At 36.7% G+C, this 63267-nt stretch overlaps 1 protein-coding gene across 3 annotated transcripts; it reads left to right on the top strand.

Moving 5' to 3' along the window:
• Positions 1-25744: 25744 nt before the first annotated feature.
• DSC1 (desmocollin 1) lies at positions 25745-61958 on the top strand. 3 transcript variants are annotated; one of them, XM_013999268.3, is made up of 17 exons: positions 25745-26063; positions 29360-29444; positions 30989-31191; positions 32432-32548; positions 33951-34106; positions 41534-41678; positions 42191-42357; positions 42804-42938; positions 44588-44773; positions 46681-46940; positions 47088-47230; positions 54250-54465; positions 54782-55024; positions 56869-56990; positions 57710-57964; positions 58706-58751; positions 58836-61958. In XM_013999268.3, the coding sequence occupies exons 1-16, from the start codon at positions 26001-26003 to the stop codon at positions 58739-58741; spliced, it is 2532 nt and encodes an 843-aa protein (XP_013854722.1). In that variant the 5' UTR covers positions 25745-26000; the 3' UTR covers positions 58742-58751; positions 58836-61958. The 3 variants fall into 3 exon arrangements, 2 of the variants coding, with proteins under 2 accessions (XP_013854722.1, XP_003127928.1); XM_003127880.4 differs by lacking the exon at positions 58706-58751; XR_014807822.1 differs by lacking the exons at positions 54250-54465; positions 54782-55024; positions 56869-56990; ... (1 more) ...; positions 58706-58751; positions 58836-61958 and adding an exon at positions 48859-49010 and having other exon boundaries at positions 47088-47447.
• Positions 61959-63267: the final 1309 nt, after the last annotated feature.

The following is a 63267-nucleotide window of genomic DNA, read 5'->3' as shown; positions in this document are numbered from 1 at the left end:
CTGTTCCCTCCTTGTATTTTCTTTTTCTTCAATTCTATACACTTTCTCTAATTGAGCTCATCCATGTCAATGCCTTCAACAACTTCAACTTTAGTGTAAATGGTTCCTGCATCTCTCTTTCCACTGAAACCTTCAGTCCTAAATTCCAAATGCAATTTTTGACTTTTTTTTTTATTAAAGGGTAGTTGATTTGCAATGTTGTACCATTTTCTGCTCTACTTATGATATTACCTGGACAGACTGACTATGCCTTCTTCCCCACCTGAATCAGCTCTTGTCTCTGCACTCTCTTGGTGAGTAATACATAAGCCAAAAAATAATGCAGGAGTCATTTTCAACACTTCCCCTTTCATCTTCTTCTCTTGCTACTGCTTTATTTGTGATGCGAGAGCTTCTAAACTTGCACCTTTCTAAGTGAAAATCTGGTATTGGTCCCTCACTCAATAGTTTCAGGTAGTTCTCTGTTTCCCTCATGTCACACAAGGTAATTCTAGTTAAATTCTTTCAGTTAAAAACTAATCCACTTGGGAGTTCCCAGGGCACAGGAGCTTAAGGATTCAGTGTTGCTACAGCTTCGGGGTAGGTCACAGCTGCAGCTCAGACTAGATCCCTAGCCAAGAACTTCCATATGCCATGGGTGCTGCCAAAAACGAAAAATCTAAAAAACTAACCCATTCAAGGATGCTTACGGAGCCTTACGGTGAAGTATGAAGTACTAGAAATGCAAAGACACGTAGAAATGCTTCTTTACTCTTCTTTTTTTTTTTTTTTTTCCCCTGTCTTTTGTCTTTTTAGGGCCACATCCGTGGCATATGGAGGTTTCCAGGCTAGGGGTTGAACTGTAGCTGCAGCCGCTGGCCTACACCACAGCCACAGCAATGCGGGATCCGAGCCATGTTGCTCATGCAACACCGAATTCTAAACCCACTGAGCAAGGCCAGGGATCGAATCCGTGTCCTCATGGATACTAGTCGGGTTTGTTAACCACTGAGCCATGGTAGGAACTTCTAGTTCTTTACTTTTAAGAGCCCAAATTCTACTGGGAGAGAGCAATGCAGGGCATGGGACACATCTTCTCTTCCACTTGAGAGTTCTCAGCCTCACCCTTCTCTGGTTTCTCTCCCTCATGGGCATGGTTCTTGGTTGACTTAACACAGACACTCTCTAGAGCCTCTAGCCTCCTGCTCACTCAGAGAGCCTCTTGTCATTTCCCTTCCACGTCCCCATGACATAAGTTAGGAGTGACGTGAAGCCCTGAATAAAATTATTGTTCAGAAATGTCATTTTAATTTTATAACATTTAAAACATTAACATTGATTATAAGCAAAATCTGAATAACAACTCTGTGCTGTGCATGCAGGACAATTGGGGATTTATACCTTATATTGTTATACTGTCGTCAATAGACTTCTAGCTTATAACAGTGGGAGACAGTTTTAAAGGAAATTTTCCCAACAAACAGAGCAGCTACTTTATTGAAATGAGTACATTAAACAAATAACTATCCTAATAATTTTGACTGACTCTAAGTTAGTAAGCTAAAACAAGAGCTTCACATTTAACACCCTCAATAAAATGAAATAAAATGATTTTTATTAAAATGTCCTCTCTCATACAAATGACGAAGTAAAAAGAAAAATGGAAAATGAAAACAAACTCTGCAGTATACTTGTATCAGGATGATGTTTACTCTGAAAGGTACTTACTTTTTAGGGTCTTCTATGAATATTTGATAAAGACATCAAAATGTCTTGACTATTTTATTTGAGTACAAACCATTCAAAGAATGCAAGATATTTTTGTCCATATTTATTGGCTTTGTTTTTGATTTTTGTAATCTTGTATTATTAGCTAAATCGAGTGTTATGCAAATAGTGCAGAGAGTTCTCAGATATCCAGTATCCAGCTTTCTCTTACCTTAACATCTAACACAACTGTAAAATGGTTACCAAAACTAAGAAATTTATTTTACTACAATAATATTAACTAGATTACAGACATCAGCAGGGTGGTTTCTACCAGTTTCTTTGCTAGTGTCTTTTTTCTATTCCAGTATCCGATCTAAGAAACTATGTTTCATTTAAATGCTTTACCACCTGATTTTTCCAATCTGTAGCACTTCCTTAGCCTTCCTTCCTCTTGCATTGCCTTAACATTTTGAGGAATATTGGTCAATTATTGTTAGAATGGCCCTCAATTTAAGTCCATTTGATATTTTCTCATGAATAGACTGAGGTTCTGCCTTTTCTTTTTTTTTTTTTTCTTTTGCAGGGCCGCACCTGTAGCTTATGGAAGTTCCCAGGCTAGAGATTGAATCAGAGCTGCAGCTGCAAGCCTACACTACAGCCACGGCAACACAGGATCCGAGCTACATCTGTGATGTACACCACAGCTTATGGCAACTCTGGATTGTTAGCCCACTGAATGAGGCCAGGGGTTGAACTCACATCCTCATGGATATTAGCTGGGTTGATAACTCACTGAGACACAATGGGAATGCCTGGTTCTGCATTTTTTGAAGGATGCCACAGAGGTGAGAGTCCCTGCTCAGTATATTGTATCAAAAACCTATATCGAGGGAGTTCCCCTTGTGGCTCACTGGTTAACAAACCTGACTAGGAACCATGGGGTTGTGGGTTTGATCCCTGGCCCTGCTCAGTGAGTTAAGGATCCAGCATTTCTGTGAACTTTAGTGTAGGTTGCAGACTTGGCTTGGATCCTGTGTTGCTGTGGCTGTGGTGTAGGCTGGCAGCTGTAGCTCCGATTAGACCCCTAGCCTGGAAACTTCCATATGCCATGGGTGTGGCCCTAAAAAAAAAGACAACAGACCAAAAAAAAAAAAAAGCTACGTCAAACTGATATATATTATTGATGTTAATCAAGACTGAGTGATTAAAGTTGTCTCTGACAGGAAACTCTATTACAAAGTCATACTTTGCTATATATAATTAATGTTTGGGGGTGATACTTTGAGCTTATACAAATATGCTCTTTATGTTTAAACTTTCACCTTTGCATTTTAGCATTCATGGGTGGACTTTACCCATGGCAATTATTGCAGCAAATATCATTGCAATCAAAAGATAATTTTCTCTTTGTTTCTCTATACATCTATTAATTGGAGTTCACTTGTAAAAAAGAATTATCTATTTTATTCCATTTATTTATTTGTCTAGTTATCTGTGTCAGTATGGGCTTATAATGTTTATTTTATTCTTTGGGTTATAGCCCAATAACATGTAATTATTTTGTTGCTCAAGTTGTTCTAAGGTTGGCTTTTGGGAGCCTTTTCAACTTAACTGCTATGCCCTTTTGACATGCCTTTTTCCTTTCTGAACATTTCCTTACTTTCAGCATCTTGAGATCTGAAATCTATGCTCATCTTGTGTTTTTCCTCCCCCAAACCTGCAGTCAATCAGTTTTCTAGAATTTCTAGAGATTTAGAAATCAGGATGTGAGCACTGGGCATGCTCATTGCTCTTGATCCATCAGAGGTAATAGAAAAAAAAAAAAAAAAAGAGACAAACCTGCCAAAGGAAAATTCTTATAATATTGAAGAGAAGTCTCTGGATATCAGCTGTGCTAAAGGCCTAGAATTCTGCAAGGTCAGCTTGGGGCAGAATGGAGATATTCAGGAAGAATGCCTGCAAGATATAAAAGGACTGAGCCACTGGTGTCTGAGTGCACTGGTGGTCATAATAATGTGAAACTGAACATTAACTTAGTTAAAGTTTGTGAAGGAAGTTGGATTAGGGATGGTGGGGAGGATGTATGAGAGATAAATCCTTGTATTTTCTACAGTAGAAAGCCAAAAAGTAGTAGTTTGAATTTGGAAAATAATTTCTGTATAACCGTATTATTTATCATGTGGTGGAAAATAGCAGAAGAAAGTTTTAAAAGTTGAATGTAGTTACTTTTAAGGAATGATATTTGGGATTTGGGAGAAGGAAGAAAGTAATCAACTATTAAATATATATGTATATATATATCCATTGTATTTGATATTTACATGCTTTCTCATTATAATTTTTAAAGTATAATAGACACAAATCTTTATTTATCAGGCAACATAAAATTGAAATATAAAATGCTATTAAATGTATAGTGAAAAGGAGACCCTAATATACATATAGTTAGAGAGCCTCTGAATAAGAATTACTAAATTTGTTTAAATAAATATGTATTGAAGATATACATTGTTTCAAACACTTACAAACAGGTACAGAAGTTGAACATATATTAAGTTTCCCCCCAAAAAATCTCAATATATTTCAAAAATTAGAAATTGCTTAGGACAAATTGTATAGTAGTAACTAAAAAGGGCGAGCAAAGAAAAATGAGAAAGTTAAACTGATAAAACAACAATAATTTTTATAACTCCAGTTAAAAGAAGAAAATCAATTGAATTGACAAACTATTTAGGAGTAAGTTATAGAAATGAAAAAACTACAGAAAATGCAGCCAAAGATATTAGAATACTATATTAAAATGATAAAGCATGAAATTAACATCGACCAATATGATAAGCCAACAACTAATAAGAACCTTCCCCCACAAAAACAAACAAATGAAACTTTACTATGAAAAGCCCTGTCCACTTTTATCCCCCAAATAAAAAAAAATTTTTTTACAAAAGTCTAGCAAGTCTAGAAATGAGAGAATCACCCCCCTCCCCCTGCCCCCTCAACTCCCTTTTCCTTCTGTCCATTCACTTATACACACCAGGGAATAAATCACTTTGACCGGATTCCTATCATCATAGGTTATTTTGGCTTATTCTAGAATTTAAGGTAAATGGAATACCACAGCATATACTTTCTGTGTCTATGTTTTCACTCAGCATAATGCTGTGGAGATTCATCTGTTATATATCAATCATCTGTTCTTTTCTATTGCTGAGTGTAGGTCCATTGTATGAATATAACAAAATTTGTTTAGTCATGAACTAGATGATGATTCTAATTAATAAAGCTACTGTGAATGTTTTTTATTTTATTTATTTATTTATTTATTTATTTTCCTTTTTAGGGCCACATGCATGGCATATGGAGATTCCCAGGCTAGGGGTCGAATCAGAGCTGTAGCTGCCAGCCTACGCCACAGCCTCAGCAAGCAGGATCCCAGTCACATCTGCAACCTATACCACGGCAATGCTGGGTCCTTAATCCACTGAGCAAGGTCAAGTATCGAACCGCGTCCTCATGGATGCTAGTCAGATTCATTAACTGCTGAGCCAGGATGGGAGCTCCTACTGTGAATATTTTTGAACAGAGTCCTCGGTGGGTAAATATTTCATTTTTTTTGACTAATTACCTAAAAGGGAGGATGCAGAGTCATAGAGTATATTTATATTTAACTTTTTAAAGAAACTATAAAACAGTCTCCCAGAGAAAATTGTGCTAGTTTACATTCCTACCAGCCATGTTTGTGAGTTCCAGTTGCTTTACATCCTCTCCAACATTTGTTTTCACTTCAGCCGTTCTTAAGGGTGTAGTGGTAGTTCACTATAATTTTAATTTGCACTTTCTCTAGACATGATTTTTAAGCCCCTTTTCATGTGCTTATCTGTCCTTCTTAAATCTTTTTTGTGAGGTGCCTAAAAGGTTTTACATTGGTAATGATGACAGATTTGAAACAGAAAGCAGAATGCAAATTGATTTTAAGAAGCTCACCTTTTTTTCCACTTTAAAACATCTTTAATAAAGGAGTAGCAATGATTAGTTTATTAAAACTTGACCTTGAAGTACATGTCATTTTATATTCTGTGTGGCAAAATGGGAAGTACACATAAAGCACTTCTGCTGCATGTCAACTCACCTTAATTAAAGAGCTCTCTTTAATACTGACTTACTGTCTGTCAGGCAGTTAGGTACTTTGTCCACATTCCTTCTTTTAAATTCCCTATGAAATAAATATGAGGATCTCTATGACTATGTAAGTTGATTATAGTTTACATACCGAAAAACTTTAAAATGAAACATGTCAACATGAGTTTATGTTAACATAAACTTAATAAGATTGTGTCCTACCTAGGCAAATCAAATACGAGAAGTATTTGCTAGTACTATGTTTGTGTAACTCTAAAAGAATTTAAACTATTTGCTTTAGAAGATTTTTATCCTCTAATTCTACTCATTTCTATTGGTGTTTGTAGTATTTTTTATAATTAATACAAATCACAAGATTGTATTATATATAAAAAATTTTTGTTTTAAAGTGTTATGCATTTTGGTGTTGTAGAAGCATTTCTTTTTTAAAACATTTATTATGATTGATTTACAATTTTTTGTCAATTTCTGTTGTATGGCCAAGTGACCCAATCATACGTATATATATGCATTCTTTTTCCCACATAATCCTCCATCATGTTCCATCACAAGTGATTAGATATATAGTTCCCTGTGAGATACAGCGGGATCTCATTGCCCATCCACTCCAAATGTAAGAGTTTTCATCTACTAACCCCAGGCTCCCAATCCATCCCACTCCCTCCCCTTCCTCCCCAGCAAACACAGGTCTGTCCTCCATGTCCATGATCTTTTCTGTTTTGTAGATAGATCATTTGCGCCATATTTTAGATTCCACATATAAGCGATATCGTATGGTATCTGTCTTTCTCTGACTTACTTCACTCAGTATAAGAGTCTCTGGTTCTACCCATGTTGCTGCAAATGGCATTATTTTGTCCTTTTTACAGCTGAGTAGTATTCCATTGTATATATGCACCATGTATTCCTAAACCATTCATCCATCACTGGCATTTAGGTTGTTTCCATGTCTTGGCTGTTATGAATAGTGCTTTGATGAACATATAGGTACATGTATCTTTTTATAATGAAATTTTTGTCAGGATATATGCCCAGGATTGGGATTGCCAGGTTATATGGTAGTTCTGTGTTTAGTTTTCTGAGGTATTTCCATATTGTTTTCCATAGTTGTAGCAATTTACATACCCACCAACAGTGTAGGAGGGTTCCCTTTTCTCCACATCCTCTCCAGCATTTGTTGTTTGTGGACTTGTTAATTATGGCAACCCTAACGTGTGAGGTGGTATCTCATTGTAGTTTTGATTTGTATTTATCCAATAATTAGTGATGTTGAGCATTTTTTCATGTGCCTGCTGGCTGTCTGTATGTCTTCTTTGGTGAAATGTCTATTTAGGTCTTCTGCCCATTTTTCAATTGGGTTGTTTGTTTTTTTCTTATTGAGTGTATGATTTGTTTGTAGATTAAACAACTCATTTTGGAGATTAAACCTTTGTCTGTTGAGTCATTTGCAAAAATTTTCCCTCATTCTGTTGGTTGTCTTTTCATTTTTTTAATGGTTTCCTTTGCTCTGCAGAAGCTTTTGAGTTTAATTAGGTCAAACATGACACTATTTATACTGTCAGAAAATCACAAGAAAAGACAACAAACAGCAGAGGGAAGAAAAAAGACCCAAAATAGCAATCCAAATTTTTTTTCAAGTAAATGACAATAACTACATACTTATCCATAATTACATTGAATGTAAATGGATTAAATGCTCCAACTAAAAGAAAAAGACTAGCTGAATGGATTCAAAAGCAAGTCCCATGTATATGCTGACTACATAAGACCCACTTCAGATCTAAGGACACATACAGACTTAAAATGAGGGTATGGAATAAGATATAACATGCAATTGGAAATTACAAAAAAGCAGTAAAATAGAGTGTTAGGTTGTAATAACTGCCAAGAAAGAAACCAAAAGGGGCTGGCAAAGATAATAAAAGGGACCATGGGATCTACTTTCAGTTGGGTGGCCAGGAAAAGCTCTCTTAGAAGATGATTTAAGCTGATTCATGGTAGATGAGGATGAGCCAGCCTTGTTCTGGCTGGTGAGAAGGCATTCCAGACAGAGGGACAGGGTGTGGCCAAGTCAAGGCAGCAATGACAACTGAAGTGTGTGGTCTCATGGGGGCAAATTAATTTCTCAATACTTAATCCTGTTGTTCTTATTCAACAAATATTTATTTGGTTCCCTCTCTGTGGGAGACATAATTCTAGCCACTGGGAATACACTCCCTGAATATAAAGAATTTATCATCCAGGAAGGAAAATTTGCAAGTCAACTAGAGAAGACTAACAAGGGTGAAGAGGTTTTATCTGAGAAGAGCATGAAAACACCAGGGATGTAACTGTCTTTCTTCACTGGATTGAAAGAGTTGAATAAATGGCTTTATTATTATGGGTTAAATAATGCCCCCCCCCATTCCTATGTTGAGGTCCTATCATCCTCCAATACCTCAGAATGTGACTTTTTTTTGGAAACAATACTTGTGTATGCCATTAGTTAAGTTAAGATGAGGTCATTACAGTGGGTTCTAATCCAATATGACTGGTATCCTTACACAAATGAGAAATTTGGACACATACATAGAGGGAAGATAATGTGAAGAGGCACAGGGGAAAGAGTCATCTATAAGTCAGGGAGAGAGGATTGGAACTGATCCTTCTTACAGAAAAAGACCACCCTGCTGACATTTTGTGAACAAGGAGCTAACAAATTTCTCTTGGGATCCAAAATACACAAAGAACTCAGAAATTCATCAGTAAAAAAGCAAACAGACCAACTTTAACATGGGCTAAAGAATTTGAGTCCTCACCAAAGCAGATATGTGGATGGCAAATAAGCACATGAAAATATGTTCCACATCACATGGTATCAGAGAAATGCATTTTGAAATAACAGGGAGAGACAACTACACACCTATTAGAATAGCTAAAATCCAGGACACTGATAACACCAAATGCTGACAAGGATGTGGAACAATAGAAATGCAAAATGGTATAGCCATGATAAAGTCAATTTAATAGTTTATTACATTAAACATACTCTTACCATATGATCCAGCAACTGTACCCCTTTGTATTTACCCAAGGGAACTGAAAGCTTATGTCCATGGAAAAACCAGCCCACAGGTGTTTATAGCATCTTTATTCATAATTGCCAAAACTTGTAAGCAACAAAGACATCATTCTGTAGGTGAATGGATAAACAAACTGTGGTCCATACAGACAATGGAATATTAATTAGTACTAAAAAGAAAGGAGCTATCAAATCATGACAAGACAATGAAGAAACTTAAACATATATTACTAAGTAAAGGAAGCCCCTCTGAAAAGGTATATGTAATATAATTCCAACTATAAGATATTCTGGAAAAGGCAAAATTATGGAGGTGGTAAAATGACCGGGGGTCCCCAGAGGCTTGGAGTGGGGAGGAAGGATGAACAGGTGGAGGACAGCATAATTTTCAGGGTGGTGAACCTACTCTGTTTAGTACCATAATGGAGGACACATGTCTTACATATGTCCAAACCCATACAATGTATACCACCAAGAATGAACTCTAATGTAAACTATGGGCCTTGGGGAATAATGATGTTTCAATGAATCATTAGCTATAACAAATGTCCCACCCTGGTGGGATGTGGATAATGGGGGAAGCTCCAATGTGTGGGGGTAGGAGGTATATGGGAAATCTCTGTACTTTGCTCTCACTATTGCTGTGATACTAAAACTGCTCTTAAAAATTAGCCCTATTCCTAAAAAAACCCTACACTTTGTTTCACAGAGGCTATAATCTAGAATACACCACAAAGTATGTAAAGCAAAATAAGTCTTCCTAATTCATTAAATACAAAGCATGACATTTCTCTTGTCTGTTCAAAGAAAATGTTTTCGGGTAAATATGTGGGCTTTGTAATTTGTTCTTGATAATGGCATTAGTTCTATATATTATTGCCTAGATAACAATGGTATTCACAACTAGTATCAACTGGAAATTTTAAAAAAACATAATTTTTAAAATGAAGGTTTTCTCCAACAATATTAATTTTAGCCATGATATTTATTTATTTATTTATTCCTTTTTTAGGGTTGCACATGCGGTATATGGAAGTTCTTGAGCCTAGGGGTCAAATCAGAGCTGCTGTTGATGGCCTAAACCACAGCTCACAGCAATCAGTGTCAGAACCTTAATCTATTGAGTGAGGCCAAGGATTGAACTAGAATCCATCTTCATGGATACTAGTCAAGTTAGTTACCCCTGAGCCGCAACGGGAACTCCTTTATTTAACTGTTTATTGGGTTTATTAAAATTAAAGGAGTATATTTTTCTCTGTAAGACTGGGTGATGAAAATAAAAAGAAAATTCTTAAATAACAAGCAGATATTTGTATGCATAGGGCAAGCTCAAGTTTAAATTGTTAGGGGAATGGGTGAGCAATCCTTAGAGATTTTAAATATGCAGAATATGAATGAGAGTTCTTCCATTTTTTCCCACCCTTCCTTCCACTTCTCTATCTGTTCAAAAATGAATTTACGAAATGATGAGAGGAAGAAACAGATTCACTTCTTTGCAGTCATCCAAACATCCAGAAGTGCCCCAAATTTGCTGCCGTTTCTTTTAAATTTCTGAAGATATCCACAGGTTGGATGATAAGTGTTTCTCATTATAAGTGCACTGACTCCGGTGTTAGAGTAGAATTCTCTTAGCTTATCATTTAAGTAGGTCAGTGGTGCTCGCTCAGCAGCACCTGGAAGGGGAGTGCTGTGGTGCAGTGGCTTAAGGGCCTGGCACTGTCTCTGCACCGTGCAGGTTGGATCCCTGGCGCAGTGCTATGGGTTAAGGATCCAACACTGCCACAGCTGTGGTGTAGGTTGCAGCTATGGCTGGGATTCCATTCCTGGCCTGGGAACTTCCGTATGCTGCAAGTGAAGCCAAAAAAAAATCACTTGGAAGGGTTTGTTTGTTTGTTTAAGTACAGGTGCATGAGCTCCAATTCCAGAGATTCTGCTTTAATTGGCATTGGGTGGGGCCCAGACATCAGTAATTTTTAAAAAAACTCCATAACTGATTGAAGTGTGCAGCCAAAGTTGAAACGCCTGATCTAGGCAGTGCTCCTCATCCTTGGTTATTCATCAGAATCACCTGGGGCACTTGTTAAAAATGTAGATTCCTAGGCTGCTCCCTCAAGAATCTGATTCCGTGAGGCTGAGGTAGACCAAAGGCATCTGTACTTTTAACAAGCACTCTGGGTGTTTTTTGATAATTAGCCAAGTTTGAGAAACACTGGAGACATCCAATAAAAACGCAAAACGAGCTTGACTGGTCTGTTTTTTGCTTGATGAGAAAATTCTCTCAAACTCATCTCAGTGCTGCCTCTCACTGAAAAAAAATTTTCTTTTATACTTTTCTACTTTGTGTGTGTGTGTGTGTGTGTGTGTGTGTATTTGGTTTAACTAACCATCCACCCCTTTGAGAATTCAAGGTCCAATTTGCAATATTTATTTTATACATGCACAGTCACAGGTGCACACAACATTAAAAAAAAATCAAGAAACCAAATAGTGGTAAAATATTTGTGTGTATTTAATCACACTACAAGCTAAAAAGACTTTTTTAAGTTACATTTTTCTTTGGGGAAAATTCTTTACAATAAGATGCTACTTTCCTCACTAATTCTGAATCACCATGTTCTATCCAAATGAATTTGGGATTCTTAAATGACCTTCTTAGAATCTGGCAGCACTGGCTCTAGAATTCATACATTCAAGCATTTTCCTTCAATTTCCTTCAAGTCTTTGCTGCCATCAGATCTTATCCTCATCCTCTTTGGGAAGATAACACCACTAACAAGGGGTGGGAAAGGAGCTCCATTCTGCTGATGGCACGTTTCAAGTAGCTCCGCCCAGTGAGACTCTATAAAACCTGTTTCTTATTAAACAGGTGTCTTTCAACCAGGGATCAAATTACAACTAAGTCAGTGGGGTGGGGTGGGGTAGGGTGAGGTAAGGGACTCTGTATCTTCATAGTTTAAATATCATAGGCAGCATTCCAATTTACTATACTTAATAAACCCATTTGTACTTCTTAAACCAGCATGGAGTTATAGAAACACACATTTTGTGTAGAAATATCTCTTTGGAACTTGTATTCAGGAAGTAAATATCAATTTGCTGCTCCAGACATGGTAGGGTTTCACATTTAGCAAACAAAACAAACAAAAATGAATGCAGCAGCATCAATGACAAAAATCGATGCAGCATCGATGACAATAATGACAACACATCTGGGGACATTACCTATGGAGTGCTCTTTTATTTTCCTTCTTCATTATACTCTTCCCTTCTTACCTGTGGGTATTTTTTCACTTGGCTCTTCACTTGGTCTTTGCAGTTAGATTTTGTTTTAATTCTTCTACAAAAAGTGGAGAATATAGATTGATATATTTTCCTTTTTTTTAAATTTGCAATTGGAAATAGAACAAGATTGTCTCAATCTAAAAGCAAAACAAGGCAGAATTTAAGAAGCAATATTATCCTTCTTAGTTGTTTAACAACCAAGTCCAGGAAAAATATTTCTTAAAAACCCTCTGATTTAGAATATATGATGTTTGCCATGACGGAAATATTTCCACAGTTGTTGGTTTCAAGCTACCAATGTGAAGACTCTGCAGGTTTTAGAAGAGATGTGCGCAATTGGCTATTAAGGACCAGAATACACAGCTTCAGTGCACCCTTAGCAGGAATGTTGTGGGCATTTGCTTGTTTTTAGTATCAGATGCCAGAACAGAAGAAGGAAGTTAAGGAGTTCCTGCTGTGATCCCTGGCCCTGGGGGAACTCCATATGCCCCAGGATGGCCAAAAAAAGAAAGAAAGAAAGAAGGAAAGCACGAAAGAAAGAAAGAAAGGAAGGAAGGAAGGAAGGAAGAAAGAAAGAAAAGAAAAAGGAAGTAAAAACTAAAGACTTTAGTTAATAATAATATATCAATCTTGGCTTACTAGTTTTAACAAATGTACATAATATAAGATATTTGTGATAGGAGAAAGTGAGTTTGAAGTGTATGAGAATTTTCTGTACTGTCTGTAATTTTTCTATAAATCTGAAATAGTTCTAAAACATAAAAACAAAAACACCAAGTGTAAGCTTTTCCCTTTGGAGTAAATATTTGTAAACAACTATTATATAATATCACGGTTCAATCCGCTCTTCAGTAGGGTGGAAATTCCCCATTTATTTAATCAATCTTTGCATATACAGCTTCAAGTTCCTTCATCCTGGGAGTTTCTGATCCTTTCCTGAAAAAGCATTGTCCCTTCACACTTTTTTTTGGTTTGGATTATAAACTTCACTGAAGATCGTGCCTCCTTTGAATTCCTTTACTGGTGAACTTCATCTTTCAAGAGTCACTAAAATAGCACCTCCTCCTTCGTGACACACCAGATCTAATAGCATTGCTGTCCTATCCGCCACGTCAAATAACTTTCTCTCTTTTCTGTACTTGCATGGCATTTGTTCATAGCTGTTATTTCCTTGTGCAGTGTTATATTTTTTTTCTCATCTGTTTCTTTTATTACCTGCGAGAAGAGACCGTGTCTGTGTCCTGAAAACCTAGAAAAGCACCAGACATATCGAAGGGGCATGGTAACTATCTGCTGAAGCTGGTCCTACCTGGACTGGCTGTTGCTGCCAATCCATTTTGGTTGATTCCCTGTTCATGTATATAGTTGTCCCTCAGTGTCCTTGGGGATTGGTTCCAGGACCTCCCACACACCCCCACACTGAGGATACCAAAGTCCTTGGATGCTCAAGTCCCTTATATAAAATGATATACAATCAATCCTAGGTATTTATGGATTGGAATCCGCAGATACTAAGAGTAACTTCAACCTGTGGATACGGAGGGCTGACTTTGGCCCTGTGCCACTCTTCTATCAGATGTTCTCCATCCTCTGCCAAATATCTAATTCCTGTCTACCTTTCAAGTCTCCATTTATAGGATATACTGATTTCTTTCTGATCCTCCGTTTTACTTATAGTTAGCAAGGCACCACTGATTTGTTTCTCCTTGTTTTAATGCACATTTACTTTGTCCAAGCTCAGGACCCTTGTCTTATGCTGTGCTGTGACCTCACAGGTCACTTAGTATTTGGCTAAGATGTGCTGATTGCCTGGTTTTCTGATTTTCCTACTCTTTGACAAATGTCCCTCTGAATGCTGGAAACACTTAACTTCTGTACCAATACTTAGTATGTGATTATGTTATTTCTTGTTCTGCACTCTCTATGATGCATATGCATTTTGTCTGCTTAACAACATTGTAAGCATTTTTAGGACGTAATTCTTCTCTACGAATTTCTGTTTTTCTTATAATCTCAAGCAGTGTGATAGACACATAACAGGTAGTTATTAATAAACGGGGGGCTTATTCTAACTCAGATTATCTGAGAGCCTGGTAAAATATCAGGCTCATTCCAATCTGAATCCAAACTCTGCAAGTTAAGTTTGAGAGTTCCTAAAGTCAGCACTTTCTAGACTCACTTTCCCTAATTATTCCACAGCAAGGGAATAGTATGCTACCAATTGATTGCAGAGCGTCTATAATGCAATAATAATTTGAGCTCAGTGGCTAATTGAGGCTATTTCATAAAGGGCGTATTCTTTAAAGGGTGTAGTTTCTTTTGTTAAATGTTAATCACTCAATCTATTTACATAAAGGAAACCACACAAACGTTAAAGTGTAGTCATGTATTTTTAATGTAGTTTAGTCCAAAAATATCCATGGCTTCCCTTTCTCCATCTTTTTACTATTTTATGCATTATACACTATATCTGAGTCAAAAGTTCATATATATTCTATTGATAAAAATAACACAACCAGGGCTTAAGCAAGACTGACCATGATGTGCTTTCCTTTCAGAATAATGGCAAAATAGCAAGCGTCAGCATAACAGTCTGGGCCAAGTTGAGGTAAAGCTGAGCTTTTTCATTAGACCTGAGATCTCTGCTTTGGCTGAAGAGAAGGAGAGTTCGTGCACACGCATATTCTCAGAGTACATATAAAAAAATTCTCAAAACATTCTAGTTCAGATTTGTACAGGGAAACTTTTACCAAGACAAAATGATTTACAAAGTGTTTCTCTCTTCACCCAGGAGAACATGCTTTGATCACACAGAGCAGTTTCTGTTCCCATTCACCTTTCCAATGGATCTTCCAGTACATAAGAAATAGCCTGTTTCATAGCAGCCATTGTTAAGACCAGTCATCTAATCCCTTGTCTTCACCCTTTGACCCTCAAGCAGCAAAAGGATCGCTGAGCTGACAGTCTGTTTTCAATTAACCTTAGGAAAGAGCACATTCTGAGGGGCATTTCAGGAAACACTAGACAGAATCTGATCAATAGAGACTGATTTTTATTAAATACAAAATAAGCTGCAAGAACCTTGGAGAATGAGTTTTATTTTTAATTCAAGAGCAAAGAAATTAGAAATGGCTCCTTTGAGTATGTATTACAATTGCTATAGAAATGACAACACATATTTCAATCTAGCCAACGAATCAATTTATAAAACTCTGGGTGAGTTTGTGGTTATTGCTTCAGAAAATGCCAATAGTCTCTCAGGGAAGATTAGCCTTTCAGTGGACTTACAAGGCAAAAATCCTTTTGCACTATTGTCAGATTCAACCACTAAGTTATAAAAGGCTAAAAACTAAATGTAACAACCCTCTTATCTTAAGAAGCTCCACTGAAGAAAGAGTTTTAGATATTAACTTCCTTGATTTGTTCCAAATATGAGCATATATATATATGTATATATAATTATAATTTATTTTTTGTCTTTTTAGGGCCACATGTGAAAGCTCCCAGGCTAGGGGTCAAATTGGAGATGTAGCTGCCAGCCTACGCCATAGCCACAGTAACGCCAGATCCAAGCAGTGTTTGTGACCTACACAACAGTTCATGGCAATGCCAGATCGTTAACCAACTGAGCAAGACCAGGGATCAAACCCATATCCTCATGGGTCCTAGTCGGATTTGTTACTGCTGAGCTACAATGGGAACTCTCTATCTTTTTATTATTTTTTTATTATTGTTTGTATGTATGGCTGGGTCATTTCACTGTGCCAATGTATTAAAAGAACACATACACCATAAAAAAAATACAATGGCTTGGCAGTTGTGAAGTGCTAGACATCATGACTAGGCAAGTAATTCAGATTAAAATTATAATGTTTTACTTACCAAAATAGCAGAATTTTTAATGAAATAATAACATTTGATCCTGGCTAGGATGTTTATTGTCCCATTGTCAGTAAAAATGTACATTGGCATTCTTCCTTTGTGATACAGGTTGGCTTTATGTACCCAAAGCTATTAAGTCCCATGAAATCTTTTGACCTAGAACTTCTATATGTGGCAATTTATCTCAAAAAGATACTTCTAAATCTAGAAAAGAGTTTGTCTGTCAATATGGTCTTTATAACAATGAAAAATTGGGAACAATTTAAATACCCAGTATTAAGGAGTGAATAAATCAATTGCAAGTCATTTATTTGAAGAAGTTTAGTATAACCACTAGCAAATCTATGTAGGATTTGTTATGACATAGGACAGATGTTTGTATTGTATTATTAAGGATACAATGCATGGTACACAATTATATTTATAGCACTGTGTAGTAACATTAAAAATTTTATACACAATAATTAGACTGGAAGATAAATCATAGAAGATTAACTTTAGATCATAGGTGACATTTTCCCTCCTAATTTTCTATCTTAACAAAGTTTAGGTAGTTAATATATATTCTTATGTGTAAAAATCAACATTTAATAATATTATTTTTAATATGTAATATAAATAATTGACAGTAAGAGTCCATCTATCATTTAAAAAAAAAACTTTCAAACATTTAACTCTGAAGGCCACCAAAGAAAATAATAATTGGAGGAGATAGCAGGAAGTGAATAAAAGCCCCAAATTTCATTATGTTTATATCACCAGGATTTTAATCCTGATCATATCATATGAGGTACTTTAATTTTCAAAACCTAGAGTAGATTATAAGCTCTATGAGGGCAGAGATTATATTTTCTTCTGCTTCCACTCAGCAGCATCATGAGTAGTGCTTAGGGTTTAGAAGGTGTTAATAGATGATTGATGGATAATTGGCATTATTGAGATAACACTAAAGAAAAGGTCAGTTTACTGGACATTGTCATTTACTTATCCAGCCACTATTCCTCCTTTTTTTTGGTCAATAGCTGACAGTTGTCTTGGATTAAGACCTCCTTACTGGTTTTTGCCCAGATGATCTGGCCATCCCTTGACTTTAGGCTTTGGGACAAGATTCTCTGGTGCGATTGTGTTTTGCTCCAGCTATTAAAATAAAACATACTATTTCACTTATGGATTACTAAACAATAGAATGGAATCTTTGCGCTTCTGGTGGCCATCTTTGCCTCTGAACTGAGAAAACTGAATAATGAAATCAACACAAAGAAAGGCAGAGCTGGCTCACTGGTTAAGGACCTGATGTCTCTGTGAGGATGCGGGCTCGATCCCTGGCCTCACTCAGTGGGTTGAGAATCTGGCATTGCTACAAGCTGCACTGTGGGCTGCAGATACAGTTTGTGTTAGGTGTTGCTGTGGCTGTGGTGTAGGCCTTGGCTGCAGTTCCCATTCAGCCCCTAGCATGGGAACTTCCATATGCTGCAGGTGTAGCCCTAAAAAGAGAACAACAACAAAAAAAAGATGGTGAAAACCAATATCTTGGTGACATCATTTGATCACTTGGCTTGAGCTATGGCCTAAATCTAGGAAAGTCCTGGACTTTCCAAGTTACATGATCTAACAAATCCCTTTATCTTCAACAATACTGTTTTGTTGTTTTGTTTTGTTTAAGCTTTTGAGTTGGGTGTGTGTGCTGAATAAAGAGAGTTCTAAATTATACAGATATTCATGCTGACTTTTCATAAGTCTGCCAGCAATTTTGATAATAAGAATTGTCATTTTATGTGAAATTAATCAGTATTCTATGCAAACAGCCTTAAGAAGTCATTGCTGGAGTTCCCGTCATGGATCAATGGTTAGTGAATCCAACTAGGAACTGTGAGGTTGTAGGTTCGATCCCTGGCCTTGCTCAGTGGGTTAAGGATCCCGAGTTGCCGTGAGCTGTGGTGTAGGTCAAAGACATGGCTTGGATCCCGCGTTGCTGTGGCATAGGCCGGCAGCTACAGCTCTGATTCGACCCTGGGAACCTCCATGTGCCAAGGGTGCGGCCCTAGAAAAGACAAAAATAAATAAATAAATAATAAATAAATAAAATAAAAATTGTTTTTAAAAAAAGAAGTCATTGCTGGTAATTGTAAATTCCTTTGAGTTACTTCTAATTTTGAATAATCTTAGACCCAGATAAAATGTCTTTGGAATTGAAGGAGATTTCCACTGCACATTGAACTTCTGAGACCCAGATGTCTTCTATAGTAAGACTTCTAAAAAATTTGTTCACATACTTCTAATCTTCCATATTTATATCACACACTCATTTTACCCCTGGAGTTTCTGTTATCTTCAGTCATGTATACTTAACCCAAAATGCCTTTGTTAGGGCTTCCTCAACGTTTAAAGCATTCCTGTCAGTCCAAAGTCTTTTAGAATAAACTAGGTCACATGACAGAGGTAGTAATTTTAAGGCAAGTGGATATTCTGAGGACTTGAATTTATTCATAACCAGCACTTTCTGCAAAGTTTGCTGTGAATAAACATCTTTTATGAGATCTGTTACTATATTTCTATAAGACACATTTTTTGAAATTCATAGGAAGGCATGTCTTCTTGACATCTTTTAAGCTAAAAACCAAACTATAAGGATCAGTGAGTCTTTAGGCTTAAATCTTTGTGTGACCATAAATCTGGTGGAAAACAGATTATGCAATATTTACATATTTAAAATAAACTGTCTTCTTCTACAGGGGTCTCTATGTTAAGGATGTAAGCAGTGCTTATCCTTAATTTTTCTCTAAATTTCTAAGATATTTAATATTTACTAAAGTGCCTCTTTTTTTTTTCCTATATTTTGAACTGAAAAGAGAATACATTTGTGTTCTGCTCCACAAAATGAGCCTAATACTTCCATCTTTTTTTTTTTTTCTTTTTCCTGTATATAGTGCTAATCTCCTTGAAGAGGTCAGAGCCCATTATATGGACCTTTAAACATTTCTTCAGTGAATATTTCTGCTTGTACATTTTTAGATAGCTTTTATGTGAGACCTTGGATTTGCAGTGTTTGTGTTTACTTCATTTAAAATCCAGTCTCTTTAACTTTTTATTGAACACCTGGGCAATTATGTGATGTAAAACATCAGTGCTTGCCATGAGCCAGACACTGTTCAGAGGGCTTTCTATGTAAAATCATATTTATTCTCATAATGACTATAAATTAGCAGTTATTATTATCCCCATTTTATAGATGAAGAGATTAAGGCACAGAAGTACTAAGTAACTTACCTAATAGTATATTGTTAATAAGTAGCAAAGCCAGGATTTGAATCCAGATTCCAAGCACTTAGCCACTACATTACACTGTCAGTCATTCAATTATGCTGTTAATTTCGACGTATTAAAATATACAAAATACAACAAATGTACACATAACAATAAAATAGAGCTCTTTCTGAATAATCTGATGGTAGGAAATTGAAAGGGATAAATTTTGTTTTCTTTAATTTGATTTTAAGGTGGACAGTTTATTATAATTTTTATCATAATAATAAATTGTTTTCCTATAAAGTCTTGGATGTGGATTTTTTTTTTTTTTTTTTTTTTTTTTGCTTTATAGGGCTACACCCAAAGCATTTGGAGGTTCCCAGGTTCCCAGGCTAAGGGTCCCATCAGATCTACAGCTGCAGGCCTACACCACAGCAACAAAGGATCTGAGTCATGTCTGTGACCTACACCACAGCTCAGGGCAATGCCAGATCCTTAACCCACTGAGCAAGGAAGACCAGGGATGGAACCCAAAACCTCATGGTTCCTAGGCGGATTCATTTCCACTGTGCCACAATGGGAACTCCCTATAAAATACTTAGATTTTCAAGGGTACATTTGTGTATATGTAGCAAATATGGGAAAACAATAGTTTATGTGGCATATTTGCAAACCAATGATTGGACTTAAGCTTTTGTGAAAATTATTTTTTAAAATTACTTTCAAGTAAGAGAGATAATTGGAGGAAAAAACATGCAACATACGGGCTAAAAGATGTGGAATTTGAAAAAATCATTATTCCAGAACCATGGAGAATATTCTGGATTCACCTGATTTAGCAATGCTTTGCATCTCCTCTATAGGCCAATACATGCTACGTTTTTTCAGTATCATCAATTTAATTTTTGTACTTAATTCTTTCCCATTTCCATGGAGAATGCCATAATATCGAAAGTTGTAACAATGATTTTATTAAATGGAAAATGTATTTCCCACTTTACAGGATTCAGGAATTGGAGAACTTGAGTCTTTGAATTCAGAAAGAAAAAAAATATATGTATGTATTTTTATGTATACAACATAATATATATGTGTATATATGTATTTATATATATTTACATATAAAATTAAGAGTATTAAATATATATACTTATTATCTAAGTCTAGGTTTAGATAATTATGCTTAAACATATACAGACAGAATTCCACTTGGATCTACACATATGCATTTAGGTATTTATTCCTATTTCTATACTTCCATTCTTCTCTCCCAAAATATCAAATATAAATATATCTAATTAATGTGATTGTATTTTCTTATAGGAAATCAAATGCCAGTGCAGATACAAAATATATATTTATTGGTGCCTGTATATTTGGCAGTAGAATGCTACCAGACATCATTTAGTTCTTCTTCCAGGACCTTTATTTCCTAGACCTTCTTGGCCTCTTATTCCAAAGAAGCACTTAGATTATCATTTCCACCTCTACCATGTAAAACACGTAAAAGAAAATCTTTGATTTTTCCTTTCTTAGTGGCATGGGGATTGAGCTGTACCTTTTCTTTTCTTTCTTTTTTTTTATATAATGATTTTTATTTTTTCCATTATAGCTGGTTTACAGTGTTCTGTCAATTTTATACTGTACAGCAGGGTGACCCAGTTACACATACATGTACATATTCTTTTTTCTCGACCTTTTCTTTTCAATTAAACATCAGGTAGAAATGGAAGCAGCAAGAGCAGGAAGGGTAATTTCAAGTATAAAAATTTATACATGTATATATTTTTTGTCTTTCTAGGGCCATACCCTCGGCATATGGAGGTTCCCAGGGTACGGGTCCAATCGGAGCTGTAGCCACCAGCCTATGCCACAGCCACAGCAATTCGTGATCCGAGCCACGTCTATGACCTGCACCACAGCTCATGGCAACGCTGATCCTTAACCCACTGAGCAAGGCCAGGGATGGAACCGCAACCTCATGGTTCCTAGTCGGATTAGTTAACCACTGAGCCACGATGGGAACTCCTACAAATTTATAAAGTAAGCAGTTGAACAGCCATTTTCCTTGACTGTAGAATGAGTCACATTCTTTCTATCACTAAAGAGGCTAGCTGCCCTGAGTATTCTAGAATGATTGGCTGTAATTAAGAGGTGTAGTTTGTAACTGCTTTTGAATACACATCTCTGGCCTCAAACCAGCTTATTGTTCAACAGGACAGAATTCTCACATACCTCATCATCATTTTCTGCTCATTTTCCATATATTGATACACAATTGCCATCAAAATAGCAGGAGAGAGTGAAAGGTATAACATTTTGGTGGCACTCAGACTTGTGTTCAAATGTTTATTTCTCCCTTGTGTCTGGATTAATGGGTGAGAGAGGGTTACTTTCTCATCGTTTCATTATCTAAAAGCCCTCACTGGGCTCTTTGGGAAGGTTCAGTGAAATGCCTGTTGTGGTTTCTGATTCTTAGCAATGGCTCATTACATATGAAGTTTAGTTCCCTCTTTATGCCCCAAACTGAACAATTACCCTTTGAAAATATTTACCCTCCTTTCGTAACTTCTGTCGCTGCTGTTCCATGTGATTCGTATTGAACTCAATGAGCTGTGACAGAAGAAAGATACTAAAGATTTCATTGCAAGGATCTTAAGTGTTTAAAAAACTAAGCTCAATGTGATAGTGTGATTTTAGGCCAAGATGTCCTGCACTTAATGCGCAAGTAATTTGGATGAGTGGAGTGTTTTTTTGTTTTTTGTTTTTTGTTTTTTAGGGCTGCACTTGCTGCACATGGAGGTTCCCAGGCTTGTGATAAAATCGGAGCTATAGCTGCTGGCCTATGCCACAGCCACAGAAACGTGGGATCCGAGCTGCATCTGCAACCTACACAACAGCTCACTGCAACCCCAGATCCTGAGCTGAGTGAGGCCAGGGATCAAATCCATATCCTCATGGATACTAATCGGGTTCATTACTGCTGAGTCATGACGGGAACTCTCTGGAGTGATTTTAAAAAGAGCTGATCTCAGGAGTTCCTGCTATGAAGCATCGGGTTAAGGATCCAGTGTTGTCCCTGCAGCAGCTCGGGTTGATGCTGAGGTGCAGGTTCAATCCCTGTCTGGCACAGAGGGTTAAGGATCCACCATCACCGCAGCTGTGGCTTGGATTCCATCCCTGGCCTGGGAAGTTCCATATGCTGTGGATGTGGCAAAGAAAAAATAAAAGGGTTTATCTCAGATCACAGGTGTTTGTAAATGAAGGTATTCAAGGAAAAAATCTCCTCATGAGTAATTACAAGAATGCAGTAAGAAAAGAATTAATATTTATATTCCAATGGTATTTTTTACAGAAATAGAACAAACAATCCTAAAATTTGTATGGAACCACAAAAGCCCCAGAATAGCCAAAGCAATCTTGAGAAAGAACAAAGCATGGCTCCTGATTGCAAACTCTATTATAAAGCTATAGTAATTAAAATTATGTGGTATTGCACTCTAGAGGAGCAGCAACAACAGGGTTGAGGGACCCCATGCGTCTGATCAGCTAGGCCTGGATGCAAAAAAATGTTCTGCTGGTTCAGTGAGCAAGGCCTGGCAGCTGGAGTAATGCAGGCCCTGTGTGACTGCAGAGCTGCAAACTGAGGGGGCATCTCCCCAGCCCTGCCTGCCAGGCTTGGAAAGGCCAGAGATCCTGGAGGGTGTCACGGCTTCTCAGGCCGTGGGGTTTCCTAACTGGACTGTGGGGTGCAGGTGCCAAGGGTGGAGGATGTCAGCCAAGGGGCTCTACTGAGAGGACAAGGAGGGCCCCAACAGGGATGCACTCTGCTGCCTATTATCATTTATTATTATTATTATTATTATTGCTTTTTATGGCCAAGCCTGCAGCATATGGAAGGTCCCTGGCTAGGGGTCAAATCGGAGCTACACCACAGCCACACCACAGCCACAGCAACTCGGAATCCCAGCTGTGTCTGCGACCTGCACCATAGCTCATGGCAATGCTGGATTCTTAACCCACTGAGTGAGACCAGGGATTGAACCCACATCTTCATGGATACTGGCCGGGCTTGTTACCACTGAGTCACAAAAAGAACTTCCAATATTATTACTGTTTTTAAATAGTGTGGTACTGGCATAAAAACAGACACATAGATTGATGGAATAGAATAGACAACCCAGAAATAAACCTGTACATATATAATCCATTAATTCATGACAAAGGAGCCAAAAATATACAACGAGGAAAGGACAGCCTCCTCCATAAATGCTGCTAGAAAAACTGGACAGCTGCATGCAAAAGAATGAGGCTGGACCACTATCTTACACCATACGCAAAAAACTCAAAATGACTAAGACTTGAACATAAAACCTCATACCATAAAACTCCTTAAAAAAAACATTGGTGGCAATCTCCTTGACCTAAATCTTGGCCATGATTTTTGTGTCTGATACCAAAAACAAAAATAACAAAAGCAAATATAAAAAATCAGGACTACATTAACTAAACAGCTTCTGCATAGCAAAGCAAACCAAAAAGAAAATGAACAAGCAACTTATTGGGAAGTTCCCCTATGTTGCAGCAGGTTAAGGATCCAGCATTGCTACAGCTGTAGCACAGCTGGCAACTGCAGTGAGGATTTGATCCCTGGCCCAGGAATGTCCACATGCTGCAAGGTGGGCCAAAAAAAAGAAAAAAAGAAAAGGTAACCGATAGAATGGGAGAAAATACTCGCAAATCATATTATCTGATAAGGGGCTAATATGCAAAACATATAAAGCACTCATACATCTCAATAGCAAAAAAGCAAACAATCCAATTTAAAAATAGGCAGAAGATCTGGAGTTCCCGTCGTGGCGCAGTGGTTAACGAATCCAACTAGGAACCATGAGGTTGCGGGTTCGATCCCTGCCCTTGCTCAGTGTGTTAAGGATCCAGCGTTACCATGAACTGTGGTGTAGGTTGCAGACGCGGCTCGGATCCTGCGTTGCTGTGGCTCTTGCGTAGGCCGGTGGCTACAGATCCGATTAGACCCCTAGTCTGGGAACCTCCATATACCGCGGGAGGAAATGGCAAAAAGACAAAAAAAAAAAAAAATAAATAAACCATAGGCAGAAGATCTAAACAGACATGTCTCCAAAGAAGATGTATAGATGTACCACTGGGTACATGAAAAGATGCTCAATGTCACTAATCGTCAGGAAAGTACAAATTGAAACCATAGTGAGATGTCAACTTAGACCTGTTAGAATGGCATCAAAAAGACAGGAAATAACAAGTGTTAGTGAAGATGTGGAGAAAAGCAACCCTTATGCACTGTTAGTGGGAATGTAAATTCACACAACCAATTTGGAACACAGTATGGAGTGTCCTCAAAAAATTAAAACTAGAACTACCATATCCAGCAATTCCACTTCTGGGTGTTCATCCAAGAAAAGGAAAACATTAATATGCATGCCTGTGTTCACTGCAGCAGTATTTATGATAGCCAAGATATAAAATCATCCTACATTCAGAGAATGTACGGATAAAGAAATATGGTATGTAAGTACAATGGAAGATTATTCAGCCTTAAAAAGAATGAAATCTTGCCATTTGCAACAACATGAATGGACCTGGAAGGCATTATGCTAAGTGAAGTAAGTAGGACAGAGAAAGACTAATGCCCATGATCTCACTTACAATGTGGAATCTAAGAAGAAATCAATAAATAAAAAGCCAAGCTCATAGATATGGAGAACAGACTGGTGGGTCACAAGAAAAGGCAGAGGGGGTGGGGGGAGGTGGGTGGTATACAGTGGAAAAAACAGGTAAACTTTTTTTAATAAATTGAATTAAAAATTTTTTAACGAATGTAATAAGAAAATTATAACCCAGCTATGCCTTTATTCACTTACTTTTATAAGGTCTATGTACCCTGTGGTAAATTCCTATGACATCTAGTGATGTCTGCCGATAATAAGGAGTAGACACAATGCATCTGTGAAGTTGCAGCTGGAGACCACAGGACCAGATTGCTGGCAGGAGTGCCATGCTGTGTGTGACAGGCTACACCTAAAATGCTTAGATGGGGAGATAAGCTGTGATGGATGTGATTACACATGCCTGTGTATCTCTGATTTGCCCACGGCAGCTGAGGAGGCATCACTTCCTTGCATGGAATTTGTGCACAATCTGCGTTTGCACCCAGGGGCGAGACAGATTAATAAGGCCAAGCAGGAGGGGAGGACGTGGGAGTGGGTAATAACTGGGGAGGACTTCAGAGCATCAACCTGGGGGGAAGGGAGGAGGGCTGAGGATTGAGGGTGTTCCCTGTTGCTTCTGCCTATGTGTCAAGTGGCAGGAGAAATTTTGAAAGCTGTGAGGAGGAGCTAGTGGCTGGGTTTGGGGATGTTTTGTTCCCCACCCACCCCACTTGGAGGAAAAACCTCTTTCCATTCGGAGGTAATTGAATAGGAAGGGTGAAGACTGAGCCAGGAATAAGAGGAAAGCAATTGTCCTGCTGCTCCTCCTCCTGTCATTTTTACCATTTGCCTCCAGACGCCTCTCCAAACCTCCAAACCAAGCTCATCTGTGCCAAGGTGGCAGCAGAAAACCCTGCCCCAGTGCCAGCCATTGGGAATCTGCTTAAGCCACCCTGTGCCTCCCAAGCTGCCCTGTTATCCAGCCACATCCCTGAGCACTGGGACCGCTTCTGATGGCTGTGGCCTCCGCTGCCCCAGGGAGCGATTTCTGTAAGCAGCTCCTTTTCTCTCTCCTGGTGAGTAACAACCAAAGGATTAGGGAACTCAAGCATGTTACTACTGGGCACTTCCTTGCTTCAGTCTGGGCTTGAAAGAGAGTCGGGTGGGAGTGGAAGGTAGGCAAGGTAGCCTGGAAAAACAAAAAGTGACCCGAGAAACATTGAAGGAAGAGTTGAGAGATCTGTGACCCAGGATGGCAGGTGTTCAGTTTGCTTTTCAAGTTTCCATGGCTAAGAGGTTAAAGGTTTTCAAGGGACTCCCATGTTCAGTCTTGCTGTGGTGTTTTTCTAAGGAGTAGCAACACGAATTCACTCCTCAGGCATTTGGCCCAGAAGGTTCTGAGGTTTGCTTTAGCTACTAGTCATTAAATAAGCTGTAGTTGGTTCCACTGAGCTGAGATGGAGGAAAAGGATTCTGGGTGGAAATGCGAAATATCCAGGACTTTCTTAACTTTACCCAGAAAGGGTTAAGAGAGGGGCTCTTAGTTTAAGCAAGGTATTAAACTTGAAAAAAAAAGAAAAAAAGAAAAACGCAACAGTCATTAAAAAATACAAAAAAAAAAACAAACAAACATTAACTTGGATTTCACTTAAGTTCTTAAAGCTTAGTAACTGCATACTTAGGTGCTGGGTTTTCTTTGGTGGGGAGTGGTCCCATGTCTACATCTGGCATTTCTGAGCACTGAATTTCCTTCTTTTTTCATTTTAGCATTAATTATGTATGTATGTATATATGTATGTATTGCTTTTTAGGGCCACACTCACAGCATATGGAATTTCCAAGGCTAGGAATCAAATTGGAGCTATAGCCACTGGCCTATACCACAGTCACAGCAATGCTGGATCCTTAATCTACTGAGCGAAGCCAGGGATCAAACCTGTGTCCTCATGGATGCTAGTCAGATTCATTTCTGCTGAGCCATGATGGGAATGCCTTTTTTAAAAATTTATTTTATTTTTTGCTTCATTTTAGCAAAATATTTTAGCATCAAATTATATTTTCAGTATTTATAAAGATTTTATTCTATGGGGATAAACATTTTTCCATATAAGTAACACACTATATGAGGTTGCCACAGTCTCATCCTGTAACTGCTGCGGGTGGGGGGGGGGGGGGGCGTGTACAAAAACTCAGAGATTTTCTTGGGTCAGTATTAGGTAAAATGTGATGAAAACTTCCAAGATACCCAAATTTCTTTTACTTTTGGTCTCTGCTCTGTCCAGTATCCTCTGATTCATCACTGCCCATCCATCCCTTTCCCCCATAATGACTCAAAGGGTGTCTGACTCCAGGTCCCTCCAAATAACTAAGCTGCTCATTTTATCTGAAAACCAGAATGGTATACTGGAAAACAGCATTGGCTCTGCCTGCAGAGGCAAAATCAATGAAATGGGGGTCCTAGGGCAGGAAGGAAAAAAAGATGGAAGTATGAGTGGGAACGTGGATATATCCTCTGAAAACAATGTATGTATATAATATATATAGTTATATATGGATATATTTATAGGTATGTGTATGTGTGTATATATATATATATATCTGTATTTGTATATATATTTCTAATTACATAATATTTTCACATTTTATATTTAGACCATTACTAATAGAATATTTTTATACTCAGAAAGTTCTTTAGATATATTTTAATTCATTCCCTGGCATTAGGAATGAAAATATTGAAAAGTCAAGTAAGATGCAAACTATTGCATTGGGAGTGGATAAGCAATGAGATCCTGCTGTGTAGTACAGGGAACTTCATCTAGTCACTTGTGATGGAACACGATGGAGGAAATGTGAGAAAAAGAATGTGTATATGTATATATACATATATATATGTATGGCTGGGTCACTTTGCTGTACAGCAGAAATCGACACAACATTGTAAATCAACTATAATAGAAAAAATACAAATCTTAAAAAAAAGTCAAGTAAATAAAAAATCTCACTTTAAAAAAAGTGATTATTTAAATTAAAGTGGTATACAAATACAACTTTTTTGCTTTTTTTTTTTTTTAAGGGCCTCACCTGTGGCATATGGAGGTTCCCAGGCTAGGGGTCTAATCAGATCTACAGCTGACGGCCTGCGCCCAGAGCCACAGCAACTCGGGATCCGAGCCACATCTGCAACCTACATCACAGCTCACGACAATGCTGGATCCTTAACCCACTGAGCGAGGCCAGGGATCAAACCTCCTGGTTCCTAATTGGATTTGTTTCTGCTGCACCACGATAGGAACTTGTAAATACAACTTTTTAAATTCTAGTTTTTCGTATTCTCTGCCTAAGTTTTTGTAAAATTACACATTACATTCAGATAGTCTGATAACATATCTCCAACAGACTTGGGTTAAATTAGAAAAGAAATGTATGCCCATAATATGGCTCATGGTCTCCTTTCCTTCCCCCCAGTAATGGGTCCTGTAACTCTAGAAACATGTGCTCAGAGAAAAATTGGTTATAAAATTGACCTATATCTTCTAGCCTTATTTTATATTTGAATAATAACAAAACAGTCATTTTGAAAAACATAAGAGGAAGTAAATAAACAGCAAATACCAAACAAAAGAAGCAAAGTAGGTTTAGAACTTAATAGACACTTTTAAACGGATAGCTTTTATTTTTCAGAAATTCTCGGCCTTCTCTCCTTAAGCAAGGTATATAGCTTTTTAAAACAATAGTTGTGCCTTGAATTTAATTGAAATTCTTTACCCTGTTGAAATCTACTCTCTATATTTTGAAATACATTCCTTTTTTAGTCTAGTTTTGTGAATGAACTCATTTAGACTTTGAAGTTTATGCCAAGCCAGTTCAAGGAGTGATTGGAGATCAGATAATATTTGTGGTTGTTGTTTTTTAGGAAGTTAAAAAACATACTCAAATATTTTCTTGACTTAACTATACCTCAAACTGTTTGGGGCTGTGGAGATAATGATTTGTGTACAAATATGTGATTATTATATTCCAGAGACAAGTACTTTCCTCATGCTAAAAAGTCAGAATGACATTTACAAATGGCCTTAGAGATGATAACATCTATATAAAGTCAATAGTTTTAACACATTTTCGTAAATGCAATGCAATTCAGATTCTAAGAACTACTGTTCATTTAAATTTTTTCATTGATATTAAATGACTATTGTTTCCCTAAAGCCACTTTCTTTGCTGTTTCCTTTTAAAATAAATATGAGAAATATTGAAGGAGTAGAAGATTAATTTGTTTCTGAATTTGACCATATTTTAACCAATAAGATAAAACTGTAATGTGAAAGGTTGGGATCAAATGTAATTCCCATTTTTTTTTCTTTCTTCTGAGGTTTTAATATTATTTTGCGATGCTTGTCAGAAAATATCTCTTCAAGTTCCTTCTCATCTTCCGGCTGAAGCACTTGTAGGCAAAGGTGAGAAACGATGTTAAGTATTCTGTAGTTTTGGAGTTCCCATTGTGGCTCAGTGGGTTAAGAACCCACCTAGTAACCATGAGGATGTGGGTTCAATCTCTGGCCTCGCTCAGTGGGTTAATGATCTGACATTGCTATAAGCTGTGGCATAGGTTGCAGATGCTAGGTCAGATCTGGTGTTGCTATGGCTGTGGTGTAGGCCAGCAGCTGCAGCTCTGATTTGACCCCTAGCCAGGGAACTTCCCTAAGCTGCATGTGTGGCTCTAAAAAAAAATTCCATAGTTTTCAGTGCTATATTTAACTTTGGGCTGCTCTTGTAAAGTTTGGGATAAAAGCCAGATGACAGCTATTTGGCACTAAAATTTGACATAAAATAATAAGTAATTATTTGGTTTTTGGTAGTGGTTAAAACAATTAAAGTACCAAGTTAGTTGTATGCTTCTCTTGCCAGAAAAATTAGCAAACATCTGAGAGGTAAATTACCTTAATTTAATATAAACAAAGCAAGGCACCAAAAGCAGAAGCATGTTTTAATTTCCTACTTCTAGTCTGGTGCCAAAATTCCAAAGCCAACACTCTTTGATTGATTAGATATAAAACAAGTGTCAACATTTAAATGCCCAAAATAAAATTTAAGCTTGAAGCTGATTACTATGACCAGGTACTCAGCAAGAATTTATGTGATATATATTTCACAGAATAGCTTCTGAAAATCAAATAACATTTTAAGTACTCACTATCACAGCGATACCTGAGGCATTGGTTGGTTGTTCTGAATCCAGCTGTAACATTTCTTTCATCCAGGTTTTTTAATTGGTTGGTATTACTGGGTCCAAGGGTAACATTCCTTTTATCTAGGTTTTTCATTAATCTTAAGTTTATATCTAGAAAACACACCTTGCCTACAGAAGTAGTATTCTTTCCAAGATAGGCAATGCTTTGCCCAGTGCTTTGAGGTTTCAAATTAATCCCTTATATCTTTTAAAATTACTTAAAAAGACACAGTCTATACTCTAAAAACACATAGTAAATATGCTAAATATATGAAATATAAATCTGTAAAGAAAGTATTTTGATACAACCACTAAGCCATTACTACATTTCTAAAAGATTTTATAGAATTGGTACTTGCTAGATTACTGAGAAATATTACTTAAGTATAGACCAGTTTTCTTATTTTTTGCAAGATAGTTTTAACTATCACAGATTATTGCAAACATGTTCAAAATCCACTGACATCAATAGAAAACAACACATTTGTACATGTGTATAAGAGTTAAAGTGGAAACAATAAATCCAGTAACATTAAAATATTTTATATCTTTTTATAAATTTATGATGAAAGCAGTGCAAACTGTGACTCCTTCAATTTAATTATTTAATTTTTATGGCCTCCAAGTTTTAAAATATTAAGGACTCAACACATTGCAAGTGTAACCTCCCTCTTTCTGCTTCTCATGCACAAGCTGGAAGTTGTCATTCCTGTAAAACTTGTTCTATTCTTGTTTCGCCTTACAACTTACTGTGAAATTTCTTCCCTGCAGTGAATCTGAAGGAGTGTCTGCAGTCAGCCAGTCTAATCCAGTCAAGTGATCCTGACTTCAGAATTCAAGAAGATGGCTCAATTTACACAACACATGACCTCATGTTGTCTTCTGAAAAGAAGAGTTTTTCCATTTTACTTTCGGACACTCAGAGAGAGGAACAGAAAAAGATAGCAATTGTTTTGGAAGCAGGAGGACAGAAGGTATATTAGGCAAGACTTATGCGTGATAATCTGCTTACAAGAGCCTTCATCTCCTATATTTCCTGCCGTGCTAAAATTATTACTCATTTCTTTGTCTATTCCACTTATAGTTAATATGTGTAAAGACCAGACTGTTTTAAGGAGTAGTAGAACTACTGACAAATGATGCAAAAATGAACAACTCTGTGGCCAGGGAGCAAAGTCAGACATCAAAGGTTTCAGATAATGTTTTAAGGTGTGGCAATAAGAACAGCTGACCTGAAGAACAAGGCTGGCAGGTCTAAAACTTAGAGATTGATTCCAGCTGGAGGTATTGTACTCCACCCTGCGTGGCATTCTTCCAAGCGACTAATGGGTCCTTCTTTAAAGAGGAGATGAGAACGTTGACAGCTTATTCCCATCTTAATAGAAAATTCCACAAGGTCCCTCTCTTCTGAGGATGGAGTATGGCCAAACGCCAGGACTGGTTTGAAAGTTCTGACTCTAAGTTGGACTTCTTGCAGTGAGTGGTGGTGATCAGGGAGTGGGAAGGGAGAAGGTTACTGGAATTCACATAAATCTCACTTTAAGCAAACTCTGCCCAATGGATATGGTCTTATGAAATAATTTATTAATAATAATTTATTAATAAGTGATTTGATTTCTAAGACTTCCTCAGCTCAATTTTTTGATTACAAGAACTTTTCATCAAATTTAGAATATGCTTACTTATTCCATATGCTTTTTATCTGTTAAAATTTAGAATAAGGCTTACAAAAAAATTACTTTATATCCAAATTCCCAAGAATATCCATATCCCATAAAATAAAACACGCTGGAACACACACTGGCATACAAATGCTTCCCACTGTAGCTAGTATTTTTAAAAATTTCAGTTGTATCACTCCTAATGGAATAAAATCAATTGTTAAATATTTGTTAATGGATTTTCTGCTTTTTAGAGGGGACTCAATATTTCTTAAGAGAGCATTCATTAAAACCCTGTAAAGTTCTGGTTGGTTAAGTGATTAAATCAGGAAATAGGTGAAACTAGTTCTTACTCTCGGTGAGAGAGAGTGTGTGCTTGCGTGTGTGTGTGTGTGTGTGTCTTATTAATAAAAAATGGAAATGGCTTGGGTGTTATCCATGATACTGTTACGTACAATCCTTACTTATTTTCTTCATGTTGCTGTAGATGGGGAAACCACAGCACCTAGAATGATATGCAATGCTGTATTTCTTCACCTCTCATCAAATGCAGGGTCCTGAGAGACATCTCGAAGACACAGTCCTCAAGCGAAGCAAGAGGCGATGGGCGCCTATTCCATGTTCACTGATGGAGAACTCACTAGGTCCATTTCCACAGCACGTTCAGCAGGTATATTCCATCTTGTCTGATTTTATATGTTAGAGTTTTGTTGGTTTCTAAAACTTTCCATTTGACTCTTTTTTTTTTTTTATGGCCGCACATGTATGGTATGTGGAAGTTCCCAGGCCAGGGGTCAAATCGGAGCTGCAGTTGCCAGCCTACATCACAAGCCAAAGCAACACCAGATCTGAGCTGCATTAGCTTGTAACAATGCCAGATCCTTACTGCACTGATCGAAGCCAGGGATTGAACCTGCATCCTCCTGGACACTATGTTGTGTTCTTAACCCGCTAAGCCACAACAGGAACTCCTAAAACCTTCCATTTGAATTGAATCAGGGCTTTATTTAACCTGTTGGTATAATAAGGATCATCTATTCACTAGAATTAGGGTCCTATAGAAGAGTTAGTACTGTATCACTTTCCTCCAAAAATCTTATTTAGCATTTAGAAGCATTTAGAAACAAGTTACATATTTTTATTTATTCATTTATTTTTTATTTATTTATTTTGCTTTATAGAGGCTGCACTCGTGGCATATGGAGGTTCCCAGGCTAGGGGTCCAATTGGAGCTGTAGCTGCCAGCCTACACCACAGCCACAGCAACATGGGATCTGAGCCATGTCTGCAACCTACACCACAGCTCATGGCAATGCCGGATCCTTAACCCACTGAGTGAGGCCAGGGATTGAATCCGCAACCTCATGGTTCCTAGTTGGATTCGTTCACCACTGAGCTATGACGGGAACTGCCACAAGTTACATATTTTGACTTAAATTGCTGATGGATGTTCTTAGGTCTGCATCCAGTTTCTCATGAGCACTCCATCAGACTTTAGCATTTGCATACAGTGGACACACCTACAGATTTTACGTAATTCAGATCTCCCTTTAATTAGTACTTGTTCTCACAAAAAAAAGGCCAGTATTTCTATTGTCCAAAAAGTGGTATCTCTGCCACTTTACTGAAGTGTAAACCTAAATCAGCTCTGAAATTACACAGTTCATGAAGAATTCATTTTGGAAGGAAAATTGCATTATTTCTTTTTTTTTTTTTAGTCACAAAAATTTCCACTCTAGATAATTTAAAACCACTGAAATCATTACTTTATATAGGAATACAAATAAATGAATGAGAATTGCAAGGCATATTCAATTCCACGGTTTTTCCATACATATGCGAATGACTGAAAAGAATTTAGGATCAAATAAGTGACAAGAGTTTGTGGGTTTGCATATTGCAGGATATGATTAAGAATCTGAGAAACAAGGGGGATAGTGAGTAGACAAGCAGAGGAAAGATGGGCAGGAAAGAGAGGAGGTGATCAAAAATGAACCGCCACAAGATATTAGGTTGAAAATACTAATCACGATATGTTTCTGCTTTTCCTAAATTGTCACTTATTGTTACAGGTCCAATCTGATGCTGCACAGAACTACACCATCTTTTACTCCATAAGTGGACCAGGAGTCGATAAAGAGCCCTTCAATCTTTTCTTCATAAATAAAGACACGGGGGATATCTTTTGTACACGAAGCATAGACCGTGAGCAGTATGAACAGTTTCCTGTAAGATTATTGCATTATTTATTCCGAACAATGTTTTTTTATCTGGCCTAATATTTTCCATGCTGCTTATTTATATATCAGAAAAAAATCTATTATTTGCCTTAATATTTTAAATATTGTTATCTCATAACAAACTTCAAAATTCTATTGGTGTCACTGATGAAGAAAGAAAGTAGATATCCTAAGGGAAGAAAGGGGGAAAGGCTATAGAAAATAACAATTTTAAAGTGTAGGTTTTGAGCTGTAGAATCCTGGGACAATAACAGTGAATTTATTGAATTTAAAGTTCTTTATAATAATGTATTTCAATTATTCTCCACCCTGACTGTACATTATAAATCACATAATAATTTTCTTCAAAGTATTGATGACTGGACCAATTCCCAGAAATTATTATTTAATTGTTCTACGATGGGACCTGGGCAGTTGAACATTTGAAATCACCCAAGGTGATTCTAAATATATCGTAAGGTTGAGGTCTCCTGCTTGAGCCTCTTGCATTGCAATGACCTTCTTTTCTTTGCTTCCCTTTGTCTTTCAGCAACAGAACTCTTGAGGGTCAACTTATTTCCTTAGTAAGGCAGAGTACATTTACCAATTTATCTTATTCTATCTACTCTTACCCTTAAAAAAATTCTAACCCTTCTGAAAATTAAGTCTTTTGTTTTTCTCCTTCAATTTCACCTATCCCCTTAGTGTTCTGGTGCCCAATCTGACATACAAGAGTAACTTACAGTGAGTTTCGGCATGATGGTGAATGTAACTGTTTAAGCACGTGATACCTTGAATTATAGGAGTATAATAAAGGGATGCTTTGCTCAAGGAGCACATGAAAGTGAAACTGATATTTGGCCAGTCCAAAAGTGATATCTTAGCAGATATCTGACAGCTGAATAGGAATTGGTGGCCACAGAAAGGCAGGAGTGAAAGAAGTCAGTAAATAGTGACCTGGAGGAAGGAGGTGCAGGAGGGAGGTAGCTAAGAGCTCTAGGCAGAGGCGTCAGCAGCAGTAAGACCCATGCCTTGGTTTAAAAGAAATCAACAATCACAAGTCTATTCTCCAAGTCCAAGGGGGAGGGGGAAGGAGTGGGATAGACTGGGAGCTTGGGGTTAATAGATGCAAACTATTGCTTTTGGAATGTATTAGTAATGAGATCCCACTGTGTAGCACTGAGAACTGTCTAGTCACTTATGATGGAGCATGATAATGGGATAAAAAAGAATGTGTACATGTATGTGTAACTGGGTCACCTTGCTGTACAATAGAAAAAGAAAATGTATTGGGGAAATAACAATAAAGACAATTTAAAAAAAGAAAGAAATCAGTAAGAACAGCAAACCCTGTCTGGAGCATTGTTTGAAGCTAAGGAAGCCTATGAGATATGAGGCTGGAGCAATAAGTAAAGACCAGAGCATGGAGGACCTGATATTTCATGCTGAGAACCATATTTTAAGGCTGTCAAAACACTATATAAGGTAGTGAAATATTTGAAACAACATAAATATTCCACTTCAGGGATTTCATAACTTTATAAAATGTTTGGATTAGAACAACCTTTTTTTTCATAATTTTATGCTCCCACCCAAATTATCTAGAATAAATATATTGTAGTCAGAATAATATCCAAGTTATTACTTTGAAAAGTAGCTTATGTTCCCATCGTGGCTCAGCGGTAACGAACCTGACTAGTATCCATGAGGACAAGGGTTCAACCCGTGGCCTTGCTCAGTGGGTTAGGGATCCCGAATTGCTGTGAGCTGTGGTATGGATTGCAGATGTGGCTTGGATCTTGTGTTGCTGTGGCTGTGGTGTAGGCTTGCAGCTGCAGCTCTGATTCGACCCCTAGCCTGGGAACTTCCACATGTTGCATGTGCGGCCCTAAAAAGACCCAAAAGAGAAAAAAAAAAAAAGTAGCTTACATAGGCTCTTATTGGAGCAGTATGCTAATCACTATTTCAAACATTTTGACCTTTTCATCAAAAAGCTAAATAATTGATAAATAGGTATATATATCTTATATATGTCTATGTAAATATATATGTCCTCTGATGCTTTTATAGCTTTCTTCCTTTAGAAGAAAAGATCTAACACTAGCAATCATTCTTGTGATGTACACTTCATTTCTTTTTCTGCTGAAAACATCCTGTTTATGGATTTTTGAGGTCCTCAGCTGCTTCTCACTGGTCAACCTGCTATTTTGGCTTCTTATTAAAATCATTGCCAGAGGGAAGGAAGGAAGAAGAGTTTAAAATTAAAATAAGTTACTTTGCTATTTCTTGATATATTTTAAAGGACAGAGGAATAAAATAGTTTGGAATTTTTCTTGAAGTGGGGCTTTTGAATGATTTTCTTTCAAAATTGCTCACGTTTGGAGTTCCCGTTGTGGCGCAGTGGTTAACGAATCCAACTAGGAACCATGAGGTTTCAGGTTCGATCCCTGGCCTCACTCATTGGGTTAAGGATCCAGCGTTGCCATGAGCTATGGTGTAAGTCACAGACGCGGCTTGGATCCTGCGTTGCTGTGGCTCTGGCCTAGGCCGGTGGCTACAGCTCTGATTCGACCCCTAGCCTGGGAACATCCATATACTGAGGGAAGCAGCCCTAGAAAAGGCAAAAAGACAAAAAAAAAAAAAATTACGTTTCTCTAGGTTCCATTAACATGATTAAGACTGAATTGACAAAAAGAGACACCATTGCAAATCAACAAAATTCATACAAGAAAATAAAATAACCAGATATAAACATGATTCAAATTATAACATCACTTGTGACACTGTGGAATGGAAGCCTTCTCTGTCAATAGAGAGGTTAAAATTAAAATACTATGTCTTTGCTTTTCTATCAAATCAATTTCACTCACTGTTATACTGGGAAGCTTGTTTCTCTAGAGATTGGTGGATTTTCAATACCTGTCACTTTTCCTTTTAGTCTTGGACAGGTTACAACCTCAAGAATCTGTTTTTGTTTTTGTTTTTTTGTTTCCCTGTCTTATGCACTGCTAGTTGTCTTATCTACTTCAGAGCTGTTGTGATCAGTAAATGCCATTTTGCCAACATTGGCAAAATCGTCTGTAAAGCTCTTTAAAAACATTCCAATGGAAGATCAAATAATGCACATATGCCAGAATTTTGTCCTCAAAACTTGGGGTTTTGATTGGACTTTCCAATTCTTTGCTTTTATCTAACCTATATAAACATTAATTACTGATAAATTATTGGTGTTTGAAATACTTTGATTTCATTGATTATTGGGAATAGTAGTCAAGAGTCAAATTCAATAGACATCATTACTGTGCTCCTGTTTGCTTCCTTGCCCCATGTTGTAGTGTTTAATCTCAGCTGGTAAAGATTTTTCTGGATGAGTCACGCCACTATTGTTTCACTACTACCATGAACATGTTAACATGTTGGAGAAATTTGTTTCAAACCATTCAACTCTAGGCTTTTAGGGATTTATATAAGGCCATTTCTCAAGATTTTAAAGAAGAGTTATATAAGAAGTAGATTTCCTTCAGTAGTTCCAAGCTATCCTATGAAAGAAAGCAGCTGCAAATACTCTTCCTCTTTGAATGTTGAGGAGAATCTGTACCTTTTATAAGTTTACAGGGAAAAGTCAATTCATCCCGGCCCCTTCTTACCTATCTGGCCAGAGCCTTAATGTCTTATGACATGTGATTTCTTTTCCAGACCCACAAGTCCATCCATTATCTTTGTATGTGTGTTGCTAATCCTTTTTTGCACATACTCAGCCTTGGTGTCTCTGCTCTCCCTTCCTCTGCCTAGTCTACTCTGGATACTCCTCTCTACAAGGCTAAATTTGAGTCCCAACTCCTGTGGACAACTGCCTGCATATTCCTAAAGATGACAGCAATTTCAAAGCTAAGGGCAAATTACAGTGCAAAAGAACTAAAAGAGATGAGGTTCTTAAAGCTACAGAAGGATTCAAGGGGAAATTATAATCACAATAGTACACACATGAAGTTTAAATAACAGTCTTCTAATTCAGGTGAAAATATGATTAATTCTATTAAAGTATAGTATTCTATTTATACCTATTCTAACAATATTTGAGTTTATTAATATTGCTTTTAATATAGAATAGTGGAAACTAGACCACAAAACTGTAACTTTTATTGAGCTTTTTGAAATTGTTCCTTAGTGACTAATTACAAAAATATTTGTAATTAGTTTCTTTATTATATGAACATAAGCAGATTCTCCTAGGGATCCAGGCTGTGGTTTAAAGTTTAACTGCATTTCTAGTTTAAATTATCTTTATAATCATGATATCATTTTTTTAATTTTGGAAATGCTCAGCATATTAGTAGTGAAAAATCAAACTAGTACCTGAAATTATACCAGAAACAAAATCACGATATCTGAAAATCAGGGGAATAGGAAATAATGATATTTATTTGCAGTTAAATATCAGAAAATGTTATTTCAAACTACAAGTGATTATATGGCAAGAAGTAGATGATCATTTCCATTGAAGAGAAAAGCTGGTAAAAATTAGGGTCAATTAGAGCAGGCTGGATTTGGGTTAGATAGGGAGAAGTTTTCATACCAATGAAATGAGGTAGAAGAATTTCATTACAAGAGTCCCGCAGAATATTTATGATAGTTTTTATACAAGGCAAACTTAAGGTGTAGTCCATTTTCCTAAAAAAGAAAGATGGAAAGAATTGAATGCAAAAAACTATTTATTGAAGAATTACTCAATGTAAGATACTGTGTTAGATGCTTCAAGCATACAAATATCCTAAGTCTCAGGCTTCTCCCATGAGCACAATCGTAATCTAACAGAGACATAAAAAAATCATATAGTTTCTCTGGCCAAAACTCTCAAAATGGCAGCTATTTAAAAAAAGAAATATTCACATCAGGGAGTTCCTGTCGTGGCTCAGCGGTAATGAACCTGACTAGTATCCATGAGGATGCAGGTTTGATCCCTGCCCTTGTTCAGTGGGTTAAGGATCCAGCATTACCATGAGCTATGGTGCAGGTCACAGCTCAGATATTGCATTGCTGTGGCTGTGCTGTAGGCTTGCAGCTGCAGCTCTGATTTGACCCCTAGCCTGGGAACTTCCATACACCATGGGTATGTCCCTAAAAAGATGAACAAATGAAAGGAAGGAAGGAAGGAAGGAAGGAAGACCTCAAATATGGGGGAGGGGGAGTGATTGCTAGGAAGGCTGAAGAATGTGGGATGATGATGGTGGTGACCTTGGCTGTGGTGGCGGTGGTGGTGAAGTGGTGATAATACACACCTATATTCCCATGTTAAGCAATGAGATACAGGAATCAGACTGATGGAAATCAAAATTTAAGTTTTTATTACTGAAAAAACCCAGCTGGAGGTTGTTTGGGGAAAAGTGAAAACAGGGACAGAGAGGACATGAATGGTTACTTCAAACCCTTCCATCCTAGAGATTGGAGTAGGAATTTCTCCCCCTCTAGATGGGCATGTGAAGATGAAATGTTGCTTTTCAACACAGCAGTGAGGATTTTGTGTTACTTTGGTGGATGATAGGAACATCAACGAACAGTCTGAGTAGGAAATTTCTTGATTAAAATTGTGCTTTATGGAAATGAATCTCACCCCTGCGTGCTCCGTAGTTTGGAGAAGGTCAGTTAGGACAAATGCTGGAATGTTGATAGGACAACACGTTGGCAGGATACAACAGGAGAGTTGATAGGATACATTTGGAGTCACATGGATGACAGCATTGGCAGCAGAACAGAGAGGATGAATGAGAGAGACACAGAAATGCTGTAATCTTTAGAATCTGGCCATTGACTAATACAAGACTGAAGAGAGGGAGGATCCTGGTTCATTCTAGAAAACAGTTACAGCAGGGAAATCAAGAAAGCTAGTTGTGGCGAAGCACTGAGTTAATACGGGGTTCACTTTGGGCAGGTTGATCCTGTCAGTGAAGAAAATCTGTTTAACTTGAAAACCATTTACTGAGCACTTCCTATGTATAAACCACATAAGGAGAGTGCAGAGATAATTTGATGGTGTTTAAATGGAAAGGGCATTAAATCTTGACATTTGGAGCCAAGATATATCATTTTGAGATAGAATTTGGAATATGTATATGATTTTATCAACATTTTTAGTACACAAGAAATACATGTTAACAAGAAAAATGAGAAAATACAGGTAAAGGACACATAATCAAATCACCCAGAAATAGCTGATATTTATATGTATATAAAAATCTGCAATTAACTAGAAGCATGTTTTGCATAAATTTTAGGGAAAAAAATGCATGTTATTAGCATGACTGGGGAATCCATACGCATTCCAACAAGCAGAACAGCATGCAGTTAATTCAGGGAATGGAGGAGCCCCATTTAGCTGGAGTACATGGAATTTGGTGGGAGAATAATGAGAAAGGATTGAAGCCATAGGAATGGCATAAACTGTGCTGGTGTGTCGTGTCTCTGTTACATAAGTTCTTACTTACATATGCCTTTGCCAATAATTTTTTTTTTTTTGTCTTTTTAGGGCCACACCTGCGGCATATGGAGGTTCCCAGGCTAGGGGTCCAGTCTGAGCTGTAGCCACCAGCCACAGCCACAGCCACAGCAATGCCAGATCTGAGCCTCGTTTGCAGCCTACATCACAGCTCACAGCAACACCAGATCCTCAACCCACTGAGCGAGGCCAAGGGTTGAACCCGAAATCTCATGGTTCCTAGTGGGATTCGTTTCTGCTGCGCCACAATGGGAACTCCAATGATTTTTTTAATTATTAAAGTATAGTTGATTTACAATATTGTGCTGATTTTGGTTGTACAGCAGAGTGGCTAAGTTATACCCATATACACATTCTTTTTGTTCTTATATTCTTTTCCATTATGATTTACCTCAAGAAATTGGATATAGTTCCCTGTGCTATACAGTAAGACCTTACTGTCTATCCATTCTAAATGTAATAGTTTATATCTACTACCCCAAACTCTCAGTCCATCCCTCTTCCCCCTCCCTCTTGACGACCAGAAGTCTGTTCTCCCTGTCCATGCGTCTGTTTCTGTTTTGTACTTTGCATCATATATAAATATATATATTTAGCTACATCTGTGGCACGCAGAAGTTCCCAGGCCAGGGATTGAACCTGTGCCACCGCAGTGACCAGAGCCACGGCAGGGACCACACCAGGTCCTTAACCTACTGAACCACCAGGGAACTGTCATTTGTGCCATATTTTAGATTCCACATAGTGATATCTTATGGTATTTGTCTTTCGCTTTCTGATTAACTTCACTTAGTATGATAATCTCTAGTTGCATTCTTGATGCTGCAGATGGCATTTTTTCATTCTTTTTAAAAACATTATGTCTCTCCCCAGCTGCTAGGCTTAATTTTTGTGCCTGATTTGTTACTTAGGAATCAGCTGATTGTGTTTGTCTACCTTTCAGCTCTATGCCTACGCAACAACTGCTGACGGTTATGCACCTGAGTACCCACTCCCCTTATTATTCAAAGTTGAAGATGATAATGATAATGCCCCATATTTTGAAAACAAAGTGACTATCTTTAGTGTGCCTGAGAATTGCCGAACTGGTAAGTTCACATTTTAGGAAAAACACAAGGTTTTTGCTTCAATGGAATTCCTCATTGATGTCTTAAACAGTTATGCAAAACATTTTTAAGTGCTTGACTTTCAAGGGTATTCCACATAAAACTTTGTAGTTTTATAAGATTATAGGCTCTTCAAAGGTCAACTTTTTGTGCTTATTTTCTATGTACATGGAGAAGTAACTGGTACATAAAGTCAACAACTTTGTTAGATTAACCCATGATGAAGAATTTGAGAACCACCGTTACCGAGGGTGGGGTGGATATTCTTACGTATGTAGGATACAAATTATGTTATCCACAGTAATCACCTATTAGAAAGTTCCAGATAAGGAGAACTTGGAAGGCACTTAGATACCTCTCCACTTAACTGTAAAATCAACCAACTTGTGGATTTGGGGGGAGAATATGCTACAGCAATGCTTTGATTTTATGTTCGTTTGAATTGAATTAATTGTTATTTTCAGTTGTTGACAGTATTGGGTTTCTCTAAACAGGAACTTCAGTGGGAAAAGTGACTGCCATAGACCACGATGAACCTGACACACTACATACTCGTCTGAAATATAAAATCTTACAGCAGATTCCAGACCATCCCAAGCATTTCTCCATACATCCAGACACAGGTGTCATCACCACAACTACACCTTTACTGGATAGAGAAGTAATGAATGAATTAATTAACTTCTCAGTCACTAAACCATATTTGAATCGATAATATGAACTCCCAGGGAAGTCACAGTAAGGCCCCCTGAGGCCACCTCTCCAAACATACTTCCCTACAGGCTGTGGTTAGGACTTGGGGGGATACTTTGTCCCTACAGAGATTTGGGGAAGGTATAAGATCTCACTTAAGAGATCATTGACCCAGTTTGATGTGTAGATGCTAAAATGGCTTTACATTTTGAAATATTAGAAACATCAGCTTTTCATTGTATTGACTGAAAATTCTCTTTTTCTATATTTGTATTGATGGTGGCTTTTTTTGAACGATAAAATCCAAAAGGAATGTTTGCAAAATAATCAGATCCTGAGCAATGACTATGAGAATCCTAATTTACAGGAAATATAAGCATTCATCAGTGTACCTTTCTTCCTTTTTTTTTTCAGAAATGTGATACATACAAGTTAATAATGGAAGTGCGAGACATGGGAGGCCAACCTTTCGGTTTATTTAACACAGGAACAATTACTATTTCACTCGAGGATGAAAACGACAATTCACCATATTTTACAGAAACTTCTGTGAGTATATCTATGTATTCATTTGTCTAGATTCATTTACTTTTTCAAAAAACAAATCTGGAATTTGATAGCTCTATGAGTGTACACATTTTGGATTTAATAGCCAACACTCACAAAATAGCATTCACTAACAATTTGATTTCTGCAAAAGTAAAGTGCCAGATATTTCTGGATGGTGGAAAATAACTGCTCTCTCATCTAAGAGCATCTTAGCCCTTGAGTTCATGCATGTGTTCAGTGTTTCTTGGATGCCAAGCTCTGGTATTAGATTCTTTGAACTCAAATTCCTTTTATAGGGTGAAGGAGTAAAGGCATTCATCTGTGTTCTTTACACCTCAGCTTCTTAAGATAAGAGATGGGTGAGTTCCCATTGTGGCTCAGAGGGTTAAAAACCTGACTAGTATCCATGAGGATTCGGGTTGGATTCCTGGCCTCATTCAGTGGAATAAAGGATCCATGTTGTCGTGAACTGCAATGTAGTTAGCAGACACAGCTTGGATCTGCCACTGCTATAGCTGTGGCATAGGCCAGCAGCTGCAGATCCAATTCAACCCTTAGCCCAGGAACTTCCACAGTCCACAGGTGTGGCTATTAAAAAAAAAAAAAAAAAAAAAAAAAAAAGATTACAGAAGGACTAATTTACATCTCTGCTCCGCTGGGGAGTCAGTAATACGTGTTGCCCACCACTGTCTATACATAGGCTCTTCCTGTGTTATATGTGAGCAAACTTTCACTGAGAAAGTACACAACACGAGAAATACATACAGGGTGATACATCCAGGAAATGATTCTTCCTTCTTGAACAAAATAGTGAGTCATCTTCACTCTTCCATTAATCTATACCGTATACCCGAATACATGTCAAAGAAGGGAAAGTCTGTAGTGAGAAACACAGTCATATGCTTTTTTACATTAATCCCTACAATTTACAAGGATATCTTTTTTCTCATAGTTCATAAGAGGAAATATAAGGCCAGTTCAGTAACTTGTTCATGTTCTCCTACCTATAGACCATGTAAGAGGAAAAAGTGGGATTAGAACTAGATTTGTTTTTAAAAATATATATATCTAGATCTGCTGTGATCCAAAGGCTATCATCCTTTTGTGAATTCATTTTAAATCTCTAGAAGATTCTGATTTACTACTGTCACCATATTTCTTTTGAGGGGGTGTAGGGGAGAGAAACTATGATCTAATGTCTCAAAAAAGGAAAAATTTTTCCTTAAGGTGTTCTCCTGTAAATCAAAAGTTTTAAAAAATGCAATTTATAATGATTTTTAAATACTGAAATCTTAATATCTTAATATAAAGCATTTTATGTATAAAAACAGGGCAATGGACTGTAGATGTTATAGAGGTTCAGAATAGGGACAAATCTGAGGGCTCGAATGATTAGGGAAATCACCTCAGAGAAGTTGCAAAATTAAGACATTATTTAGTGTTTGAAGAATGGAGAAGATCTGATACAGGGTAATTAGTTTATGGAGGAAAAAAGGGAGCTTATGTATTAAATGGCTAAATTCTTCCCAATGTATAATTGCGCCTTTTCACATCACTTTGTTTTATTTTTCTTTAAATATAAATTTTAAACTGGAAAAATCGCATTGTTAGAACTATGTATTTATAACAGCAAGAGGCAATTGTTTCAGTATTTTACAGAAGTAGAAGAAAACAGAATTGATGTTGAGATTTTACGAATGGCAGTACGTGACCAGGATTTGCCAAACACACCTCACTCAAAGGCCATATACAAGATCCTACAGGGAAATGAGAATGGAAACTTCAAAATTAGCACAGACCCAAATACAAATGAAGGAGTTTTGTGTGTTGTCAAGGTAAAAAAAAAATATATATATATATATGTATATATATATGTATCAGGCAATATATTTATATGTGTGTGTGTGTGTCTGGCAAGGCTTTATAAAATTCTAACTTACACTTAATAATTCCTGAATGTATATCAGTGTTGCAATGCAATGCTGAAATGACTTACATTGTTTCCTATGTAAACTTTACTGTAATTATTATTATACCCTTATTATCTCTTAGAGGAAAGGCACGGCAGGCACAAACCTGATTTCTGTATATGAGCAGAACTAAGGTAGAGAAATATTGACTTAGTAATCAGATATTAGCTTTAGAAAGGGTCTTAGACACCTACTTATCTAAATCTCTTATTTTATGGAACACAAGGCAGAGAGAAATGGAAGAATTTTTATTTGAAAACCTCTTGACTTTTCAGTTCCCTTCATGCTCGTATTATACTTTTACCAGTCTATAATGTATTTTACAAGATACATAATTTACTAAATATTCAGCAGTTATTCCTACTAATTCCCCTATGTTTGAAGTAGCCAGTGCTTGGGGATTTTTTTAAACTATATTGCATTTACTATCCCTGAGAATGATTACTTTGCCTGAACTTGTTTCCTTTCTGAGTCCTTCTACTCACAGCCCTCTCTTGCCTTTTACATCTTTCCTCATTAATTTCTTAGGGACAGTGTATTTTCTTAGAAGGGGTATGCACAAATTTTGCCTTCCCTAATAAGATTTATAGAAAATCTCCTTTAGTTATAATATTGCCTATTCTTCTCTTTGTTTTTTCTCTTTTTTTGGCGTTTTTCTAGATTTTTTTATTTCTCTTTTTTTGCTTTTATTTTAGTCTCTAATCTTTTAACTATTGTTTTAGATTCTTTCTATTTATTCAGTTCAGGACTGAGCACTTTGATCAGGAACTAACAAATCCAAATATAATGTACTTTGAAAGCTGCTAGGAGTTCCCTTTGTGGTGCAGCGGAAATGAATCTGACTAGGAACCATGAGGTTGCGGGTTTGATCCTTAGCCTCACTCAGTGGGTTAAGGATCCGGTGTTGCCATGAGCTGTGGTGTAGGTTGCAGATGCAGCTTGGATCTGATATTGCTGTGGCTGTGGCGTAGGCCGGTGGCTGCAGCTCTTATTAGACCCTCTACCCTGGGAACCTCCATATGCCGCAGGTATACCCCTAAAAAGACAAAAAGCCAAAAAAAAAAAGATATCATGATACTTTTTGACTCAGATTACTCATAGTCACTGCTCCATTATAACCAAATCTCATGTCCAAGTAGTCTATCTAATTATTTTATATACTTAGCTTTGAGGGACTTTTGCTGATGGAGTGATCATTTATCCCATTTGATTAGTAATAAAATAAAGAGAAATTGCCTACTTGAATTTATTCAAATACTTATTACTTATTCCTATTAATATTTAAACCTGTAATAAGAAAATGAAGGCAGGATCTGCCCAAAGAAAAGTAAAGAAGAAAAATTGGTTGAACCTTAAAATCAACAATTTTGCATTTGAGGAGTTCCCACTGTGGGGTAGGTTAATGATCCAGCTTGTCTCTACCAAGGCAACTGGTTCAATCCCTGGCCCGGCTCAGTGGGTTAAGGATTCAGCGTTGCTGCAGCTGCTGTGTAGGTCACAGCAGCAACCTGGATTCAATCCCCAGATTCAGTCCCTGGCCTGGGAACTTCCATATGTAAGGGTGTGGTTGAAAAAGAAAAAAAAAAGTTTCATTTGATAGTGTTTGTCACTATAGGAAGGTAATTATCAGTAATTAACTATATTAGTAGCAATTTTTGGTAGCATTTTATACACAAAAATGATATTCCCTTTTTTGCTAAAATTTGGAACATAGTCATGTCTTCTATTTGTGGTGTTAAATATTGACTCATTAAAGTGTGTTTCTTGAACAGCCATTGAACTATGAACTTAATCGCCAGATTGTTTTGCAAATTGGTGTACTTAACGAAGCACAATTCTCTAAAGCAGCAAATGCTCAAACACCTACTATGTGCACAACAACTGTCACTGTTAAAATTAAAGACTTGGATGAGGGCCCCGAATGCCAACCATCAGTAAAAGTTATTCAGAGTAAAGATGGCCTCCCAGCGGGCAAAGAACTCCTTGGATACAAAGCAGTGGATCCAGAAAAAGGCAGTAGTGAGGGCTTAAGGTAATGTACCTTAAAAATTTCCTTCTTTTCAATTGTGATAATAATTAATTTCAAATTTGGGAACATTCTATTTATTTTTCAGAACAACAGATTTTGAGATTATGTCCACTCTGCTTTGAGCATTTACATTTGCTTTCTAAAAATTAGGTATAAGAAGATAGGAGATGAAGATAACTGGTTTGAAATTAATGAACATACTGGTAACTTGAAAACCGTAAAAGTGCTAGATAGAGAATCAAAATTTGTGAAAAACAACCAATACAATGTTTCCGTGATTGCAATGGATGCAGGTGAGTGCAATTATCTAGGAATAAAATATAAATATATGATGTATTTTTAAGGACATCTTGGAGTTAAGTTTATTTGTTAATTTTATTATTTATTTCTTTTTTGTCTTTTTAGGGCCGCATCCATGGCATATAGAAGTTCCCAGGCTAGGGGTCGAATCAGAGCTATAGCTAACAGCCTACACCACACCCACAGCAACGCAGGATCCGAGCCTCATCTGTAACCTCCACCACAGCTCACTGCAACGCTGGATCCTTAACCCACTGAGCAAGGTCAGGGATCAAACCTGGGTCCTAGTCAGATTCGTTTCCACTAAGTCATGACAGAAACTCCCTGGAGTTAAATTTAAATTTGTTTGTTTCCAGATCAAAATTTAATGCAAACAATATTTGCATTATGATTGCTTAACTTATTAGAAACCACCTCATTGAGATCCCAGTGTCTCAACAGAGCAAAACTTGGAGGTGGTAAATGGCCAAAGTCCAGGTTTCAGGGTCCATATTATTTGATTTCTCCCATAGACAGAGTGGCATCATCAAGGAGCTCTTACTTTTTTGAGGACAGAATTAGATTACTATGATTTGAACCCTGCTGAAAGAGTTCAACCCACCTAAAACAGTTGCATTCAGGTAGGTTTGTTGTGAGCCTCTCTTCCTGGGGAACCAAAACATTTAATCCTATTTTTTAAAGACATGGTCCCATGATGATTTTTAAAGCCTTTTGCTGAGGTTTGCAATCATTCTCTAAGGTTAATCCTAGAACAAGTCTTATGAAAAAATATCCTTCAAATGTCCTGAAGTTGTAATTTCAAAACCTTTTTGAACATACCCTCCTAGCAGTGAGTCATTTTTGAATATGAACCTTTGCCATGTAAGCTCTGTCAGTTGGCTTCTCTTTTTGTAAATTGACTTAAGCTTTGATTGCCCAGGCTTCCACTTACTTCAGAAATCTTCAAAGATGGCTATCTCAGATCAACACAATGCCTGCCACACAAATGGATCAAGAGCCAGGCTGGCCCCAATCTCATTTGCCCTGGCTCCTTTGTTTTAGAGATCCTGGTCGATTTCAATAACTGACCATTTGGGCTGTTTGGTTTTTCTCTTCCTGCTCTTTACATTCCTGCTCTTGTATTTTAAACTCATCAATTAACCCTAGGCCCCCAGCCTCCACCTGATAAAAGCAGAATCCCAGATGTCACCTCCTTATCCCCTTTACCCCCTCACCTCCACCCCATCCCCCACAAATTTGCTCTTGCTGCCTGACCTGTAATTTCCAGGACTTATAAGGAAAAAACCTTTTTTCCCCAGTGTTTCCTGATGGTTATTGTTGAGGGCATCTTGTAATCATAGAACCAAAAGGGCCCATTATTGATAGGCCCATCTTTGGTTATTGATAGACCCACAACCACCTCCATATATTTACTAGTATATTTATTTATATACATATACTATTATGCTAATGTATAGCATAGATGTATAGATGGATGTTAAAAGAGGATGATAAAAAGTATAAATAGTTCCAGAAGTTCCTGTCATGGCTCAATGGTTAACGAATCTGACTAGGAACCATGAGGTTGCGGGTTCAATCCCTGGCCTTGCTCAGTGGGTTAAGGATCCGGTGTTGCTGTGAGCTGTGGTATAGGTTGTAGACGTGGCTCGGATCTGGCGTTGCTGTGGCTCTAGCGTAGGCCTATGGCTGCAGCTCCGATTAGACCCTTGCGTGGGAAACTCCATATGCTGTGGGTACGACCCTGGAAAAGACAAAAAAAAAAAAAAAAAAAAAGAAGAAGAAGTTACAATATGGCATTCCATCATGCCAATAACACACTGGTGCACAAGGGGTAAATTTCCATAAATGATAAAGATGAGTGAACTTGGGCTTTTATGACAGAGCTTATATTTTTGACTGTCTGCTTAATTCAAGATGGTTTCCACTATTTTTATGGTTAGTGTATTTTATATGCTAGCTGTTCAAAAGAAATAAGCGGGCACAGTGCTATGGTCTTTTGCTACAGAATAATTGAATTTCTTTAGAAGGAATGGGGAGTGTGTGAATAAGCACATTTCAAATCCCATGGAAAGAAGCAGAAGCTGATAGGAAGTCATGCAATGGGTCATGTTTATTCATTTTGCCACCTTGATATTCTGATAATAAAGACAAATGTTTTCTCATATATTGTACTCCTACTTTTTTTCCATAGCTTTATAATAAAGCCACATGTACTAAAAAAAAAAAAAAAAAAAAAAAAAAGATTCTCTGATGAGAGATAAAAGTTAGACTTATGAAGATGCTGCTGCTTGCAATTTATATGGGAAGGGAAAACCAATTCATCCACATCTGTCCCATTCAGGTGTTTCTTTGTACTCCCTCCCTCAGCCTTGGGTTATTCCTGTTGCCTTGGGATGGAAATAAATCAGTAAGATGACCAAGCACTTTGAAAGAACTATTCCCATGAGCCAAAAATATTTAGGTTTCAAAATCTGAAAGAAAACCTCAATTTGAATATCATTATGTAATCATGTGCATATGATCTTCCTCTCCTCTTGATGCCTCTCACACAATCTTTGAATGTAATTCTTTTGATATAAATAGGGGAGAAAACTACTGGAGAATGGGGAAAACATAAACTGAGAAATATAGATAATGTTGCCACTACTCTAGAATTCTGGTGATTTACTGCCCTATATAAGCAAAAGTGAAATCTGAATGGTTCAGAAGCACAACTATTATGTTAAGCAAGGATTAATGTGGACTTACTTATTCCACAAATATTGATTTTCTACTAAGTTCCAAACACTAAGTCGTGAAAACTAGGCTTCATAAGATAAGGTCAGATTTTCACATGATATCAATTAAAGGGTGATTATCTTCTCATAAAAGATTCTCTGTCACTGTCTAACTTCACTTAGTATGATAATTTCTAGGTCTCTCCATGTTGCTGCAAATTCCATTATTTCATTCTTTTTCGTAGCTGAGTAATATTCCATTGTATATGTGTACCACATCTTCTTTATTCACTCCTCTGTTGATGGACATTTAGTTTGCTTCCATGTCTTGTATATTGTATATAGTGCTACAATGAACATTGGGGTACATATATATTTTCGAGTCATGATTTTCTCTGGATAGATGCCCAAGAATGGGATTGTCGGATCAGTTATAGGTAGATTCTTACAAAAGAATACAAATGAGCTTTTTTGCAGAACAAAAACAGACTCACAGACTTTGAAAAACTTATGTTTACCAAAAGGGACAATTTGGGGGAGAGGGATAGACTGGAGGTTTGGGATGAAAATGTTCTAAAATTAGGTTGTGACGATGGTTGTACAACTATAAATATTATAAAAATTTATTGAATTAAAGGAAGATTCTCTCATATGAAAACTTTCCCTGTCAAAGAATTTATGGGTATAGTAAAAAGTGGAAATCAGTTAAGGATCGCCCAGATTTAAGGATAAAGAAAGACGATGTCTCAGGAATGCAGAAGCTAGGTAGTAGAAAATGAAATACTCTTTAGAGAGAAGGAAAATATGGAGAACAGAGATATAAGAAATTAACTTTGTCTTTTGGTGACAAAGGAATTCTGTAAACACAGTGATCTTAGTACAAAGAAAGAAAATGTCAAAATCTAAATTTTGTAAATCTGGGTTCCAGGCTTATGGATAACCTGGGTGTGCTTGAGAAGTAAAGATAAGGGTAATATCAATTTTCATGGAAGATCATATGGTAGCTTGAAGGATTTGTTTATTTGAACTTTAATCCATTTAATATATGCTTCTGAGGGCCAAATATTTAAGTAATTACTTACATTCCACATGAATGTTTAGTTTTGATGCTCATAAATATTTCACAATGATGATCTAGGCATTCTAGCTTTCTTAGAATCCAGTTAATTTCCTTGTATTTTTTGTGTCAATTCTTGGTCAGTCAGGCTGATTTCCCAGCTTTCACTCTAGAAGGTCCTGTTTTATATACCCTCCACCTAGAATAGCCCTGCCCCTCCTATTTGAACTTTAGATCCCTTCACTTCTTCAAACGAATGCAATGAAAACTTCTGTGAGTGGGCTCACTAGACTTCATTCAGTTTTTCTCTGAATAAGTTCCTCTCAAGCCCTCCTTCTCTGGGAATAACCCATTAGTTATCATGGGTGATGAGTTTTCTCTATAAAAAAGGTATTTTTATTGTTTCTCATGTACATTCTTTTTCTCTAACTAGATTGACTCATTTTCATGTAAGGACCCTTATCTTTACTAAATATCCTTTTAGCAGGCATCCGGCAGAGATTTTGGCATGTTTGCTTTGTGCAGGAACTGATGTTTGTCATTCCTCTCTTCTTTGAGAGCCCCATGAATCTCTGGGTCCAGGTTGTTGATTTTGCTACCAAGAGCTTTGCAAGTTCAGGTGCATAATAGGCACTTGGAACAATTCATTTTAACGTAGAAAATGGAGTTCAAAAGTTTATAAAATGCTTTGCTATATTTGGTTGTAAATTTTTTTTCTTGTAAAAGTTCAGGGTTATGTGGAATAGATAAAGGTTTCATGTGTATAATCCAAAAAAAAAAAAAAAATTGGAAATGATTGGAAGGCATACTATAGCTTGATAAGAAAGAACCCGAAAACTTTCTAATGATTAATTAAAGAGCTCTCTGGGTGAAGTTGGCTGATTGATAATGACAGGGAACTTCTGGTTCCTGGAAACATTTATGCAGTGGTGGGAGCTCTTGCCTTTCAGAGTTCCTGTTGTAGAAGTGTGTATTTTAGTTAACCCAAGATATACTTTCCAGCTCCAGGATTGTGACATTCCTTACTCACTGATCCTTGACATTTGCTTCTTTGCTTATTTAAAACAAGGTTTAGAGATAGACATATACATTCAATTACGTTTTTACAATCTTTGACTATTATCAGTAATTATTTTTTGCCATATTTCTCAACAGTAAGGTTCAAATTTACAATCAGTCTTTTGCAGTGTTAGAAGGTGTCTAGGACTTTGTTTCAGCTCTGGCTTTGACTACCATTCATTTTAACAACTTTAAGCTTTCCCTTTTTGACAACATACTTCAAACAAAGACTATGATGGAAAATAACCATTTATGTGATAACTGTTGGTTGAATATGGGATTAAATTAGTGTGGATTTGCCTCCAAATGGCTTCTGTATTTCTTTACTCAATTTTTTAAGTATGATTTCTATTGTCCTGTAAAGAAAAACTATTCTCTGCTTAAATTTTTAAAAGTAAAGCACCTACTGCTCACATGTAGTATCTGTAGCTACATTTTTTTTTAATTTAAAAAGCTTCATTTTCTCCATTGCTCATTTCTTTGTTAGTGTGTTTTGCTTCTGAAGTTGTTGCTTGTATTCAGATTTATTTGCAGATTTATAGTGGTCCCAAAATGTTTATATGCTTTTATAGATTTTTCTTATAAAAGCTTGTATCTCATATCCAGATTACGTAAAACTTGTTCAGATGGAACAGTTTTTAAATAGTTAAATACAGCATTTACTTCATGTAAGTAATTAATGTAAAAGTCACTTTGAATAAGTTAATTTTTTAGTTATTCAACAGAAAAAAAATTCTCTAGAGCATATTATACAATACAGCTAATTGTTATTTCAACCTAAAAAAGAAAAAAAAAGAATACATTGTATATGATTTATGGTATTCTTTATCATAAATTCAACATATATGCACCAAAATTTAGACCAGTATTCATAGCAACAAAAAAAAAGGGGGGGAATTTCATCAGTTATTTTTCTGTTTATTTAAATTTTGAAAGCTTATTGTATTTTATCATAAATAGTAAAAGTTGAACATATTTTCTGAAATTCATTATCTCTTGAACCCAAATAATTTTTAAAAAATGTTTTAGACTTATATGTGAAGTATCAAGCCAAAAGTAATAAAGATCTAGAGAGGAGTAAAGAGTTCTTATTCTTAAGAACATACTAATCGAATCAGGGTGGGGGTGCAACTTTTTATGGTTTATTCAATCATTGTTTTACAAAGTATAAAAATAGTAAGTGCTTTAGATTCAGTGTGTTAGCATTAAGTTTTAAGTTAGCTAAGAAATACTGGGCAGATCCCTTGGCTCTCAAGATGACTTCAACTTAGCTTCTAGGATGAATGTGGTCACAGTTTAGTATGTGGGTCTGTGATGAGCCAAGGGTTCTGAGAAATCAAAGGAGAATGTGGCTACCACTGTCCACAGAAGTCAGGGCAAGTTTCATGAGGAAGTGATATTTGAATGGGTTTTTGAAAGATGATAAGGTTTTGTCAGGCAAAGAGAAAGAGAAAAGCATCCCTAGCAGTGGCAACAGATTCCACTGAAGATGCCTACTAATAAGATGTTTTACAAAGTTTGAACAAAGAGTCTATGAGGAGAAAGGTCAGGAGAGGGAGTCAGGGAAGTGATTATGACCAAATGTAAAGTCTTTGGATTTTAAGCATGAATATATGCTCTTCATAAAGAAAGATGTAAGAAATCAATTTTCTTCTTAATTATTCCATACCGACATTACTCATAATCTCCTACCATTTAGTTTTGAAAAGCACCTCAAGAATATCACCTGATACAGCCACCAATCTCTAAGGAAGAGTGATGTCACTATTTTGTCCTGGTAGCAATAGTATTTGTGGTTTAAGTGTGTGAAATTCATGTTCAGACAATTAATAGGAAGCAGATGTCCACTGTATGTCATAAAGGTTGTTGAAAATAAATTTTTTTTTTGTCTTTTTTTGCCATTTCTTGGGCCGCTCCCACGGCATATGGAGGTTCCCAGGCGAGGGGTCCAATTGGAGCTGTAGCTGCCAGAGCCACAGCAACTCGGGATCCAAGCTGCATCTGCGACCTACACCACAGCTCACAGCAATGCCGGATCCTTAACCCACTGAGCAAGGCCAGGGATCGAACTCACAACCTCATGGTTCCTAGCCGGATTCGTTAACCACTGCGCCACGACGGGGACTCCTGAAAATAAATTTTTAAGTGAAGAAATATCCTATTTTTAAATTTCTCTTAGATGGCAGATCTTGCACCGGAACATTAGTAGTTTTTTTGGAAGATGATAATGATCACCCACCAGATATCAGAGAAAAAGAAGTGACAATTTGTCGGCATGATAAGGATTTTGCTGTTCTTGAACCTGTAGATCTAGATGGACCTGACAATGGGCCACCTTTTCAATTCTTTCTGGATAATGCTGCCAGCAAACTTTGGACAATAGAGACAAAGGATGGTGCGTAATTGTGCTAAACCTTTTAATCAATACGAACTTAAGACTTTCACCTTAGTTCGTTATAACTAATCAGTATTAATTTTAGTAAATTATTTTATTGGTCCCATAAAAAGGATAATACTTTGTTTTTTTAAAGCAATGAATAATATACTTAAGTTTAGACTCTTGTTCTGAATATCTTCAAGAAAACATACGAATGCATTTTAATAGAATATTTCAATAACATGTTTTGTCTGGAATAATATAGATAAGCACAGAAGAGTATCAATTTTCCTAATTTTTCTAGAAATCACAATCTCTGTCATTTTCCCCATAGGTAAAACTGCCATTCTTCGTGAGCGGCAAAATCTTGATTATGACACTTATACTGTGCCTATCCAAGTAAAAGATAGACATGGTTTTGCGGCAAGACACATATTAGCAGTGAGAGTATGTGACTGTACCACTCCCTCTGACTGCAAAATGACTCCTAAAGGTGTAAGAGATATTAAGCCATCAAATGTAATTCTTGGAAGATGGGCTATTCTTGCCATGGTGCTGGGTTCTGCATTGTTGCTGTGTAAGTATAATTATCTAGGAGGTGTTATTTGAAGTGTTAACTAATATTTAATATATATATATGGCAGTTCTTCATATCGATGGCATTTATAGCCTTTGATAAATGTGTCCTTTTAAAAATCTTATGCGGATGCTCAGGGTTCTGAGTCATAAAAGAATAAATGTATTTGTCAGAGCAGATTTTTTTTTTTTTTTTTTTTTTTTTTTTTTTGTCTTTTAGGGCCGAACCCATGGCATATGGAGGTTGCCAGGCTAAGAGTCTAATCAGAGCTATAGCTGCCAGTCTACACCACAGCCACAGCAATGTTGCAACTTACACCACAGCTCATGCAATGCCAGATCCTCAACCCACTGAGCAAGGCCAGGGACCAAACTCTCATCCTCATGGATCCTAGTTGTGTTTGCTAACCGCTGAGCCACAACGGGAACTACTGTGAGAACAGATTAAATTTAAAATAATGTTCAAAACTACAGGCTTAGTTCTTCCAATAATTAGCTATGAGATAGTGGGTTCTTCTTCAAGCTCATTTTTCCATATGTAAAATGAAGAAGTTGGGTGAAATTAATGTTAAGTTTCTCTCCTGCACAAAATATGATCTTCTTTCAGTCAGATATGTTTATGTTGCAAATGTACAAAGGGACTTAGTGAAGAGTAGTTTCACAATTTACGTAGAAGTTCCTGCTGTGGCGCAACAGGTTCAGCAGCATCTCTGCAGCACTAGGAGGCAGGTTCAATTCCCTGGCCTGGCACAGTTGGGTTCAAGGATCTGGTGTTGCCGCAGTTGTGGCACAGGTTATAGCTGAGGCTAGGATCTGATCCCTGGCTCCGGAACTCCATATGCCATGGAGGGGCCAAAAAAGAAAAAACAATTCACTTAGATGTTTATGCTCAATATTATTGTATGTTAATGAAGTGATTTAGCATACATGTTAAGACGCTGGTGTGTGGGAAGTGGTCATATGGTGAGCCACTAAGGAAAAGTAATGGATGCAAAAAATGCCAAGATTATTGCATTCCACAAACTACTTTTTGGAGATGCAAAAAGATTGGAAATCTTTGCCCATGCTTCTCAGCTCCATCCCTCCCTCCTTTCCTTCCTCACTCCTTTCTCTTCCCTTCCTCCCTTCTTTGTTAACAGTTTGTTTAACTACACAGAGTTTATCTGCATTTACAAACTTTTCCCCAAGTCTTACTTTGTCAATGATTTGTGTTTCAGGTCAAACTGGATATTCCTCTTAGCATTTGATGTATGCTTTCAAAACCAGGCAGCGATTTTATGTAATTGCCTTTCCTGTTTGGTTAATGCCTAATGTTCTTTGTTTTGTGATTCTAAGATCTTTGAGTGTATTCTGTGTGGATTTCTTTTTATTTCTTTTTATTTTATTTATTTATTTTTGGCATGCAGCAGTTTGAAGCAGGGTCTTAGTTCCAGCTGTTAAAGCCCCAAATCCTAATCATGGGACCATCAGGGAACTCCCTCTGTGTGGATTTTAAATACCAATAATACTAGCTTAAATTCCAGTAGAATGAAGATACTATTTCAGTGTGGAAGAAATAAGGGAAACATTTAAGTTAATTCTGAACCTGGGAAGACAGCTATTAATAAATTATGTACATGTCATCCTTCTTACTTTTGTTGATTTGTTTCTTGTTTAGCCTAATAACATAATCTCACTAAAACAGAGATGGTCTAAATACTAATACATTTGTTAATATTCTGTTTTAAATTTATGCAACAATTTTTAAGTTCTGTGAAAAAACTTAAACCATCTTATGATTCAACTAATTTAATGTATACAAGCATGAAAAAAATGCTATTTTACTTACCTATTTTTACTTTTTAGGTATTCTGTTTACATGTTTCTGTGTTACTGCTAAGAAAACAGTAAAGAAGTGTTTTCCAGAAGATGTAGCCCAGCAAAACTTAATTGTGTCAAATACTGAAGGACCTGGAGAAGAAGTGATGGTAAAACAGATTTCAATTTCCTTTGTATGGTGGCTCAATGATGACAGCTGACTATTATGTAATCATAGTAATAATAAAAACAGCTAATGCTTAGTGAGCATTCACTATGCCAAATAGAGCTCCAAGTGTCCTACATGTGTTAGTTGACTTAAACTTCGTAATCTTATTATATTAGTTTCCTAGGGCTGCCATAAAAAGTACTACAAACTGAGTGACTTAAACAGTAGAAATGTCTTGTCTCACAAATCTGAATGCCAAGAATTAGAGATGGAAGTGTTGACAGAGCTGTGCTCCTTCTGAAGGTGCTAGAGAAGAACTGTTCCAGGCTTCTCTCCTAGCTTTTTTTCCTTGGCTTATGACAGCATAAATCGAGTCTTCATATGGCATCCTCTGTATGTGTGTGTGTGTGTCCAAGTTCCCCCTTTTGGATTAAGGACCCACCTTGAATATGACCTTATCTTAATTTAATTAATTACATCTATAATAACACTGTCTTCAAATAAGCTCACATTCTGAGGCACTGAGGGTTAGGACTTCAACACATGAATTTGTGGGGACACAATTTAACCTATAACACTTGTGATATGGGTACTATTATTGTCCTGATTTTAAGGGAACTGGGAGGCACAGCAGGTAAGTGATTTGCCTATTGTGGGAAATAAATGAAAGAAAACTGTTAGTTTCAATTTGATGTCTTCATCTCATAACTTTATTTTTAGGAAGCAAATATGAGACTTCCCACACAGACATGCAACATTTGTGACACAAGCGTGTCTGTTGGCACACTTGGTGGCCAGGGAGTCAAAACACAACAAAGTTTTGAGATGGTCAAAGGCGGCTACACTTTGGATTCCAGCAAAGGAGGTGGACATCAGACCTTGGAATCTGTCAAGGGCCTAGGACAGGGAGGAATGGACACCGGCAGATATGGGTACACGGAGTGGCACAGCTTCACCCAACCTCGGCTTGGCGAAGTAAGTGCCAGTGTCTTCATGTTCATAGTACATGAAAGTTAAACACTATTTATAAATCAGGATTTCCCCCAAAGGTTTACTCCTGGTACACTGGAACTCATCACCTTTTAAATGCTGAACTATCCTAGATAGGGATGTCATGTCCAAACCCAAAGAGAACAATGATCTTGTAAAGTCCAGTTTTACAAAACTTTACCTAGGAGTGGCATATGTAGGCATATTATACTTTAGGAAGTGTGGAAAAGTCTGATAGTTTCTTCTTTAAGAATTATGAGGAAGATCACCCAGAGTGAAATATTTGTTATAGAGGAAGTGGACATCACAAATTACAAATATTTTTAGTGTGCTGACTCCTCCATGTGGTTATGAAATCCTGCCATCGCCATCAACCAGATAGATGGTGAAGGTTTTATTTTGGGTTGTAGTTCCTTGTTTTATGTCCACATCAATCAATATAGATTAAGATTAGCCAGATTAATATATCACATGATTATAGGTATATGATAGCATATAAACATAAGAATCATAGGCTGTATTGGTTTCCCCCAAATACGTGAAAAATCTTCAAAGATACGTTTCAGTTATACAAATCTTGTATTTAAATGGGAAATTGTAAGTTAGCTGTGTGATGTGTGTAGAGCTCGAGTTTTCACAAATGTGTTCATTAGGAGCATTTATGTATGTGCTATATTTTAAAAATGAATATCATACAGACCAATCATGTGCATTTTTTATATGTAGGAATCCATTAGAGGACACACTCTGATTAAAAATTAAAGAGTAAAAGGTAAATCAAAGACATTATTTTTAAGCTAATATGTTTAGGTGTTTTTAAAAAAAAAATAATAAAATGTGCTCTTTTTCGATACAGAAGGTGTATCTGTGCGGACAAGACGAGGAACACAAACATTCTGAAGACTACGTTCGCTCCTATAACTATGAAGGAAAAGGGTCTGTGGCTGGCTCGGTAGGCTGCTGCAGTGATCGGCAGGAAGAAGAGGGGCTTGAGTTTCTAGATCACCTGGAACCCAAATTTAGGATGCTAGCAAAGACCTGTGTAAAAAAATAAATGTGCCTTTAAAAGATTTACATCTACCAATGGATATGCAGGAGTTTATTGAATGTAAAATGATAGCAGCATCTGCTAATGTGTTTGTTTATTGGAGGTAAACTTCCAGTCATGTATAGATAAGGATTCTATAAATAGGAAGCTCCCCTAAAAGCTCCTTGGCTGAGATAAATTCCATGCCTCTAAAATGAAACGTTTCATTTGTATTTCCTTATTCAGGCTTGTACATATTGCCCTTTCCAGGACTACAGGGATGGGCTTTATTGTACCTTCTATTTGAAAACTTTTGTTACTTTGTATGCTTTGGAAGAGGATGTGGGTGGGCTGGGGATTGTGGAAGCTAATGAAAAATACCATTTTATTTTAGACGAAAATTAAATATTTTCTTCCAAATCTTAGGGAGGATTGCCGCAAGCTGTGGCAGGTCACAGATGCAGCTCAGATCCAGTGTTGCTGTGGTGGTGACGCGGGTCACAGCTGCAGCTCCAATTTGACCCCTAGCCTGGGAACTTCCATATGCCACAGATGTGGCCCTAAGAAAATAATAATAATAATTGCTTCCTCTACCGTAGTGGCTCTGTGCTGAAGGATTTTTTTTTTTTTTTAAAGCAATCTTGGATGGAGTCTTTGGTTTGGTAAATAAGAGCTCGTTTCTCACTATCGTTTTCACCCTGTTGGGGTGCTCCCAGATTGATCCTGGGATCTCTGTCCATGGGGATGCATTATCAGGTTCCTAAAACTTGTAGAGTTGTTGGAAAGACATGGGCTAGAATAAGCTCACAGCAAATTGAGCCACAATTTTGTAAGGATCATGAGAGGTTTTTCATGAAAGAATCGTAACCTCGATGCTCATGGGTTGAGGGAAACCCACAAGCCTGTTCTGTTTGCCCACCCTGGTATACTATTAACTTTTTAAAAATTTAAATAACTTGGCAGTTGTGTCTAATTTGACACAAGCCCACCATCTTCAAGCATTTGTGGAATTAACTTAGCAGGTTTTAGGCTTACAACCCTGATACACAGTGCTCAGTCCTTTGAATATGCTAAAAATTGAATGACTATCCATATTAGAACTTAATACTCAGGCCACTTTCACCTAGCAATCACTTTCAGAAAATGTTAAATCAAAAAAAAAGTGCCTGACATGTATATGTTAAAAAATAAGGAGTTCCCTGGTGGCTCAGGGGGCTAAGGATCCAACATCATCACTGCTGTGGCTCTAGGAACTTCCATAGCTATGGGCCTGGCCAAAAAAGAAAACTGAAATCTCTTACAATTCTAACCAAACATTTGTTGAATGATGATGCATAAGAAAATGAAAACATAAGTTATAAAGTATTTTGAATATATAGCATTTAAATGGAGTTGTATTTGATTATTTTAGAAAGAAGCCATATTTTTTAATAATATTTTAATTTTTTTGTGCCAAACTCTATAATTTTATAAACATTACCAGTATATGTCACAAATAAATTTCTCATTCAGACAAAAAAAAATTTTAATCTATTAGCTAGTTAACCTTTGAGAAAAATGGTTGATTTTCCTAAATTTTGTGATTAGTCTCCTTATTCTTAGTCATAGTTTCTAAGTAAAGATGTTTCTTTCTTTCTTTTTTTTTTTTTGGCAAGCCACGCCACAGCAGCAACCCAGGCCTCTGTGGTAAAAACACCAGGTCCTTAACCCTCTATGCCACAGGGGAACTCCAATAAAGATATTCTTGATATGAAATTGGATATTAGAACAGAATAAAAAGTAGTTTTAATAAGTAAGATTTTATTTTTAAAGGAGTACACAGTGTATGATTCTAAGGCCATTGTCAGTAAAATAATTTTAGGGAGTAGTGAACTTTCAGAATACATGTTGTCTGATGTACATTTATTCTGATAATGATAACAGTTTTGAAATTTTAAAATATATTTTAAAATTTTGGAAATATCGCACTGTTATATTCTTGAACATGGGTGCAGAATGTTTGTGGAGCAATTAAAAATCATTTGTTGAACCTTAACTGACATATTTGTTTATGTCTTCATATTTCTTAAATTTGCTCAAGTATGAAAGAGAAAATTTATCTATGAACATAAAGTACAATTATAGGCCAAAGGAAGATTTCTCAATCAGCAAGACCCTCCAAAAGTATTACCAAAATTATTAGAAAATGTGGGAAATGAATTTGTATTAAGCAGTTTTAACTATTTAAAATATTTTCAAAATACTGTTAAAATTTATCTCACAGAGGAAATACGACTGCCTTTTGAGTTATTTAGGAAATTTGAAGTCATTCTCTTTTTACACTCAAAATTAAATGTTAATTGCATGATTGATGAAACTTATAAACTCTGCCAGACTGTTTACAGATTTAGGTTGTTAAAACATATTTTATGGTTTATTTCATGTAAGTGAATTGTGGGTTAATTATCAGTAAGGTAATCATTCTTAATTGTTTTCTAACAGTTAAATCTATAGTTAGGGAGAATATATAATAAAAACATCTTATCTTGATCCAAATCTCAAACTATTTCATGTGAAAAAATTCCATGGAAACACCAATACAGATGGAAATTGGTATAATTATTATAAATGAGCTTTGTTAAATACTTCTTTAACTTTATCAAGCTTTTAATTCCTCCTAAGTTTATTAAAAATATTTTATAAAACTTGATATCTATTCATATGCTTATTACTTTTAGAGAATGGAATATGCTGCTATTTGGAACATGTTCACAATGGATGTTTTAGATTTGAGAATTTTCATTATCATAGAAAGGAAAAGCTAACTCCATTTTTATTGTGTGTTGGTTATAAAATTCCTGTACTAGTTGAAAATCCTCAATTAGATTGGGGTAATGAAACAAAGTATGTATATTGCTGCATGTTTCTAGTCTCTTTTATCTGCTTTTCTAATAAATCTGAAGGAACATTGCATTTGGCCAGGCACTACATTTGTTTTTGTACATAATTAAAGAAAATAGAACTGTGTATAGCAAGAGAAAGCATTAATAAGAGTGGATAGACCCTTGTATACTTTGTAGAGCCCAATAAGTTTAAGTGAGCATAGTTTTTAAAAAATTCTTTGAAAGGATAGTTTTACATAAAAAATAAAAATCACCCTTGATTTCAAATCCTTACCACTCACAATAAAACATTAACCTCTTTCAAATATATAAATAGAATAATTGTGTAAGAAATGTTTTAAAAACCAGGGTTCCCTGATGGCTTGGTGGCTTAATGGCTAAGGACTTGGTCTTGTCCCTGCTGTGGCTCAAGTTGGATCCCTGAGAATTTCTGTATGGTGCAGGCCCAGACAAAAAAAAAAAAGGAAATGTTATAAAAATATTATAAAATATTCATAATATGCATTTCATGTGGATAGATCAAATTATTTTAAAATCTCTACTTAAAGTTTTTGATTGATAGGAATAAAATGTCCTTTATAAAACCTTTTTAAAATCTATAGAGTTAGAAGTTATTTACTAACCTGAGTGAAAAAACAATTAAAAATAAGTGCGACTTGTCATTCCCGTTGTGGCTCAGCGGAAATAAATCTGCCTAGCATCCTTGAGGACACAGGTTCAATCCCTGGCCTTGCTCAGTGGATTAAGGATCCGGTGTTGCCATGAGATCTGGTGAAGGTTGCAAGTGCGACTCAGATCCTGTGCTGCGGTGACTGTGGCATAGGCCAGTAGCTACAGCTTCTGTTCAACCCCTACCCTGGGAACTTCCATATGCCATGGGTAAGGCCCTAAAAAGACAAAAAAAAAAAAAAAAAAGTGTCTTTCCTCTGTATTTGGCCTGAGAAAGTGTAAGATTTCAAATTTTTTAAATTTAGTTGTCAGAGTACAACAATTAATACCTGTAGTTGTGGAGTGTTTTTATTTGTCCATGTTTGGGGACCTTTATGTGCTGTGACATGGAATTATTATTGAAAAAAAAATCAAGTCTTCCTTTGAAACAGCTGAGTTTTTAACCTAAAATTCATACCAAATATTAAAATAGAATTATTTTCTACTAGGAATAGTTCAACAAAAACTAAAAGGAATCATCTAATCCAAAGTGGAAATGAAAGAATTTCTTTGTCTCTCCTAAAATATATAGAAATCTTAGGAATTAAGGGTGAACAACATTTATATAGTTCATTTACGTAAAATTTAAAATTCAAACTCACAAACACATTTCATCCACAGCAGGCATTCTGCCAGAGGGATAGGTCACTGTTCCCCCATATTTCTCATCT

The sequence above is a fragment of the Sus scrofa genome, chromosome 6, assembly GCF_054392235.1.
Source record: "Sus scrofa isolate SSC_HxYL_T2T_F1_AM1 chromosome 6, Sscrofa_HxYL_maternal_Yorkshire_Landrace_v2.0, whole genome shotgun sequence".
Classification (NCBI taxonomy): domain Eukaryota; kingdom Metazoa; phylum Chordata; class Mammalia; order Artiodactyla; family Suidae; genus Sus; species Sus scrofa.
Note: the sequence above shows the minus strand (reverse complement) of the source record. Positions and strands in the feature narration are given on the sequence as shown.

What these genes read in the sequence shown, in the direction of transcription:
- DSC1 (XM_003127880.4), top strand. Translation starts at nt 26,001, where the DNA reads ATGGCTGTGGCCTCCGCTGCCCCAGGGAGCGATTTCTGTAAGCAGCTC. An exon ending in GCCTGAGAATTGCCGAACTG is followed by an intron (nt 41,679 to 42,190) that starts GTAAGTTCACAT and finishes TTCTCTAAACAG; the next exon opens with GAACTTCAGTGGGAAAAGTG. An exon ending in CGTGATTGCAATGGATGCAG is followed by an intron (nt 47,231 to 54,249) that starts GTGAGTGCAATT and finishes AATTTCTCTTAG; the next exon opens with ATGGCAGATCTTGCACCGGA.